This window comes from Sesamum indicum, linkage group LG8 (assembly GCF_026168435.1).
Source record: "Sesamum indicum cultivar Baizhima isolate 11 linkage group LG8, ASM2616843v1, whole genome shotgun sequence".
In the NCBI taxonomy this organism is placed as follows: Eukaryota; Viridiplantae; Streptophyta; class Magnoliopsida; order Lamiales; family Pedaliaceae; genus Sesamum; species Sesamum indicum.
The window spans coordinates 4469196-4522691 of record NC_142664.1 but is presented as its reverse complement, the minus strand read 5'-3'; the positions used below and the strand labels follow the sequence as shown (position 1 = coordinate 4522691).

Below are 53496 nucleotides of genomic sequence, written 5' to 3'. Positions count from 1 at the left end.
TATAAGAAACGAATGCGTTTGACAATGACAAACTGCTCGAGTACTTGTTCCAGCTTTACTAATTAAATCAATATTTGACGTAGAGTTTTCATATTCGGCCATTGTAATTCTAAGGACCGTCACGCCGCCGTGGTGGGAGTCCCTGTGGTCGGCGTGAGCGTGCTGTGCTGTCGCCCTCACTGTACGACTGGTCACCCCATCCTGCTGCACGCCAAATCGACGAATATAATTAGTCCACGATCTAATTTCCCCCACTTCTGAACCCATGTCAAGACTGCGTCGTGCGACTATCTGGGTACTGTGTGGCATCGGTGGGGCAACATCGCCACGAGCTACATGTTCCACTGCATCCCAACTGGCAATGTGTGTATGCGTCTGTGCCGATGGGGCAGTAGAATTCGATATGACAATTGGTGCATGCTGGCCTCCTCTCACCGGAATACGCACGGTGTGACTGCTCTCGCTGTCCGGTGCATCACCGTGGGCCTCAGCAGGAACATCTGGCAACATCAATGGGCCCCAAACCTCTAGCATACTGGGATAATGTGGCTCTGGATAATGATAGTACCGTCTAGCCAACGGAAAGTGCTGCAAAATGGTCAATTGAAAGGTGTTTGTGCGTTGCAAAATAATGTATGTAGTTTGAAATGACAATTGTTAAATGGATTTCATTACATTTGCAATAACATGACGTACCTGTGACGCGTGTGGTTGTACCTCGGAGGGAAACACCATAACAAATGTTTCAATATCATAAAAAACCCCTGTTAGCTGAGTGATGCCGTGAAACTGGCGAAATCGATTTTTAAACTCGTAGAACATAGCACGGACTTGCTCTCGTGTGTAGGGATATCGAAAATGTCTTCGTAATGCACGTGCCCAATGACCCATTTGTGTCTCTGCAAGTGCATCGTCTCTCATGGGCGTTCTGGTGTTGTCATCTAGTATCATCCACATGAAGCGCTGCTCAACATTTAAAGTCCAGTGATCCTCCTGTGGAAATCCAGCACTCTCTAGATATCTACGATATGCCATGTCTGCACAGAACAATGGTCAGAAAATAGTAATGTGCAACGTCGTACCATCTGCACGAGTTGCTAATGTATGAAATGTCATTATTGCTTGGATTAATGCATCACCTATTTTATTCAATGTCAACAAATATATTTCATCGTCTCACCGATCGGCGGAAATGGAAAATTTTGATCTTGTGATACTGCATGGTCCAGGACCCGGGCATCGGCGGCACTTCCTTCCCAACCCCGCATAGACATAGGTGAAATTCATATCGAAGTCACATATTGCTAGTACATTCTGTGCAAGGAGACCTTTACGCGACCGGTACCAGTTTTGGTCAACTCGAGGGACCCAAGCAGGTATCAACGTCCCATCCATCGCTCCGACACAGTCCTTCATCGGACGCGCAATGCACAGTTTAGTTACATTAATTACTTAGTATGTGAAATACTAGCTTCCATTAATTACGCTATGAACAATGATGTGGAAACTACTGAAATGTACCTTGAAGTATGGGTAGAAATCACGGTTACTTGCCACTCTCGGATGTGTATTCGTAAAATCCGGACGAGTTATTAGCTCTGGGGCCATTGCGCACAAAGCAGAAAGCACACGATGGAATCTACGATGAATAGTCTCCAGTGAGTGTTGAAATCGCTCCATATTGTCGCAGTGTCTTTTATGCATGCCGACCGTCTGCATGAAGAGTGCAACCTCCTCGATTGAGGTAACCCTGGATGTCTGACAATGCGGCAGTAACCCTCTACAAGTTAATGCATCAACCAAAGCATAGAAGCATGGCTTGGTCATTCGAATATTGTCAAAAAAACGTCCTTGGTGTGGGGTTGTCATTATCTCAGCAACCCACTCTGCTCCCTGCAGTGCTGACGTGTTACGTGGAACATTTTCCCTAAACAATTCTGGGCATATTATGTCTCTAAATGCATAAAATTCCTCTGGAACATCAGATTCGTTACTTCCTGGAGTCCCTGGGCTATCACCTGCGGCGTTAGACTCCAAATCTCCACCAACATTCGAGCTGGCCATATATCTAGTCGTTGATGAATTTCTAAATAGAAACATGCAAAAGTAGTGGGTAAGTTACATACAGTAGACGTACGATGGATAAGGACATGAAACTAATTAAAATTTTACAAACTTGGTATGATTGCAATGTAAGTAAACCATACTGGCATAACTTTGCATAAATTAACTAGTTGCAACACAATATTTTAACAATCGGGCATTACATTCACTTGCCCAATGAATACAACCAACGGAGTTTATTTTCGTCATTAAGACGTAAGAAGATCGTGCGTGTGCTGTGACTGTGAAAGCGCTCTAACGCGGTGGTGAATATAATGTCCGGCAGATCCTGAAATTTTGTCAACTCATCTACGCACCGCTCAATCGATTCAGTAGCTTTGGGCCCAGTGCGGTCAATCTTCCCTTGCAGTGATTCATTCAACCTATCCATTGTCTCACACTTCTTAGCGTGCAGTTCACTAGTAGCACGTCGGGACCGACGACCGCTTCCAGACGGACCAGCAGACACAGGCGCTGATCCGGTGAAGAAAAGAATTCTTCCCCAGACGTCATGGGCTGTGATTGAGAGAATGCTGTATCTTCGTACTCGTCCCGTGATCGACGAGTGCCCGAGTGAGTGCCATCCATTTCTTCATCATCTACGTTGTTGCTGTTATGGACGGTGCGACGTTGTTGAGATGATGAACGAGCGAGCCCACCAGTTGCAGTGTTACGTGAGAACATCTGTGTGCATAGGTCAAATCGTTGAAGGCCATGCTGGACAACTTTTTTATAGTCTGGATTTTCCTGCAATCATTCACCGATTGATAGGACATATTATTAGTTTGTGAAAGAGTACGTTCGTTGCAGGCAAGAGAGCCTTCGTCCACGTTAAGAGAAGACAGAATGAGAGCACAATATTTTTATTACCCGATATAGCTCCTCCAGACGTCCTGCCTCATCTGTTATGGTATTCAATTCTGGGTCTCACCCCCATCCGGTACCCCTGCTAAGAATGTCGTTCAACAGATGCCAAGCACGACGAAGTCTGTTAAGTTTGCCTTTTAATTGCGCCGGCGTAAACCGACAACCTTGACCCGTAATTGAGTTCATTATGTCGGTTATACGAGCCCACACCGAAGGTGGGAATGTGGATGATTGGAGTCGGTGTGTGATGAACTCCTCGTGCATTAATTCAATGAATACGCGTTCCATTTCGGAGTTCCATACAACTTTATCATACCGAGATGACTGGGAGGAACCAACGTCGTTTGGGTATTGCATCTTTGTGGGTTTGATTATACATGACAGTGTCATAAAAAATAAGCACGATATTTGAACAATGCTACAGTTTAAATAATATTTGTCCTAAAGCAGAAAATAGATATTTATATCACATTAAATGTAAAAAAATAATTGATTATATATTAATTGTATCATATTAAATATAAAGTAATAACGTCTCTCAAAATATATTTAACTAAAAAGTAATATATAAATTATATTTTTAATTTCTTTTCTTCACCAGGATTATTTATTTTTGTGTATAAGATAAATGATATTGTCCGATTAAATTGAAATGTGAGAACTAAGTCATATTATACAGTGACATCCCAGTACAAGATAAATTATTTGCAGACCGTCATTTTTTTATAGTAAATCATAAATAAAAGCAATCCTTAAAGGATTCTAAATAATTTGTGTTTGTATCATGGGTGATTGAGTTTAAATACAGCTAAGCTGTTTCTGCTGTTTACTTTATAGAGCAATTTGTCAACTGCAGTTACCATTTTTGTTAGTGATTGAAAATCCCCCTTTTTCTGTTTTCTCAATGAAAAACTCATTCATTGGGCGTAATTAAATAAATCACCCTAAGCTGCCAAAAATCACCCTCATTCTTTGGTGTTTGTGCAGAATGATGATGATGGTTTTGGGGTGTGTGGGTAATATTTAAAAAATTAGGGGTTGTTTATATAAATGGTGTTGATGTTTTTCTATAGATGTATGTATAACTTTTCAAAAGGTAAGAATAAATTTTATAAATAAACCAATGTTAAAAGGCATAGATATAACTATTCTTATTAAACTTTTTTTTATATTTTTAGCGAAAAATTCAATTTATCGAATCAAAATATCTTAAAAATTTGTGTAATTATCGGAAGTGAATCACAAATTACATAAAATGAGATAAATATTTATATAAAAATAAGATAAAACGTCACCATAAAAGCAATCATTTTTTATAGTAAATCATAAATAAAAGCAGACTTATAAACAATCCTTAAAGGATTCTAAATAATCTAAATCTCATTTTAAATGAAGTTTTTCTCTTCAAAATATTGATAAATTTAAATTTTTATATAAAATTATTTATAATTAATTTTGTAGATCCTTCTGTCCAAATGTAATATCAGATGAATAATATATAAATTTGATATCAAACATCCTCCAAACTTTGAATATATATATATATATATATATAGAAAATAAATAAATATTATTGAATAAAGTAGGGTTGGTGAGTTAGATGGAATAAGACATAATAATGTCGTGATTATGGAAAAAAATAAATAATAATCTGAGGGCAAGATATTCATGCAATGGTCTCTGACGGGAAAATCATAGTAAATCGTCTCAATTTGATGCCCGAGGTGCAAATGATCAACTTAATATTTATATTCCGAATTCAAGCCTTTTCAGATTTTCTCTACCACTACTCGTAAATTAGCCTGAGTCTTCGTATCACACTTATGGACCCGAACTTGGGTGGTCTATCCATGACCAGAACAAACTTGTGCTCAATTACTTGTTCAATAAGGATAATGCAAATAAGCTCAACACAACAATCCTAATTTATGACTACCCAGGAGCAACATCAAAAAATCCCGGATTCAGTCGGATATCATCCAACTGTACTTCAGAAAACTTCCAAGCAAATCAATTTTAAAGAAAAACTAAGCTCACACCCATCATGAGTAAAAAGCATTTACAGCAAAGCAGGGTATAGAGAGCCATCAACACCCAATGTAATTATCATAAGATCATAAACCAGACATGCAAAATAGCAAGAAGATATCATTTGCATTTTCTTCATACAAATTAATTCTCTCACACTCTTCACTGCCAAACAGAGTTGTAATCATTCACAATCCAAACATGCACAAATCATATGAATGTAGCTCACATAAACAAGAAATAATTAGCAACTTAGCAACTTAGAATAGACGGCTTATGTTGGCAAAGAGACTTAATTTGCACTCATTGATAAGTTCTCACATGGCATCCCAAGCTTACATTTTCTTAAGTACATATTACCACATATCTATCTTTACAGAACCAACTCCAGAATAGATCATAACAAATAAAGAACCTAATAATCCAATAGATATGCAAGTTTCATGAGACAGCTTTAGCTTAAATAACCACAACCCGAACTCCACCTCACGGCTTGGTGAGACATAGCAAACAACATAAAATCAGAATTATTAAAGGGATTAACAAGTACCTTTTTCAATCAACGTACGAATATGATGGTTCACAAGTAGAACACCAACAAAAGTGGAATGCAAGCTACCGTTCCAAGAGTGCTACACTATACGTACTGAATAACCAATACAAGCATTTGTACTTTGAAGTTTAGATGCAGTAGTGTTTTTAGAGAATGATATGAATGCTATATATATAGACAAAATAAGTAACATATATGGTATAGTCTCAAATAGGCCAAAAATCACACTGTTGCCATGTGAAGCATTCACAAACAACTTGCAAAATAATGGACTGCAGTCAATGCAGCAAAAAGCAGAGCTGACACAACAATGCCTATCAGTCATGCACTACACACTAAAGCTTAAAAGTTAAATAATGGACTGCCACAACGGTCCAATTTCAGTAAACATAATGATAAAGCTGTCACTGAAATGTTATCCAAAATAGTAGTAGCAGAAAATTGCAGTGTATAGTCACAATTGATATACACTTCAATACTTATTGCAATAAATACTTATCACACTGCAGCAAAACATGTATGTATAGTGCATCGACACTATATACTACAACTTGCCCAAATCAATTTCTTAAAATATGTAAAAAAGAACTTCAATGTACAAATCAGTGATAATTCTTCTCAATAACCCACAAATTGTTCATCAACAGAAATACATTGATACAAATATTTCATAATAAAAAAGAAAAATCCTAAATTTAAAGAAAGATTAACAGTGCAGCTGACCCTACCGTCTGACCAAGCACTGGAAGCGCAATACCGCATTCGCCATGGCTGGCATCGTTTTGATCTGCATTCCCATCACCATGAAATCTGTCAAGCTCGAGCAACGTCCACATCTTCCAGTTCATCTAATTCCCTCCCAGATCTGGTGCAAGAACTTTGGGAACAAGGATTATTAGTTTGTAATAAGTTTTGTAATGCAACTATAAAAATCACATTACCTTCTGTAATCAATTTTCGATGGTGTATTTCTGGGGTACTTTTATTTCTGAAACAAGTGACTGTGAGGGCTGAGGTCTCCGTTTGATGAAATAAAAGACGATTTACACCAATTACTTAGTAGGAAAATGTAGAACATTGCAAAGAAAGAAAAATAAGCTCTATCTCACAGAATGATCCGAATAAGAATCACAACAGCAACTAAACTAAAAGTATAGAAATGTTGAAGAAACAAATAAAAAATAACACTTATTGATATAAGGTGCTCAGCAATAAATCAAAGCAAGAACTCAGTTCATGTGAAATCACAACCAAAACCAGGTGCAAATAAAACAATATATAAATATGAACTCGCTCTGTACACTTTAGCTTTGGTCAACCCACGCCAAAATCTAAAAAGCTGGCATATATAAACTAAACCGACAAATTTCCCAAATCATACCACTACAAAAGATCATGAAACCCATTAGAAATTTAACACTTCTACTCCACCGCATGCAGGAATTAGACAAATCTAGGAAAAGATCACAACTTTACCGGTGTAATCCATATAAAGATCGCGACTTTAACCTAAAATCATCTGAATTAGAAGCTTTGAACACAACCCAACATCTTAAACCCAAGAAGAATAAAGAAAACAAAGAAAATAAGGAAAAGAAACGCGACCAGAAAAACAAAAATGAAGAAGAAAAGGAAAGAGAGAAGAAAGAAGAAAGAAGAAAAGAAAGAGAGAAGAGACAAGGCTGCAGAGAAAAGAAGAAGAGAAGAAAGACGACAAGAAAGAGAGAGAAAAGAAAGGAGAGAGAAAAGAGAGGAGAGAGAAGAAATTAAAAAAAAAATATAATATAACTTGCACACCTAGTGAAGGTGTGCAAGTTATATATACAAACACCATTTTGTGTTTTGGCCCATCTCTAAGATGTCTTCATTAATTGGGGATATCCCCCCGACTAGAGGTATGATTTTCTGTCTTATGTGCATGATGAGGCGAGACACTGTACAATACCTAGGAATAAACCCTGATAATGAACGAACAGGCATCTGATAGCTAAAACAAGCCTCACATGCCTCTTGTTTTTCATGCGTCTCTCATATATTTATCCCCGTGATCAAAACTTTTAATCTTGGTTTCAAGAAAATACAGGAAAAACCTAGAAGATTACCTTCCCCTCAAAGAGCATCCTAAGTTCCAGACCATTGTCAAGCAAGGACATATCTCGACAGAATGTAAAACAAGTAGCTTCATATGCAAAGAAGTAGGACGTCCATTCTATTCAAACACGTCAAAAGAACTCGGCCTAAAAGCATGGCGAAGCCCGGGAAAAAGCATTCATAAAATTGTTTCATCCCCTTATCTTAGGGGGGAAAAGACAGAGTAAGAAAATTAATAAGTGTCCAATTACATCTTTTCTTTTTCTGCCCCACAAGTGGGGTCTTCTTTCTCCTCTTCTTCAGTCAGAGGGACAGCAGTATTGGAGGTTTCAAGTGGTCCAGTACCAACATCCTCTAGGGCATCCCCTTCCTTTGGCTTTTGGGCTCCATCTCCCGAGAGGTTTCCCTGCTATAGAGTCAATTGCTGCTTTTGGGGTGGACCCCTCACTTTGGCTTCAACCTCCTCCAATATATTGTCGAAGTCTTCCTCTACAAAAAATATTTTCTCAGGGTGAACTAAGATTGAGGTAGTAATAGGAAATGCGGAAGAAGGCTAGGAAGGCAAACCTGATTCGAGGGTGAGGTCTCTAACCACGGGAGTGGGAGTGTCAGAGAAGGGATCTGGAGCATTCTTCATGGCAGCCACAAGATCAAGGAATGAAGGCTTTCCCCCAGCTGGAGGATACCTGTGTGCTTTAAACTGCTCCCTACATGCCACAAGCCATGTTCGAAATAGGGCCCGGCTATCCCAGCCACCTCTCTCTGATACTCTTCAAACTTCTTGAATTGCTCCAGGCGGCTTGCCCAATACCCAAATAACATTGGCCGTCAGCAGTATCAGGGAACTCAAGGGAAGCCTTCTCCGCAGCTTTCTTAAGAGCCTCCTCTTGGCTTTGGGCCTCCTTTTGTAGCCTCCTCAGGTCATTCTCCAGTTGCTAATCATGGGTGACTACTTCCTTAAGAGCACTAAGCCTTTGTTTTGCAAGTCATTTTCTTTTGAATCCTTTGCTGTTTGATTTGGACTCGCTCAAAGTCCAAGTATGTTGGATCCGTGCAAAAATCGTATGCATAATTAGATATTATTAATTAAATTAAATTATTATTTAATTTAAATATATTTTATAATTTATTTTAAAATATACTAAATAATATAAAAACACCTAAAAAATGATATCAATTTTTTAACTTATATAAAATATTATATTAAAATTATTAATACATAATTGAACATTTAATATTTTTTTATTATTTTTAAATTTTGGTCAAATTAAATAATTTTAATTATTTTATCTTAATTTTTTTTACCTTCTTCTTCTCCGTCGGCCACGAAGGTCAAGAACCTAGGCATTAGGGGCGATGTCGCCCCCACGACGAGGGGGCGATGTTTAATTCTTTTACCTTCTTCTTCTCGAGGCTCCAACGGTGAGGTCGCCCTTCTTCTTTGGCGACCTCCATCGCCCAAAACTTGAGCATTTGGGGTGACATTGCCCTGGTCATCGCCCAAATTTAGGGCGATATCGCCCCCACAGTGACATGGTGATCTTGTGCGCGGGCGATGTCGACGTCGCTCAGTCTAGGCGGCGGCGGCGACAGCGACAGCGACAGCGACGACACTGTCGTCGTTATAAATATATATAAATTATTTTATTTATATTATATAGAGTCATATTATATTTATATATATTGTATATATAAATAAAAAATATATTTAAATTACTTAAGGATTGGATCGTTTATTTTTTAGATTCGAGATCAGTGGTTGTTATAAGAAGGGTAAAACGGTTAATTCAGCAAATATTTAATGCCGTTAAAACTTACCTAACGGAAGGGGAGAGTATGCAATATTTTGGAAAATGCATGGGATTTTTTACCTATTGTTTAACACAAAGAATTTTTAGTTAAATTTTAAAAACATAGGGAGGTTTTATGCAATTTACCTTAAAAAGTGGCATTAGGAATTTAACATTTAGCGCACCAATTGTTAAGAGTATAATGATATTTTTAAAATTGCACATGTGGTACACCAAATTAGTTACCCCAGTGGCTTAGTTCTAATATAATAGTAATAGTCGTCATAGTACGTCGTCCCCACATATATATAATAAATAATTTTTTACGTGTTAAAATACATTATAAATAAAAATATTGTATAAACCAACAAATCGTATTTTAAGAAAAAAAAAAGAAAAAGAATAAAACCAAGATAAGGTATTATCGGTACAATAAAAAAATTGATATAGTGGTGTTAAAACTTAAAATGGTATGAAGTAACTCTTGTAGAAAAATAAAAAATAAATTCGGGTGTCATATTTGTCATAAGGGTATAATTTTATCATATTTAAAAAAATTGATGTCAAATGTCGTTAAACACCGTTTGTAAGCGGTAAGTATGATGGGCCTTTCCTTTTTATATTAGAATGGACAGAAATTTCTTTAATAGAATCAGAAATAATATATCAAACAGCATATTTAATTTCCAATTTTTTTAGTACATATTATGGCATAATTCATAATAAATATTTAATGCAATTAATTTAAGAAAATATTAGATAAAGTGACAAATAACTGACCGCATTGAGTCAAAATAGCAAGTTGAGACTCAGAAAGGAGTTATTGATCAAGTATTCTGTCGACCATCGGAGCTCCACTCCCGAGTCCATGGACTAGGGTTCTTCGCGTTCAGATTTCTCACGCAGGAATTGTGGATTCTCCTGTCTGATTCGCAATGGACTTCAAGCTCTCGTTGTTGCTCTCCTCACTCTGCTTCCTTGCTCTCTTTCGCCTCTCTTCGTCAGGTTCGTTTTTGCATTTGTTAGTATTGACTTTTTACTTTCTCCATGTATCTTGAAAATGGAGGGTTGTAGGTAAAATTTGATTTGATGATTTGTGTTTTGGTTCAATATCCGGGTTCATTTATTTTGGAGTTCGGATTGGAATTGCTGCGAGCAGTTGTAGCTTTTGATTCCTGTTGGAGGCTGCATTTTGTTCGGCTAGGACTATTGAGAAGTTTTTAATTTATAAATGCTTCCTGGTGTGAAGGGAATAATGTGGAATATTGTCTTTTTTTTTGTTCCAAAGGATTTATAGGATCTAGATTTTATAATTGAAATTGTGGAGAACATCGTGCTTGCTTGAAGTGTTTGTTTAGTAGTTTCACGGGAGTTCTAATTCGCATGGGTGTATTTTGGGGAACAAGGAACTGAAGAAGTGACCCCTGGTAAAAAACTAGTTATGTAGCTGCTGCTAGTTAGCTAAAGAGGGAACTGTACTTCCGGTAGTTTGATCTGGGGGAATTTGAGATTAGCAGACAGTATGATGAATAAGAAAGACTTATTTTTGAATATGCTGTTGCCTTCTAACTATAATGGAGAATTGAGTATTATACTAATAACTATTTGATTCATAGCAATGGCACATTGTAGTGGAAATGTAAGACACTGTCCTTACTGACAGGACGAAGTAGGAACTACAAATGAAAATGTCCAGAGTTGTGCGATTCTATTTCTTCTATGGTAAAAAAGAAAAACCAAAATATGCTTTGTTGTTGTATGTTTAAGTTACAGCTTCGAGTTGTAATCTCATTTCATTTGTTTGACATATATTAGTGTTGGGCATAGGTTTAAATTTGAGAACCTTTCTCTTGATTTTTTCTTTTCATCAAGTTGCTTTTTTGGCAAACAAGAATTAAGTAAAAAAGCATATTAGGAAATTGAAGTTATTGCTGTGATGTACTAATTCTCAACTTGTTGGCTAAGCATCCCCATGTGTCCGAAGATTATTATTCAATACTTAGTTTAATGTAATTAATTCTCCATTGTATAATGTTATAAAGAATTCATTGTATAAAAGATATTTTGTTATATGGAGTTGACTGCATGCAGCAGATAGGAAAAAAATGCCATTCGGAGGTACTAGTTGATAACGAAGCTAAAGTATCTGTTCTATACTTGTTAATTCCAGTTGCATATGTGTCATTCAGAGTAGACTCTTTATCTGTTCTTTTTAAGTGTATATCAGCATTATAACTACTTATAAACTTGGTGTTGTACTTATCTTGGGAAAAAGAATACACCACTAAGCAGTCATGCTTATGCATGAGGACTTGAAGTACAGAACTGAATCAGTGGCAACTATTTTGATAGGCAAAATTTAAATTTTCGTCCTGTAACTGAAAACACATTTCGTCCTCCACTAAAAAGTTTCTAACACATTTGGTTAAGCAATGATAGCATCAACAAATTAGTCGTACAATTAATAAATATATTTTTCACACATTTATGCGTCTAATTCTAGGATTAAAATTAATTACAGGACTAATGTGCTAAAAAATTAATTTTGAAGGGCTAAATATATCGTTACAACAGGAAGACAAAAAATGAAATTTTGCCTATTTTGATACTACAGGACATTTTTATATAGAACACAATGGACAAATATGTCAAGTCAGACCACTATAAGATGACTCAAGATTTGTTTTGCCTGTTTAATGGTGTTTTTACTTTTTCATTTTCCTCTTTTTGTCATTTTTCTTGCATGTTACTATTGATGTGTTTGTTCTGCATTGAGGTTTAATAGTTTTATACAGCTTCAGGAGAGACAAAATCATTTGAGTCTGTTCCTGATCTTGAAAAGTCCATGTACAAAGAAATTGAGGGATTCCCGTGTGTACGACTGCTCAACCTCTCAGGGGAAATTGGTTGTTCAAGTTGGTATTTTTTTGACATCATTCATGAGATTTGTATTCAGTGCATTATTCAACTCATTCACTAATAATCAATTTGCACTTTAGACCCTGGCCGTGAGAAAGTTGTTGCTCCAATTGTCAGATTTCAGAATGCAAAGGAGTTTGTTGGATCAGCTGCAATATTGGTTTCTATAGATGAATTTGAGAGCTTACTTTCAAGGCATGTAATTTTCCTTCTTATGCATGACCTGAAATTTTTACTGGTCTACTTCTATATTCGAAAGTTTATTTCTCGCATTGTTTGTGTTATTTTGAGCACATAGTAGCCTTCTCTAGGGCTTTATGCCTGTTGCATAATGGAATATTACATCTTAATCATCTTAATAATATTTGTCATTTTGTTAAAGGCCTGATCAAGTATGAAAGTATTCAAAACTTTGTTTAGTTTGTCCCAATTCTTGTTTTCTTACTTTTGCTGTCTCTTTTGTGTGGTGGCCTTGAGAAATAAAACATTCTATGCAATTGTCCCCCAGTTTATCTCTTCAAGTATTAAACATGCCTTGAGGATCCAAATCATTGAAGAATAGTGCCTGCAGACCGGATGTATACAAAACCTGAAAGCTAAGTTACTCCAGATGGAACTCAGTCATGTTCCTTGCTGGTTACTGAGAGATGGGTGACTGCATTACAAAATAAACATAAATAATTGTTATTGACAGGCTAGATTTTTCTTCTTTTGTTCTCATTTCTTCCTTCTGTTTTCATGGGGCTATCTTGTATGTGTAGTTTTAGTCCTCTCTACATGCACATTGTCATATACAGGTGAATCTTGTATATATTATACACACCTCTTTTTTTAATTTGACTTTGCTCTTTGTTGGTGGGATTAATGCTGCAAGCTAAGTAATGATGCTATTATTCTCTAAATTCATCTTACTTGGTTCCTCTGTTCCAGAGTATTAAAGGATTCAGCTTTTTCTAGCAAAGTAGCTGGGATTTTGGTTGAGTCAAGCACTCCGGTTCAAAATGCCAGAATGGGTAATCACTTAATCAACTTTGTTGAGTTTAAGTGACTGAAGAAAAGTGCATCAGAAAATAATCTATCCTATTTTACCTCTCAGGTTTTTCTCCAGATGTTAAGTTTCCACAGGCCGAATTTGCTCCATACCAAAGCAACAATTTTGAATGGAACCCAGATGTATGTTGTGAAAAATGATTAGCATCTCAAATTAACTGTTTTGCATTATTCCCCTCTTTGGAAGTGTCAAGAATATACATCACTTATGCTATTTCTCAAGTTAGATGAAGGTCTTAGGAACAATTGTAATAAGTTGTATTGAGGGTTCTTGACACTGTAAGCTGTACTTGCGTTATATCCATTTGGCTGAAAAGGATTACACCTTAAGTGAGGAAAGAGTATGAGAGGGCTGATTTTCATTTTCTTGGGCATTCCAAGTTTCCAATATTTTGGTGACTTTTATACGCTAGGTTAATTTTCCTTTTTATTTAATAATACTTTCATCATCCACTTCCATTATAAATACCTAAACTGATTAACTGAATCAAAATGTGGTTTCTCAATGTTTTTTTGCTCTTTTATGTACATATTAGTCAGCGATTTTTAAAGTTGTGCTCTGGTAATGCTCAGGTTCTTAGTGGAATGTGGTTGAGAAGCAATAGATATGCTGGGAATTGAAGGAAATAATTAAAACTGGCGTATTCATTGCTCAGTTCAGTTGCTTATATGCCAACTCATGCAGCAATCAGCTTTTGATTTTTCCCTACCACTACCTGGCGATTCAGTTTTTATGAACTAAATATCCTTGTTGGCCATCTGCAGGGTACTGGAGTTATGTGGAAGAATTATAATTTTCCTGTGTTTTTGCTCTCCGAGACTAGCACATCAATCTTGCAAGAGGTAGTTGTTTATTGAAAATTAAATTCTGCTTCATTTTGGGTGGTCCTGTAGGTGCATCTACCTCAATCATTATTGTGCCTGTGTTTGTTTATTTTACAGAGAAGGGTCCAAGTGAAGTAATTACTCTATACACTTTTGCATTTTTCTGTTCGCAAGTGGAAATGGTTTGCTTGTTGAGCTTGTGGCTTTCATGGTTTTTCTAGTTCTCTTGTACCTCAGTTTCTACATGAAAAAAATTCTTGTACATGCAGGCTGCCTTAATGAATGAGAAGAGCGAAATGTCTTATACTGAAAATGTTGCTGAGTTTGATCTAGTTATGCAGGTAAAAAATTCTGCAAGAGGAAATTGATATTTCAACTTCTTCAGTATTATACTGTAATACAGACCACAAAGAATAATGTTAGCAGATTATGTGCATTTTTTTTTTCTACTAGACCACAAAATCCAGTACTCATGATTCGGAATCTTGTTTGAAAGAAGGAACTTGTCTTCCTCTGGGTGGATACAGGTTAGTTTCATAAATTCTAGTTCAAGGAAATTTGTGATGATACTTCTCATTTGTTTATGAAAATTGCTACATATCCTCGTGATGTATATTAATGACAAGATTTACACATTTAATTGCTATTTGTTTGCTTATTTCTTAATTTTCATAGTATTCTTCTTTTTGTTTATGTTGAATCTGGATTTGAGTTTGCAACTTGCAGGAGATACAGTCCGGATTAGGTAGCATAGCGACTGCTATCCTATTTTTTACTGTAGAGCACTCCATCTATGGGCTTTAAAGGTTCCTATAAATTTTCTCAATTGTCTTGTATCCGTTTCTTGCTCCCAATGAGGATGGATGTCAAAGAAATGTAGATATCTGTCAGGCATGCAAATTGCAAAAATACTAGGATGAGAGATTTGATGAAAAATTATATTAAACATTGGACAGTGGCCTGCTTGTGCTTGCAATTTTAGGACATTTGAGTTCATTCATAACATAATGAGTTCTCAAGAAAGAATTTCATTTCAGTGAATCTTAAATTAGACAAAACACAGTTAGTTATTTAGTTAACCAATTGAAATTTTACGTTGTTTTCTGGGATTCTTTTCAAATGATTCCAGTCAAGTAATTTTCTAAATGTAACATGTGTGTTGTTGCGGTCTCACTGGAGTCTATGTTGAATATGTTTATGGCATCAGTATATTGAAGTGTTGAAGTCACATAGTCTGGCAAGTTACATCGTGTTTCTTAAACAGATATTTCTTTCTTTAAGCAGATTTTTTTCTTCCAGAAATACGCATCGAAGGAGTGTATGAGCAGAGAGAGTCAGATCACTAATTTTAGAGTTGTACATGAAACTTTCACTATATACTCTGTTTTCACCTATTGCTTAACATGATTTGCCAATTTGATTGGGGATCTTCAGTCTTGGCTCGAGGAAGCTGTACTTTCGTCGGCTGCACTTCTTTGTTCTAGTACCATAGATATTCATAGACCTGCATATCTTGTTAGATTTTTGGTAATGCCGAAAGATACGGGTAATGATCTAGGCGGACATCTTCGAGATTAGGACGTTAAGTCTTGGGTAACTTGATGGGCTTTAATATACATGCTTTCTAAGTTGTGTCTGTCCTACTCCTGCGTAGGCAATGACTTGTTGGTGAGCTTTACTTCTCTGCAACTCTGGGGTTTCATAAAACATGACAGATTTAATTTGTCTTTTGTGCTTAATTTTTTTATCCTGTGTTGCACAACTGTTGTGAGGTTACATCTCGTGTAGTTCATTGGTTATGATTCTGTATCAGAGTGTTGCAGGTCTGACCTTAGTTTTTTGACCTCCTTATCTTAATTTCAAGGGCAGTGTCTGGTCAGCACTTCCACCAATCAACATTTCGTCTTCGCTAAAGGCAAAACCAATCATTCTGGCAATGACGTCTATGGATTCTGCATCTTTCTTCCGTGATAGAAGCCTCGGCGCTGAGTCCCCTATATCTGTAAGTAACATTTCCTTTTGTGATTCTATATTTTTGTTTCCGTGGCTGAAGATCATCTCCTACTGAGAACGTATACTTGTTAGAAAAGTATCTTCATAATGTTTAAATGCATGTATAGGGATTAATTGCATTGCTTGCTGTGGTTGACGCGCTTTCCCATCTTGATGGCTTGGAAGAACTTAATAAACAGGTTGGTCTTGCGCTGAACAATTTATTTGCTTGTACAGCTTGTCGCTTAAGACTTTCTGTACATTCATTGTAACATGATAATTTAAATTGCTTATATAGGTAATTGCACTTTACCAATCATAATCTCTCCATACATACTAGAATAGCTTCATCTACCTGTTGCTATTCTGCTTATTGTTACAAGTAACTTTTCCTTCATGTGCAGTTACAAAATGTGACAGGCTTTATGTGATCTTTTAAATCTTCATGCACTCTATATGCAAAGACTTAACTCAGATGTTTATATGCTTCAGCTTGTTTTTGTGGTTCTAACTGGAGAATCCTGGGGCTACCTTGGTAGCCGGAGATTCTTTCTAGAATCTGATAAACAATCAGACGCCATGAAAGGACTCGATCTGGCAATGCTTGAAATGGTAATTTCTCATGAACCACTTTATTCTATATTGATTATGGGATTATATGGAAAAACCAAGGTGTACTTGTTTGGCTGGATTTGCTTAACGGTGCTCAGTTATGCACTAGGAAAATTCTGGTATCAACTTTGGGATCCCGCTAATCAAGAAATTATGCCTGTAGGAACAAAATGCTCATTGTTTTGTTGGATGTGTTTAATGTATCAGAATTGTCAGTTCCGCTGAAGTCTTTAAAGTTTTCATTCTTGATTGTTAGTCTTTCTTGTGTTAGAGTCTGCTAGTTCTCATACTCCATCTATTTTGTATTGTTGAAAATAGAGAGACACTACTTATATCTTATCAGAAATTAGGTCTGACGGCACGTGTTTCCAGATGGAGATTCTTGTGCAAAATTGTCTGTGCTAAGTAATGAGCATTATTTCTAGTGGAACTGCAGTATACCTTGATGTCGTGATGGAGCGATGAGTTTTTGAGGTCCAGTTGTTTTGATGGAGTGATGACTTTTTAGGTCCGCTTGTTCTATATGCGTGTTCATTAATGAGCATAAGCTCTAATGGAACATGCAGTATAGCTTAACTGAATGAATGAGTGATGAGTTTTGAAGTCCAGTTGTTTTAGTTGAAGTTAACATGGAAGGCTAGAAACTACTTTTGTCTGGGGATTGTACTTGAAAATTAGTTTGAGGCGTCCCACTCTAAATTTTTGTTACTAATGCTTGGCCTAAGCTGAAAAGAGAATGTGGTTCATTTGAGCAGTATCTTCCAGTCTCGTCCTGCTTGATTTTACCCTGATCCGTTCTGAGTGCTTACTTTTTAAGGTTTAAGATTTGCATTTGTATTTTAACGAATACCGTTGCCTATGTTCTAAACATTAAAAGAATCTCATGCATGTAATGCCATATATTTGGGCAAATAAAACTGTTTACTGTGTTTATGATTTCTATGTAGGTACTTGAAATTGGATCAGTTGGAAAGAGCTTTTCTCAGGGCAACAAGACATTTTTTGCTCATACTGCAGGGGTAAACTACTGCTTGGTCTAGCTACTGGAGTGTCCTGACCCAATTTAACAACTTTTTCTTGTTTGCTATCTTTATTGTTTTATGAAGCAACCATTTGACTTAAAATTTAAGCTTACAGTATCAATATGGCAGGCTGCATCCTCTGTTAATGGAACATTTAATGTGCTGCAACGTGCACAAGATTCCTTGGTAACTGAAAGCATTATGGTCAAAAGAGCCAGCACAACAAATCCTGGGGTTCCCCCATCCTCGCTAATGACATTTCTGAGGAAGGTCAGTACCAAAACCTTCTGAAAGTACAAAGTTGGATTTTCTAGCTTCATCTTGTGCCGTTGATGGCATCAGTATGAAGCTTCAATCCATATCCTAGCTATATGGGCACCCATGAGGGCAAATAGATGAAAAACAAATAAATGGATAATTAATAACCTAGAGAAAAGAAAAGTAGATGCAGAAAATGTCTCTCCTGTTTCTCCCATTACTTATTATAGCTGGTAATATGGTTCTCTTGAATAATTATCTGGACAGAGATAATTCTAGTTCTTAATTGAGAGGAAGGTACAACTTAGATGACTTCTGCTAAGCCTAACATGACAAAACTTTATGGAATCGGTGAGATTTCCTAAGAATGCCCCGGAGAATAGAGGGACACTTGATGATTATTATCATGTAAAGGTTTGTGCATTAAATTCCTGTTATGAATATTTCCCTTTTCCATATCAAATGAAGTTTCTTTTTACATGAGGAAAGATGCATAAAACATAAGTTACATAATTACAATGATTTATTTTCCTCTGTGGGTATTTGGATTGTGTTTAGAGGTTAGTGTATGTCTGACACCTAAATCATATAAATATGCAGTATTAGAATATCAAAATATAGTACCAAAACAAATCACCAGTGGGTATGACATTATTATAAAACTAGGCACTTAAGTTCCAATCTCCACTAATTAAATAATAATTATAATAATAATATAAGAAGATATCTGGAAAAATAATTGGAAAATTAGTAATTTAAACTTACCCATCTGTACATTATAGTATGACCCCCATATAGGGTTTGCTGAATTATGTGGTTTCTCTTGTTTGCAGAAACCCCAAATTTCTGGCTTTGTCTTGGAAGACTTTGACTCTACTTTTAGCAACAAGTTCTATCACAGTCATCTTGATGAACTATGTTAGTGAACCCAAATTCGTTTATTCTTTTATTTACTTTCTTCGATTCCTTTTAGGAGTATGTAATATGCACATCAGTTGTATAATCTATACTGTATGTTCTAAACAGAGGACATGTTGCTTTGATGCAGCAAATATAAGCCCTTCATCCATTGTGGCAGCTGCTTCCCTTGTTGCTCGAACTCTATACATCCTTGCTGGTGGCAAAGATTCGGCTATAAATACTATAAAAGTCAATGCCTCTTTGGTGGAAGAACTTCTAGGTTGCCTATTAGCTTGTGAACCTGGATTATCATGCGGGCTGGTGAAGCACTATATATCTCCTTCAACAACTTGCCCAAGCCACTATGTAGGTGTCATTTTGGGAGAACCATCATCTGCACTTTATCCTGCTTATGCTGGGGATGTTTCAAGGTTTGTGTGGAACTTTTTAGCAGATAAGACATCAATCTCATTGAGAAATGTAGGCTCTTCGTGCGCAAAAGCTTGCAGTGGTGTTGGTGAATTGTGCATTAGAGGAGAGGCTGATGGCAAAGGTGTCTGCGTTATCTCAACCACCAGGTATCATAGGCTCATGTCAACTGTTGCTTGATAATGCAGCTGCACTGAATAATAATCGATGGCAATGGGTACTGTTAAAACCCAGACCTTCCTCATGGACTAGAATCGACTACATTATTGTACATATTTTTGGAATTTATTATATATATACTAATATATATATCTTTAACGTGTATATTACATATATACTCACGTATAAATCATAAATATAATTCATTTTATATCAAAATAATAATGGAAAGTAATGAAACTTACACTTTAATATATATGAAAGTAATAAGATATGTTTGTTTGTAATTTTTCATGTATCAAAAACTGAAACTTGGACATATAAATTTATATATAATTAGTTTTTTTGTTAAAAATATAATTTTCTCATACTTAGAAAGTTGTGATTATATTAATTAATAAAATATATATGTAAAAATTATTTTTGAATTTTTAAAAATTATAAAGTAGGTCTATAGTGGGTCCAATCTGTTGGGTTTGTGTTCGGGACACTGGTTTTGGCAAACCCACCTTAGGCTCAACACATTACATCCTTAGCAGTGATAGATCCAATAAAGCAACATTTAGCTTGAAGCTATGTAGTGTTTAATTTTTATAGCAAACAGTAGATGAGTTCTTAATGTGTGTAACTGAATAAATGAGACAATGTTGTATGCTATAATAACAGAGAGAGACTGAGATTTGTCCCATGTGTCTTCATATGTGCATATAAATGTGAGGAACAACCTTGCTTGGATTATAGTTTTTAATTCTGCTTGATCTGTATGATGACTGGTTCCTTGATCAGTTACCAATCAATAACTTATTCTGTGCTAATCAGTTTCCACATACTTCAGGTATGTTCCTGCATATTCAACTCGTTTGAAGTATGAATCGGGCAGCTGGATAGTGCTACCCAACAATTCCTCAGATAACATGGATGTTGATGATCCAGTTTGGACTGAAAGTAATTGGGACATAATAAAGGTCAGGATGTACAGAGTCCAAAATTCATCCTACGATTACCTAATTTTGCTGTTGGGTATCATTGTGACACTTTTGGCTTACATTTTAATAGAGATAGCTAAAAGTGTCATTAGAAAGGCTTTGAAACAGGAGTGACATACTATTCTTTTGGCGAGTCCGACTGCTGAAATAGCCGTAAGCTGGCTAATTTGCACTCTTTGCACATGTTAGCAAACTAGAGATATTGCTGATAGGAAACAGGAAATTGGAAAGTGTAAAGAACCATATTCTGTAGCAGTGACCCAAATGGGATGAGAAACTATTCCAATTTTTATGTGATCCTGGATGTAGTTTTTTGGACCTATTTAGACATCATTGCCAATTAGCGATATTAGAACGATGTACGATACCTAAATATGTTACATTGTTGTTAAATGCACTTATTTTCTCAAATTGTCTGACTGCGAGAAGAGTTAGTTGAGACAAGTTGAGGAAACGGTGGAAGCCAAGAAATTTAGTGGATCTCTTGTTTCCTTACTGTTGTATCGTTTGTCCTCTCTGATCTTTCGTTTTCAGGGCCAAAACCTGCCGAAGAGGAAACGAAATGGCTAGCTATTAATGGGTTTAATGCAATTTATTTTTTATATTATTATAAATGAACAATTGTCTTTTTATGATAAAAATATAAGAAGGTAAATTGTTTCATCTTAATAAATTCAAGGGGTAAAATGCAGTATTTTAAAAAATACTGAAAAGTAACTTATTGTATTTTTTTTTTATAAAAAAGTAATTTGCACATTTATATTGTCACATAGGAATTATTTGCATTTTTCCCATAACAAATATTAAGTGATGTGAGTAATGTCATAACATCATATTATAAGTCATATCGCTAACTTGACATGAATCTTTCAATTTCTGTACTTAGTATTTTCACATTCAATTTACATATGAAAAATTCGTGAAAATTTATTATTTATGAAACTTATTCGGAGCTTAGGAACATAACTAAAATTTGGGTTTAATTACGCTTACAATTTTTCTAAAAATATGAAATTACACTTTTCCCTAACAAAACTTTTAAAATAAATCTTGCATCCCTTTTGAGACTTGAGCAAAAGAACTACATGACTTTATAATTTTACACCTCATTCAACATTCTATATAAATTATTAATAATATAATTAATTTTTTATTCATCAACAGTTATTTTTTATTTAATGGAAATAATTTAAGAATAATATTTTATTACAGTTACACTATTTTATTTATTATATATGTATATACGTTCTTTGTTAATAAATTATACGAAATGGTGAATGAGGGATAAAATAAAAATTTATGAATTTTCTTATTTATGTTGGTATTTTATATTTAAACCATAATAGAAGAATATAACTTCCGACCAAGAATTTTAAAAGTGTGATATTAATTTTTTATTTTAAAAGTATAATTTGGTATATTTAGAGTGAGTTTAAATGTAATTAAATCTAAACTTGATCCCATTCACATTGGGCCCTATTTTGGCAGGCCCATGAGCCGAGTGGGCTACCGACTTGACTACCTGTACCCATTTACTCGACACCCATATGAATACGGATCCTCCTCTCCAAAATGAAATTGTGGAGAACACAACCACACGCTGCAGCACCTCACTCCCCCCGACTTCTGAAAATCGCTTCTCCCAGCAATCCGGGAGCGTAATCGTGTGAAACCACTGAAATGGGACTCGGTCAACTCGCTTCTCGGGCCCTTTTGCGATCTACCGGGCTCACGGCCTCCAAACCCCATCGCCTCCTCCTCCGTCGCGCCGTCGTCTCCACGCCGGAGCTTCACAACTCCGAAGCAGCTGCTGTGGAGGCTCCGCCTGAACCAGATCTCCCGAAGAGGACTCCTGTGGCTGGCGCTAGGGTCCACTTCCCCAACCCGGATGACGCCATCGAGGTGTTCGTCGATGGGTACCCGGTCAAAATCCCTAAGGGAATGACAGTGCTTCAGGCCTGCGAGGTCGCCGGTGTTGATATCCCGAGGTTTTGTTATCACGACCGCCTCTCCATCGCCGGAAACTGCCGCATGTGCCTTGTCGAGGTCGAGAAATCACCCAAGCCGGTCGCCTCCTGCGCCATGCCAGCTCTCCCAGGTATGCTTCTGATTTTGTGTGTTCTTGAATGTTGACCATCTGGTGGAATGCCTAATTTGGCTTTGTTGGTGATGCTTAAAATTTCGGGTCTTTTTGGTGGTTTAATCTAGATTGGACTGAATGTCGTAAATGTCGTCAACGCTGTCAAGTTTAATGCTTTTATGATCTGAATATGAAGAATAACCTTGAATTTTATGAAATCGGTAGTACTGTTAGCTGCATTACTGTTCTAACAGATTAATAAGCCTATTAGATTTGCTTTGTTTTACTGCTTTTTCTTCTTGTTTAAGGGGAAATTCTTGGTCTTTTTATGAAGTAATTGTTCATGGTATCTGCACTGTTAATATGAGCTTTATATGGTCCTAAACAGATGAAATGATGTGAGATTTACTTCTTTTACCAGTTTCCATGAGATATTATATGTATGAATTAAGAGAGAGAGATGACATATGAGGATGTGCATGCACACTGCCGTTGGTTCATATCCATATACCGGACTTTGGTATTATTGACAAAGATGATCAAGTCTTAAATGAACTTCTATTGGGAGTCTTCATCTCCCACTGGGTGATCTGAGTAATGGCTAGGATGCTTAAGACGTTTGTAGTTTTGCTGGGATTTCTATTGTTTGATCATTCATGTTGTATGTTTGGCTCTTAAAGTGCACAAACTATGGCAATCACCTTCTTCATTTGATTGTCTTTGACTCGTCCTATGTCACTCATTTCTTCCGACTTTATTGTTTGTACAATATGTCCCCAGGAATGAAAATCAAGACTGATACACCTCTTGCAAAGAAGGCAAGAGAAGGGGTGATGGAGTTTCTTTTGATGAATCATCCACTGGACTGCCCAATTTGTGATCAGGGAGGAGAGTGCGATCTCCAGGATCAGTCTATGGCTTTTGGTTCTGATCGAGGTCGTTTTACTGAAATGAAGAGATCAGTAGTTGATAAGAACCTTGGCCCATTGGTGAAGACTGTGATGACTCGGTGTATCCAGTGCACAAGGTGTGGATCTACGTATTTGTGCTTCTATTCAATGTCTTGCTGTGGAGATGTATATTGACCACGGCTGCAAATTCTGTGTATATTGTATCAAGTGGCAAGAACCAAACACGTCATATGAAATAAATAAACACCTTATGTGAAGTTTTGAACCAGGCTAAAGGTATAAATTAATAAGTCTTGGCTAGTGTTTTTATTGCATTTATTAGCATGAACCTAGAAGCCTAACAAAGAGACTTAGCTGATTGGTAGTTTTTGGATAAAGCTTGAGCTTTTGGCTACAAGAGGTTTATGTTGCATAGTTGTTATCTTTAGCCCAATAACTACGTGATGTTAAACAGTTTGCATGTTTAGGACTTGCTTTATGTTCATAATTTCTTTTACTATAACTCTGCTTATATAGCACAGCTTCTTGAACCCATTTTTTTATAAGAAATAGTAGTGAAAATAAGCTCAAAGAAAACAAAAGGAAGTCTTGGGACTATCTAGGTGATGTCATTTAATGAAAAGAAATGTTTCATCATTCCTAAGTATTATCATCTTTTCCTTCTCCTACCTGCTGGCCTACTTGTAAATAATTTTATCTGGCATATTAAAGTTATTTATTCTGAGTATGAAGAAACATATGCAATTGGAATCAGTATTGACTCATGGCTTGTGTTTTTATATGGGCATGGTTATCAAATAGATGTGTGAGGTTTTCAACAGAAATAGCTGGTGTCCAAGATCTCGGCATGTTGGGTCGTGGCAGTGGAGAAGAAATTGGAACCTATGTAGAAAAACTTATGACAAGTGAATTGTCGGGGAATGTGATAGATATTTGTCCTGTCGGCGCTCTGACATCAAAGCCTTTTGCCTTTAAAGCCCGTAACTGGGAGCTAAAGGGAACAGAGAGCATTGATGTCACAGATGCAGTTGGTTCAAATATTCGCATTGATAGTAGAGGTCCTGAGGTCATGAGGATTCTGCCACGATTGAATGAGGTAATTTGAGATCTACCCTAATTTTTGTTTAAGCTTCTGAGTTGTTATTTCGTTCAGATTTTGTTAATAAACAGGGGCTAGTAGGATTTGTTGGCCCAAGTGCTAAAGAAATTTCAAGACCTAATTTGGCTCAATCAAGTATTATATAATTATATTGAAATGCTTAATGTGAATTTGTCCATTATTTAACAATCATTCAATTTCTTTACATTCCTATTGCTGGTAATTTGTCCTTAAATCTTCCATGTGGCATATTTCATGTCTTAATTAGATCTAGGAATTTAACTGTCACTAGAGTTTAGTTCAAATGAGATATTCATCACTGTTATTGTTGTTAAATCTTCCGTGGCACATTCACATCCCAATTAAATATAGGAGTTTAACTCCTTTGAAATTGAGTCAAATGCTTAATATCAAAACTTAGGTGCAAGACATGGACATGCAAGCATATACTGTCTTCAAATGCATGGGTTAAATAATTTAATCATGTTTTCTGTGGTTATTATCTCTTTACGATTAACTTCCGATGTGTAAGTCTTTATGTTATCAGCATTATGCTTTCTGCATTTATGTTTAACCAATATCATGATATTTTGAATTAGAAATTCATTTACCCATATAATAGTTCATTTCACAGCATCCTGAAACATCTTTGTACGTCTCCCGGTGCACATCTGCAGGACATTAATGAAGAATGGATATCAGATAAAACACGTTTCTTCTATGATGGTCTTAAGAGGCAAAGGCTAAATGATCCCATGATCCGCGGTGCAGATGGACGCTTTAAGGCTGTGAGCTGGCGTGATGCACTGGCAGTGGTCGCTGAGGTCATTCACCAAGTTAGGCCACAGGAAATTGTTGGAGTTGCTGGTAAGCTGTCTGATGCAGAATCTATGATGGCACTGAAGGACTTCTTAAATAAGATGGGGTCAAATAACATCTGGTGTGAAGGAAATGGCCCAAGTCCAAATGCTGACCTGCGTTCTGGATATATTATGAACACTAGCATCAGTGGATTGGAGAAAGCAGATGTTTTCCTTTTAGTTGGTACACAGGTAACAATCTTGCTATTGGTGTATGATGGTTATTGTAGCATCTGCATTCAAATTTTTTGATTTTAAAACAAGTTCACACTCATTCTTAGATTCACTTTTGCCCCTTTTATTGCATTCTTTACAAAGCTCAGCATGAATCAATTGAATTAGTCATTTTGGTGTTCAAAGGCCATCTGTTCTCAACTTTTACGTACTAGTTTGAAGGTCTTGCAACGACTGATTTATTGCTGTTGATGGAACTGCTTGTTCTTATTGAGAATTACCAATTGTAGCCCACAAATGTTGATATGAGGGCTAGGTGGCGCCAATTTTCCAGTTTGGATAATATCTTTTGGAGATAAAAAATCTAGTAGGTTCTAGGATAATTAAGGGGATTGCAAGAAAGGATAGGATTGATTAGAGGACATCGATTTATAATTCTGTCACTGTGTGTAGGATAATGTCTAAGATAATTTGGACTGAGAATTGAAAGTGTTGGCAGCAAGATTAAGACTAATGGGTGATGGGTGATCTAATTGGGGTTATTGGTTGCACATCTAGTTGGCATTGAGATGAATAATGAGTTGCGGAGAATTTGGGAGCTGGGAGATTGCAACCAGGGAATGTGGGAGCTAGTTGTGATGTAAGATGGTGGAAAGCCCCACTCCACCTGCAACCACACACCCTGTTCTTTTCTTTAAAATCCATGCACACTATTGGCTCAGATATGAGGTGGATTTGTTATTGCAGAGCAATTTAATGAAACTGAAAAAAAAAAAAAAAAATTGAAATGTGGACAAATATCATTTTATTTTTTGCATGGATAAGTCTAGTATTCTTTTGGACTCTCTTCTTTGTTGACTTTTGACTCGTTATGAAATTGCCAGCCAAGGGTAGAAGCTGCCATGGTGAATGCCAGAATTCGGAAAACAGTTCGAGCAACTAACGCTAAGGTTGGTTACATCGGCCCATCAGCTAATTTCAACTACGATCACGAACATCTTGGCACAGGCCCTGAAACACTAACTGAACTTGCTGAGGGACGCCATCCATTCTGTTCTGCCCTATCAAATGCTAAGAACCCTGCCATTATTATTGGGGCTGGAATATTCGGACGGAAGGACAAGGATGCAATTTTCTCAGTCGTCGAGACAATTGCCAAAAATATAAATGCAGTACGACCTGATTGGAATGGGCTCAATGTGCTGCTGCTTAATGCTGCCCAAGCTGCTGCTCTGGACCTTGGGCTTGTGCCAGAGTCGGACAAAAGCATTGAATCTGCCAAGTTCATCTACTTGATGGGTGCTGACGATGAGAACGTGGATAAACTCCCTGATGATGCTTTTGTGGTTTACCAAGGTCACCATGGTGATCGTGGTGTGTATCGTGCCAATGTAATTTTACCAGCATCAGCTTTCACTGAGAAAGAAGGCACATATGCAAATACAGAGGGGTGTGCTCAAACGACCGTACCTGCAGTCCCAACAGTCGGCGATGCCCGGGATGACTGGAAAATAATTCGGGCATTGTCCGAGGTGGCAGGTGTTCCTCTGCCATACGACACACTCAGTGGTATTAGATCCCGAATAAGGACTGTGGCACCCAACCTTTTGCATGTTGACGAGAGAGAGCCTGCTGCATTTTCAAGTGCTTTCTTGAGACCTGAGGTCAAGGACAAGCCAGATAAGGCTCCTTTTGAAACTGCTGTCGACAACTTCTATATGACAGACTCAATCACTAGGGCATCAAAGATCATGGCACAATGCAGTGCATTGTTGTCGAAGAAGTGATAACTGGATTTCGACACTTTTGAATAAGGTATCATTTTCACTTTTTCTTGGTGCAGTTGTTTGGATTCATTTTCAGGACAAAGAACATGCAATTAAAGTGTACCTTGTAATGCGGTGCAGCGCCATAATGTTGTCCTCATAAATGGCTAGAAAATGAAAACTGATTCATTACTTTCTTAACATCTAGCCGTATAGACATCTTCCAAGGTGTGTGCCCTTTTTGTAACTCAGCACTAAACTTTTTTCTGTTGTGAGATCAGCAGCTGCATTGGCATCTGTTTATAGTGATCAACTGTGAAGGTGATGTTTTCTGAATAAGAGGTGGCAATACACTGCTTTCTTCACACAAGGAGTGTGTTACTAATTAAATTGTTATATGAATTAAGGTACGTGGAAAATTGTAATAAACTGCAACTTATTTCACCATCAGAATATAGATTGATCTATTCATTTTTAGAGTAAATTATATTGACATCCCTTGAGATTAGGCTAATTACACAAACACTCCCAATCTTTTGCTAAATTACATAGTGCTAGCCTAATATTTTTCAGGAGGTATTTGTATAAATATAATTATAACTATAATGTTGGGCGATCTAGTCGTAATTTTGCCTAGTGTGGGGGGGGGGGGGATGTAGTTGTAATTTTGCCTAGTGTAGGGGTTGTTTTAGTATTTTGGCCTAACTTGAGGGGATAATTGCTTTTCCTAATTTTTAAATTTCTTTAGTTTCAACATTGTTTATCTTATGTTGATGAATTCGTGACTTTTCCAAACGATAATATCTAGCACTTTAAACTCGACGGTATTTATTCTGTTCATAAGTTTATGTGATAATAGAGTAATTACTTGGTCCGACACTCCAGAATTCCAACAAATATAGTGTAGTATTATTATTCTTAGTCCCTATTATTTAAATAATAATAATAATTATAAAATCTTACAAAACTTATATTTTTTAGTTAATATTTAGAATTTTCTTGGAGTGGAAATCCAGCTGCCCGTAAATTAGTCCAGCCCCATCCAAGTTTTTCCCTTTGAAAATCTTTGAAAGACCAATCGATTCAAACGTCTGAAAAATCCGTATTTCCATTGTTCTAAACATTCTCTCCAAGACTAGTTATCTTACACCTCCGCACTTCTTTCCCTTTTTTTCTTTGTTTTTTTTGAGTGAATCGATTACCATTATATTATAAATTTACCATTAACGAATATATTGATTTGCATATTATTATTACCATCTGATAAAACTTATAATAATCAACAATTACTACTAAAGTAAATTAATATCTCTAGATGGATGAGATTTAAACTCACAACTTCAACTTTGTCAACTATATTAATCTACATGGGGTGTCATAATCCTCTCTTTTCCATCCAGTTGTGGGTAGTCGCCATCGCAAGTGGAGTTCTTCCTTCTGGAACAATCGTATTGACATTAGCATATATGTGGAGTGAACAGAAGATAAGAGTTCAAGGATGTGATTAAGCATGTGGTCCAAGAACAAGTATGGGCATCCATACATCACTGCTTTCAATTAAAGGTGTCCTTATTAGATAGATATATTAATGCTCATGACACGGTTTGAGGAACAGGTGGTGATGTTGATGTCATGATGCATTGCATGCATGTACATCCCAAGAGACATTGTAGTAGTTGGAGTTTCAATAATGTATGTATGTATGCATGTATGTGCATACTCTTCCATATAACATTCTTTTTCTGTCCTGTCGTTTCACAAGCCTCAACTCATTTTTTGTGTTGATCTGCATGCCAAATTAAGGCTTTGATTAAGTGTTTCTGTCCTTGCTGTGGTCCCTCAGGTTGACGGAATCTTTCAAATGTGTTTGTGCTTACAAAAGTCCTACACTAGAAGAACTTGGTTATAACCCTACACCACAAAGCACCATTCACACGCAAGTGTATTACATTTGTTATATAATTAGTTTAGGTTCGGCTAAATATGATGTGTGTTAGAACTTCCTATAATGGGTACGAGGTAAAACTCAAAAGTATTAAGTGTAATAAAGAGCATATACCTTGACATTTGGGAGCTACGAGATCTATAGAAATGACTGAGTTATACAATTTATTGTGGAACATTGATCCAATTTTGATCAGAGGATCATGGCGATCAAGCAAATTCCCAGATTGATTTCGGATTGGACCGACCCGAGGGAAAAGTTCTAAGATCTTGGGACTATTTGACCATTTTGATGATGCTCGTAGACACTAGACAGTTCATTTGAGATAGCCTAAGTATGGTCCACACATCAGTCAAAACTGAAGATTGACTGTCAATAGATATATGAGAATAGCTCATGAATATTGATCGTGTGCATTCATGGTCTTGTTTCTTTTTTCTTGACATTCGAAGGGGTAGAGCAAAAATTCCATTATAGAGGAGGGAGAGGTCTTTCCGGTAGATGCTTTATCTTCCTGCATACAAATATATAAGATATAAGTTTATGGGTAAATTATATCCACCCTCGATGAAATTTGATATAATTATAAATACTTTTGATTGTTTGAAAATTATAAATATTCCCTTTATTTTAACATTCATTTAATAATGAGCTTATTTCATTAGTCTCTGCTAGGTGTTAGGTTTTTATTTAATTTTTATCGCGAACGGACTTGGAAACAAAGCTTTTAGTGGCAAGTATTGAAAACAGACGTAAGCGGTATATTGAAGCCAATTTCATTGAAACATATAGAAAACAATCAATGAAACATTAAAGCAAATATGTTGAATAGAACAAAGTAGTAAAATTAGCTTAAACGAGTTCTACAGTGACGACTCATGTTATATCAAGTGGATATACATCTTAGTTGATATCGCTTCCATTTGTCAACTCATCATCTTCTTCAGGATATTCCATTGGGTCCTATGAATCTTCCTCTGGATGCTTAGGATGCTCCTCTAGTAGGTGTTTTAGAGTTTCTCTGAGCCCTCTCACCTTGTTGTGAAGCTGATAGTCCTCTTGATTGAGTTGATTTAACTTATAGTCATGGTCAGACTTTAGAGCTTCTATCTCCCATTAGAATTGTGCATTTTATCTTCCAGTTCTATACCACCCTTTGATACCAGTGGTAGTAATACACTTGCTTGGACAGATCATTCCTTAGTTCTTCCATTTCATCGTGTTTGTCTCATAACTCCCGTTGCAAAATAGCTATCAAGCTGTAAAGTGGTCGTCTGGGTTAGAAGATTGTGAAGTGTCAAATTTTGTTTGTCTTGAAGAAATTAAACTCTCTGTATTCAGTGTTTCGGGTACATCATTACTTCTCCTATGATAGGACGATTCTACTTTTTCAATAATACTGAAAAACACCTTGAAAAATACTTACTTGCCTCAAGAGGAAAATTGAACAGCCCAATTAGTTCATCAACAGGATGGATAAGGGCCCATCAACAGGAAAGAAAAGCCCACAGGCTTACTTGCTATTTTACCAAACTAACATGCCCAAGAAATAAGCCCAATCCAGTCGGACACTTCGCCATATAGTCGGGAAGACATATCATATAGCTTGCAAACACGTTTGTACACATCACCCTGAAATATCTCCAAGTGGTTCCAGGTAAATTGGGCATAAATCAGCTGGAAAGTCTATGGATAATTAATTCTCAAAATTGTAGACAGATTTGGCAGAGTTTCGTCCAGCTCACATATCTCAACTGATACTTATCCAAATTATGACGGTTTGTTGCGAATGAAAGCCAATTCAAAGAGATTTTCAATTCCATACGATACTCAGCAATTGATCTCGTATCCAATTCTTCACAAGTCTATAAATAGGGGTCTTGTGCAGGTTTCTAGGACAGTCTTCAACATCATTTCTCATTCTTCAAACTCTCACTTTATTGCATTATTCTCTATCGATCTTTTAGCTATTTCAAGCTTATAATTTGAACTCCACATGAATATTCATCATTTCTAATCACATCTCACCATTATTTTCACTTTATTTCAAGTTTTTCCTTTTATTTCTTCTTAAACCATTACTGAATTAAACATCGGAGTGCTAACCTCTGTTTTACAGGGCTAGTCCTTCGATAATCTTAGAAATTTGTTGAAGATCCTTCGAACCTTGTGGGTGGCCAAGTTTCTGGTACGGGTCAAGCAATATAGAACTCCTTCAGAATTACAGGGGGTAGACTTCAGATACAAAGTATTGGTCCATTTTAGGTGCCCCAACATACTCTACGACTTGTTAATACCACATTGAACCTTCTTCATGAGATCTCCATTTAGAAGGTTGGGTTGCTATCATAGATAGGTCATTATTGAGCTTTCAATCCCATCACTAATCTGGACTTATGAATAATGATAGATCTAATCCTTTCGTTAACGATTCAATCACATCGTCCTTTGTACACAAAGTTAGTGACGATTAGTCTATCAGATACTAATTTTCTTATAAACTTTAGTCTAACTCGAATGAGTCTTTTAGTCTGTTGATTGTACTTACAACTCCTAACTTTTGCAACTATGGTTTGACTGTCCCAATATACTGCAATAGGTGGAAGAGGTTGACTAACAATAGAAAGTTGTAATAACAACCCATACAAGCATTCAACCTTTGTCTCAGTCGTATTCAACTCACATAACTTGGCTTCAAGGTAGGTTGGGTTATTAAAGTCTATTTTGCAGACTACATGGAGGCAACATTCCCACGAAGGTAAATAACATATTGTGAACACCCATTGCCTCTAGAATTTTGGCTATCCAGCTAACATCACTTAATCCCTCAAGTGCTATAGTGAAACTGCCATAATTAATGACCAATGTTGCTTGTACCCTTAAAGTACCTAAGTACCCTATCCACAGCTCGCCAATGGGTCCTTATCCAGATAACTAGTTTATTTAGCCAACTTCAAGATAGAAAGAAAAAATGTATCTAGAATCTAGCCATTTGTTGAATATCGTAAACTCATAATAATTAGAGAATTCCTAACAAATGCAACCGACATACCACTTTCATTCTTGAAATGAGTCACAGAAGGATCCTATGGTGATTTTGCAACTCTTTATTCTATATAGCCAAATTTATCAATAATTTTCTCAACATGATGGGAACGAAAAATCGCTATACCATTAGTTGATCGAATCAACTTAATGGTATGAATTAAAATTTGCCTCACTCATCCTTCATTTCAAACTTATTTTTTACGAACAACTTGGTTTCGGTAATAATTTCTAAGTTGGATCCTACAGGACCAATATTACCAACATGCAGGTATAGAATGGTTACACTATCCCTTTTAACCTTTACGTTTTATACACTTTGTCATTTCTCGTTCTCATAAAAACCAAAAGGCAGACTCATTTTATAAACTTTTCATGCCATTGTAAGGGAGTTTGTTTTAGTCCATAAAGTGACTTAACAAGCTTACACAGTTTTCACTTGTTACCATGAATTAAAAGTCCCCCAAGTTGATCCATATATACATCCTCTATGAGTTCAGTATGTAGGATGTCGTTATCATATCTAGTTAGTGAACCAAAAGATTATACACCACAGTCAACCGAGTCAGAGAATAGGTATAGTCTATTCTCCCATTTTGTTTAAACCCCTTAGCCACCAATCTAGTCTTATACTCATCTACAGCCTCATCAGACTTGAAAATCTATTTACTTCTAGTAGTAGTATACTCTGAAGGTAGATAGACTAACATCCTGTGTAATTAGTGGCACCAGACGCTGCCATGGTGCGCACATTTGTGAGCCCAGGCCGTTTTAAGCCCAAGGTCTGGGCCTATTAAAATTTTAAAAAAACTCCTAATAGACATATAAAATAAGGAAAGAAGGTAATGTAAACTCCTTGTGACTATTGGACTGCTTACTGTTACGGGTGTAAATGATTTGAGTCGAGTCAAACACATTATTGTTCAAGTTTGTTTGAGTTATTATCGAGCTTCAAAATTTGTGTTTGAATTTGATTTGATTATTATTCTAGTCAAGCTTAAACGAGCTTTAATTAGATTAAACTTGAGTCGAGCTTGAGTAATTTGATATTTTTAGATATATTTTACTATTTTTGTACTAATCGAATTAAGCTCAAGTGGTTTGTTAAATTTCACAAATCGAGTTCAAACGAGTTTTTATCGATCGATTTTAATCGAGTATCGAATAATTTAATTATTTTTTTCAGCTCTACTGACTACATGCATGTTTAGAACTTGAATTCTAATATTTCAAGAGAGAATCAAGAGTCAAGAGACACAACTGTTGGTTGCCACTAGCCACCGCCGCCGCCGGCCGCCGGCTGCTGTTGCTTGTCACAACTGTTGCGCCACCGCCAACCACCAAGTAAATTTTATTTCTTTTTTGTTGTCGCTGAGCCCAACCCTGATACTTTCCCTTTTTCTTCTTCCCTGTTCCTTATTCCCGTTTCTCTTTGTTTTTCTTTTCTATTTTGTCTCTACTTTATTTCTTATCCTACTCTATTTCTTTCTTTTCATCTCTTAATCATAGACTTACTCTACATTTGTTTTTTCTTTTCTTATATCACTTTCATTTATTTACTATTTGTTTATTGATTAAATTTTAAATTTTAAAGTATGCTATGCTTGAGTAGTTCAACTATATGCTTTAGTTTAATACTTTAGGATAATATATAGAGTTATTACATATTTTTAAAATTTTAATTTCTAAATTGCTTCTCTAATTTAAAAAAAAAAGATATAAGTATTATTGATTAATTTGAATTTCTGAAAAAAAAAATAAAAATAATATAAGTATCTTTAGACTACATATATTTCTTTATTTTATGGTGAATTAAATTACTTTTTCTCATATAATACATCCATTTTTTTTTAGATTAATCTTTATTCAAGAATTAAGAATGTCTAAATGTTCAAACCAAAAGGATCTAGGATAGAACTATGCATCCTTACCTGATCCTACCAACACAAACACTGTCAAGTGTAACTTTGGTGGAAAGCTAAATAAAGGAGGGAATACGAGACACAAGCAACATCTTCCTGGTGGTTTTTGTAATTCTAAACCATGTATGAAATGTCCTGTGATGGCTGAAATTAGAGAATATGTGGCAAAAAAGAAAGAATTGAAAGAGCAAATGGATGCAATTCTTCAGTTAGATGATATTGCTGAAAAATAAGAGCAATGGGAATCTTAGCAGAAAGATATTAATCATGGCAAGCACTCATCTAGTTTCTCTGTTGGAGGAGGCTCATCTGAATTTGTTGCATAAAAGATGCAACAAAAAGTCCCAAAGACTAACAGGTCCTCCTGACTTGTACTTCATGCAAGATGCTAATGAGTTAGTGAAACAAAGGAAAAGTAAAGATTGTGGGAAATGGTTTGATGAAAATAGAAAGAAAATGAGGGAGTATGTCGTACAAAAGTTTTGTCAATGGGTTTATGATACGGGCATCCCATTTAATACTGTAGGAGCTGATAGTTTAGGCCACTAGTCGAAACCTTTGGCCAGTACGACCCTGGTATGAAACCCCTTAGCTGTCATGAGGCTAATGTAACGTATTTGAAGAAGGAATTGGAACAAACTTGTGATTAAGGCTAAGTACGGTTGCTCATTAATAGTAGATGGTTGGACTTATACAAAACAAAGGAAACTTATTAATTTTCGGGTGAGTAGCCCAAAAGGCAGCAAATTCATAGAATTTGTGGATGGATCATCATATGCTCAGACGGGTGCTAAAATGTTTGAGTTGCTGAATAAGTACGTGCAGCCTGTTGGGAAGAAAGATGTGATTCAAGTGGTCAGATAGTGCAAGCACAAACGTATTAGCTAGTGAGAGTTATTTTAAAATTAATTTATAGGCATACACCCATAGTATCTTTTACTTATTATTTATTATTCAATGACCAGGATTATTGTTGGAAGCAAAATACCCACATTTATACAGGTCGCCTTGTGCAGCTCATTGTATAGATATGATGTTTGAAGATATCTTCAAACTTCCTAATTTGAAGAATACATATGAGCATGAGCATGATGTGATGATTAATGTCTATATTTATAATAGGCCATCTCTCTTAGACATAATGAGAGATTTTACTAAGACTATAGAGATGTAGACCCTCAAAAACTCGCTTTGCCTCTACATTCTTGACTTTGAAGCGATTTCATTTTCAGAAGGGGAACTTGACGAGTAGGTATGCGAGAGAAGCACGAGGTAAACTAGTAGCAAGCTATATTTTGAAACCTTCCTTTCATAATCATGTTCTTTACATAATTAAAGTTATTGGTCCACTAGTCAAAATGTTTCGATGGGTAGATGGTGAAAGAAAACCACCAAATGGTTATATTTATAAAGCCATGGATAGACACAAGGAAGCTATTGATGCTTGATTTTCCAATATTCAAGAAATGTACAAAGATATATTTGAGTTGATTGATACTAGATGGAGCATTTAACTTCATAGACCCTTACATGCAGCTGGTTACTATTTGAACCGAAGTTCTGCTATGCAAATCCTAATGTAGATCAGGATGAAAAGGTTATGCAAGGGTTATATGCTTGCATTCTGAGGTTGGTTCCAATTACTAACTTGCAAGGTAAGATTGTTAATGAGCTTTCGAAGTACAAAAAAGCAGAAGCACTTTTTGGGACAATTTTTGCAAACAGACATAGAGCTACAAAAGCACTAGGTAATGAAAATTATTTTACAAATCAAATATGTTGATTTTTTAATACTTATATTAAGTTTCCTAATTTTTGAAAGTACTAGCTGAATGGTGGTCTTATTTTGGAGCATCAACTCCAAATTTTCAAACTTTTGCCATCAAAATTTTGAGCATTAATTGAAGTTCATTAGCTATGAGCAAAATTGTAGTGTTTTTTAACATGTAAGTAATTCACATTTAGGTATACTCTATAACTTATATATTGGTATTTAGAAGATATAATTTGTTTTAAATGTTACTAATTTAGTAATTTAAATTTATGCAACTTCATTCTAAGAAAAGAAAATAAATTGGAGAAAAAATGCTTGAATGATTTAGTTTTTATCAAGTATAATAAAGCTGTGAGGCGACGATATGATGCACGTGATATAATAGATCCAATTCTCCTTGAATGAAATAGATGAGACTAATGAATGGTTGTAGGGGGATTGACTATTGATAATGATGAAGAGAATGCTATTGTATTTGAGGGTGATGACTAGACTTGGGGTGATGTTGCACGAGCTGCTGGGGTTAATGAAAATGTTTATAACTCTCGATCTTGATCTACAAAAGAACCAGGGGGCACATCAAAGGCATTTTCTTCAAAATCAACCGAAAAAGCATCTACTTCATCTAAATCTAGTGGACAACGTCTAAATCTTGTTGACAAAGAAGAAAAAGAGGAAGAAGAAAACTTCAATGATACTGATGAAAGAGGCTAAGTATAAATTTGACGAACATGGAGATGATGGAGAAGGAAGTGAAGATCATCTAGTAGAATCAGATGATTAGATTTTAGGTTTACTTGTCTTTTGATAAACTATTTAGGATTTATTCAAATCTTTGGCCCTTTTTCTATCATTTAATGCTTTAACATTATTGGTTTTAATTGTATGAAGTTTTTTTATTGTTGAATTGGTTGTCAAAAGTCTTATTTAATTATTTTTCATTGTTTAAATTGAAAATTACTAATTATATAAATATTTAAATTAATTTTTATATTTGTGTCATCCTTCAAAAAGGCTCACGCCTTGGTGCCATGTTGCGCTATGCGCCATTAACTACTATGCTAACACCCATGTCCTATTAAAGACAATAAAGTCAATCTCACATTTGAAAATTTCCTTCCACTATTTGACTTCAAAGGCCATAGCATCTTTGAAGGTTATAGGATTATTCTCGAGGCTGTAAGTGAATTAATCAGTTCCAAAATCCTTGACAATCCTAGCTCTCTTACTCTGCCTAGGTCCATCTGACTGCTTATGAGTTGGACTAGAACTACTAGAATAAACCCTCATATTTCTTATATTTTCCACATGATCAAGAATAGAATTGGAGGTAAGTGAATCATTCAAAGAAACACTTAGAGGTGTTCCATTTTATAGGAGATACATCCTTTAAGAAAGTAGCATTAGAAAATTCGACTATTGTGTTGACCTACATACCTAAAATTTCTTATTTAAAAATAAGAAAAATCTCAAGGCATAACTTGTTTCCACATAGCCCAAAAAAATTGCACCAATAGTCTTAAGGCCTAATTTCTTTCTGTTGTATTCAAGGGTTTAGGGCTTAGCACTTTTGCAAAGCACCCCACACTCAAAAGTATTTTAGTCTCGGTTGTATTTCTTTCCAGAATCCTACAGGAGTATGTGTATTATTTCAGAGGAACTTCATTCGGAACATGGCAAGTTGTACTCGCCTTTCCCCACAAGTACTTAGGTAATCCAAAATTCAAAACCGTTCTACTATTCCATTAGCCAAACGTGAATATGAAGAGTTGCCAAAGTTTTGCAATATTCACTAAAAGAACTCAACTCATATTCTCCTCTCATACCAAATTTTAGTCGTTTAAGTTTCTTATCAATTTGAATTTCTGTTTCAATTTTAAACATAATACATTTAAGTTGCACATGCTCATTGTTATTTTCATTATTGGTTTGATGAGACACCACAATTTGTTAGCACCAGCATGCCTAAGTACATCAACCTTATGAAACAGTTCATGACCAGTTAGTACATTGGGTTGTGTGGATACATATGTACTCCAGCTTCTTCTGAGGTGTTACCACTGCAAGAACCACCACAATCATGTTAATAACTGCCTAGGTTTGACCTTTTAAAGAAGGACATTTCTTGACATAGTGTACAACCATCTCACTATTTCAGCATGGTTTATGTGCTTTTGATTTTCTTTGTTTTGTCTTGACCTTGCCTTTACCAAATGTGTTTTTCTAAAGAAAAACCAAATCCAAGTAAATGACTTTGTTTTAGAAACTCATTCATTTCAATACACTCCAATTTCTTCAAGATTGTTAAAAACAAAGCTTTTAGGGGCAAGTATGAAAACATACTAAATGGTGTATTGAAGCCACTTTCATTGTAATATATTGAAAATGATCAATGAAACATTAAAGCAAATATAGTGAATAGAATAAAACAGTAAACTTAGCTTACACGAGTTTTACAGTGACAACTCATTAATATCAACTGGATATACATCTCATTTGATAATGCTTCAATTTGTCAGCTCATCACCCTCTTCGAGATATTCTATTAGGTCCTCCTCTGGATACTTAGGATGTTCTCAATTTGGTGATGTAGAGTTTCTATGAGCTTTGTTAACTCATTGAAGCTGATGGTTCTCTTGATTGAGTTGATTTAACTCAACCTCGTCGTCAAACTTTAGGACTTCTTTCTCCTACTGGAGTTGTGCATTTTATCTTCCAATTAGATAATAGTAGCAATATGCTTGCCTGGATAGATCATTCCTTAATTCTTTCATTTCTTGCATCTATCTCATAACTGCCGTTGCAGTTCAGCTATCAAGCTGGTAAAGTGGCCGTTTGGGATTGAAGACCTTGAGGTGCCTAGTTGGAAAGGTGAAGATATGTTGCAATCGAATCACAAAAATAAATTTTGCTTGCCTTGAAAAAAATTAGAAACTCCGTATGTAATGCTTCAGGTACAAGTCACTTCTCCTAGGATAAACGATTCTATTTTTCCAGTATTGTACTGTACTGAAATTACCTCCAATGATACACACTTACGTTAAGAGGAAAACTGAAAAGCCGAATTTTGTAGAGGGGTAGGAGTTTGAAGAGGAGACATATTTTTTGTTTTTCTTGGTGTGTTTTTTAAGTGAATTTTCAGCAACTTATATAGGTGTGTTAAGAGTTGTAACTTCCATAATGTGACATTAAACCAATGTAAAATGCACCTTAATATTGTACTCAAACCTTTTAATTCCAAATTAAGTAAATCCTTTATTAATCCATAAACTGAATTAGCAGTTAAAAGACAGTTTAAATATTTAAAAACAAAAAATTCAAAATCTTTTTAATGTTAGATTGATCAAGTGTTTTTGTTGCAAAAAAATATATATTGAGATATTCGTTCTATCGCCTACGCCGGGTCAAAACGAGCAAGCGGTGGCGCATGTGTGGAGTTTTCCAATGTTCCGCCTAGTTCCCAAAATATTTCGAACTACATTTAAACCTTAAACTCAATATAAGGTTTCGATAAAGTTCCAATGTGGGACAACGATGAGTATTAAAAGTACACTCTAACCTCCACATCTACCTTATATCCTCATCAAAAACCCAAATCACTCAATCATATTCCTATGTGCGACAACACCACTTTCTCTTTTCTACTCAATCTAATCTACGAATTCACTTTGAATTGACATCCAATATTTAGATTAAATGTTGTTACGAATTAGCAACTTAAACATGCCAACTACAACAGTAATTATCATATCACTATCTACGGACTACATAATCATTTTCTATTTGAATGTTGTATTTATAATTTTTCAAAACGAAACATAGTTATAATCATGTCAACGTTAAGAGAAGTAACTGCAATTTACCCTAAATTTAATTCAAGGTACCAATAATTCATGTGGAGGTCATACAGAAGTTGCATATGTAGAAATAAAAAAGTACGGCTAACGAGACCTTACTCAATTAATAAGGTTTCACAATTAAAAGATTATGAGTTCAAGTCGATATTTTCCAACAGTCCACCACCAACGGAAGGAATGATTCTTTTCCTTATTTTTAAATTTCTTATTTGTTCAAACGAGAAGGATGAACTACGACGGAGGGATGATTCCTGCGATTGTATAGGGGTAAAAGCGTCACCTCCACAAAGTTTATTACTAAATATATCCAAATTGAGGGTAGAAAGAAATAAAATATATATAGTCATCTCCCTTAGAGCAGATAAGATTTTGAAATTAAATATAAGGGACAAGTGGAAGTGCAGGTGCAACATACCAACCATCATTTTCTCCAATGCGCCAAAATCTGTCGACAGGACGACAAAAATTCTGCGGTTTTTTGGTTTGGGGAGAAAACATTTCACTGGGAATCAATTATTACTTAATTAATTAATTAATAATACAGTATTTGGGGTACGTAGGTTGTTGGAATATGACAACAATAGTAACTACAAATTTCTTATTTTTTTTTAATTTAATATAATACATAAAATATATTCTTGGGATAACATATATAGTATAAAATTACGAGTAGAAAAAGAAAAACATCCACATACATATGTACATACTTATATTATTAATTTTTGAAAAAAATAAATAAATAAAGAACCACCGAATTTCTTGCTTCCTGTCTAAGGTGGATGGCTTGTCCCTGTCCGCCTCCTAAATATTTTCCCTTTTCTTTTTAAGAAAAAATGAAAAGGGAATATATATAAATGAGTAACTAATTTAGTACAATAAATAATCATTGATATATTTTTATTATATTTAATTATTATAATTAAGAATAAAAAATTACTATTATTTTCTGTGACGATTATTAATTGTTGTTTCAATAGACGAATATGGCTAAAAAAACCACAACAAATAATTTAACTGTAACGAATAATAATATCAGATACTTTGATCTGAAACCCTGATTAAATATAGAATAATTATGCCCAAAACATGAGCTTTCACATTAGTTTATTAAGTTGTAATCGATAATATTGGTCTGACATTGTTTATAAGTTGTCGTGGTTCGTTATGTAAGGGATAAATCTATTTATTTCTAATGAATCGTTTGTTAAAATATTAGATAAACTATAATGATTCCCTCGAGATTTGATAGAATTACAAATATTTCATTATTTTTTAAAAATATTATAAATATCCGTTGAAATTAACGACCGCCTAATAAATACTCTCCTATAATGGGGTGTCATGAAAAAGTATTTTTTAGACAATCATTAAGATCAAAAAAATATTTATAACTTTTCAAATAAAAAAAAATATATAATTATATTAAAATCCCAGTACAGTCCTTTGTAATTTACCAAAAACATTAGCTGAAACTGATATAAAGTTAGGTTAGATGAGTGTAGACTCGTGGCAGTGATCGAGCAACATCTTCGTTACTAAAAATAATTTTTAAAATAAAAAAGTTAGACTATAATTGGAATTAATACTTTTTTCAAAAGAAAATTAAAAAAAAAAAGTAGAAAATGTATAATGATGACTATTGCTCTCAGACTTTCACATACCACAAATTTAATTAAGAAAATTATTATATATTCCTTTTTTTTTTTTTTTTTTGTGGTTGGTAATATATATGTAGAAAATTGAAGGCCTGATAGTGGCTAGTTTGAATCAATGATCAAAATTGACGTTACCATATGTTATATTTTCCGATAAACATTAATGCGAAATTGATATAGCGACAGGATCGCCCGTGGACGTGTGACGTTGATCTTGATCATGATCTTCATCATCTTGGACGTTGATGTATATCTGTACAATGTCTCATTCCATCATGAGAATTAGTTGAGATGACACTGACACGCTTTGATATGATATATTGTGAAATCATTTCATAAGTAGACGTGGGTATATAGTTTACCTCTCGTAGTGACAAAATTATATTTTTGATTTTGTAATGTGATGTAGTTAGTATTTTGGATCGTATAATTTACATTATTTATATATTTAATTTTTTTTATGAATTTAGTGATCAATATCTCAAATTTAGTCTCTTTTTTTTTTAACAAATATAATTTTGTTATTGACAATTTTGGTTCCTTTCACACTGTAATAGATCTCATTTTGTCCTGTAACTATGAGTCGTTATGATTAAAATTATTAATATAAGACTAAATTTTCCAAAAAAAAAGGAGAAAATGTGAGATATTGAGGATTAGATTCGTCAACAAAAGTACTAAAAGTGTAAATGGAGTAAGTTACACGATAAAAAAATGTTAATAATTTAAAATTACAGGACCAAAAATGTAAATTTTATCTATTATAATAGTAACTCGTTCCTAATCTATGGTCTATTTATACAAAAAAGAAAAAATTATGGAAGAATAAAAGAAAATTAGAGATTTGGAGTGGTTTGGGAGGCTTTAAAGATTTAAGTGGCACCGCGTTTACAAAAGGCGGTGCCACAATTTTGTTTAAAATTTTCTTTTCATGTACTGACCGTGGTAACAAAAAGAAAATAATAAAATAAGCCACCGCAGTCACTGACTGCGGTGGCATAATAATTTATTAAAAAAGAACAAAATAGTCTGGAAAAAAAACGGTGGTAAATAAAGCAGCCTGCAAAATTGCAGGCTGCTTTTTCAGGTGCTGAGCCACCGCTGGCTGTAAACGCGGTGGCTCGGCACCCCTTTTGGCCACACTTGTTTAAGTGTGGCCCGTGAGCATTGCAGCTCACACTATTTAAATGTGAGCTGCAATTGAAATTTTTCCACAACACCACAACATCTACATATTTCCCCCTGCATTCTTGCTCTTGCACAGCACAACCATTGCGTTCTTGCTCTTGCACAACACAACCATTGCATTCAAGCTTTTGCACCTTTCTCTTTCAAAAAATTTTGAGTGATTATGGCTAATTTTGGCCTTATTGATACAAGTGTTTTGTATGGGCAGTTAAATCATCGGTCGGAAGATGTGTCCGGAGCTCCGGATACAACTTTATCCGTACGACGCGATGACATAGCTTTTTTTTCGCATCCTTCAACTAGTCCCACGTCACACTCGTGTTTTGTAAGTGCTCCAGGATATGGGGTTTCTTGATGTTTTACAGTGTGGGCATATTGAGATTGGCACCCACTTAATAACTACATTAGTGGAGAGATGACGTCCCGAGACGCATACTTTTTATTTCTCGATCGGCGAGACAATTGTAACACTTCGGGACATCGCTATCATCTGGGCACTTTCGGGGGAAGGTAATCTTATTACTGGGGTAGATACAAGGTATAATACTCAATGGTGGCAAAATTATTATCATCAATGGTTGGGTTTTATGCCAAATGAAAATGCTTTCAGATGGTCAAGAATAAAATTAACAATATTACATGAATATTTACTGGAAAATACATGTGATGAAGATAGCCCGTTTGAGGTTGTATTACAGGAGGCACGTATATATGCCATGTGCATTCTCGATGGGGTATTGTGTGCTGATGCTACAGGGAACACCGTGTTGCTGTTGTATCTACGGCAATGGAGAACATAGACGATGAATATACCTCAAATTGGGGTTCAGCAGTGTTGGCTTATCTATATCGGGAGCTGTGTACAACATCACAACGAGGGAAAACTAATATTGGTGATGTCATGCAGTTATTACAGATTTGAGCATGGTCTCGTATCATAACACTTCATCCATTCCCTCGAATGATACTTCAAATCTAGTGTCAACCATAATGGACCCTGAAAACATCCTGCCTATCCCTCCATATGCTGCACGATATGAACATTTTTATTTATTTATATAGTTATAAAGAATTTTAATTTCAATTATTTTTCTTAATTTTGCTTTTAGGTGGTCGTATCATATATCTCGTACGCATATGGCGCACAATGCTCTACGTATAATAAGGAACATTGTTGGATCGTATGAAATCAAATGAGGTACACCGTTGCGATTGAATTTTTACGTATAGTGTATTTTTTTTGGGATTCTTTCAAAAATTATTGATTGAGTTATATGGTATTGTAATTTATTTGGACTCCGTATGATGGTAATGCACCCGATAAATTTGCAGTGTCGTTTTATGCAACGCGCACACCGTGGAATATACGCTGCACATTGATTAATTATTCGCTGGTGGAGATGCATCACCCGGAGAGGGTTCTCCGCTAATTTGGTTATGTGCAAGACATCCCCCAAACCTATCGATAAGTGAACAGTGTTTACATACAATAGACAATCGGGGACGTCAAGACGTAGACTGGGCAACGTTTCACTCGGACTATATTGCAAAATGGAATGATGTTCAATCACTGGTGGTGGATGGACCCATTATTACAGGCGGTCATGATACTGTTCCTGACTATATGAACTGGTATCACCAAATTACTCGGGTCCAAATTTCACATAATATATTATCAACTTACACGTCGGGCTATCGACCAACAGACACCCGCGATCGGGAATATGTGGTAAGCACTTTGTATTTTTTTAATGTTCATTTATTTTAGCAAGATGCGTACACCGAGATACAATTTTGTTTACCAGTATAATAGAATGGAGCAGCTAGTGATAGACTGTGAAAATTCCGGAGATGATCAACAGTCATCAAGAGAAACTCGAGCGCGAGCCCGTACGATCAGACGTGAATTATGAACTTTTCCAATTCACGATATCCAAGTGTTCGAGTCGGACCGGCTGACACAGCTCATGGCAGTGCATTCACAAAGGCTGATCGTTAAAGTGTTTAAGCAGAACATAGGTCATCTACTGTTTACACAGAGGTCGGACCATCGAGTATTTACCCGGAAGCAGGTCCATCGACTGTTTACACTCCATATGCTCCATACATGCCATCATTTGATGATATGTTTACACATAATGTTAACCCGCAAATTCAAAGATAATACGTTGCATCACCGGTTCCATTCGAAGGCACCGAGTTGAACACACCTAGTGACCACAGAGATGATAATCCGCCTCAAAGAAACAGAAGACGTCCACGTTGTGGCACTGGAGGGCATTATTAGAGTTGTATAATACAAACGAAAAGCATACGAATATTGCAAAAGGTTGAATTTTTTGGAGGCTGCTTTTGAGTTTGATTTTTCAGTGTGTATGAATGTGAGAATGGAATCCGATTTATAATAGCTAAAAAAACCGCGATAAGAAATCGCGATGTCACAGACAATAATGTAAAAAAATTGACTGTCTTAGCGCGGTGTCACAGACAATAATGCATCTGAAAAGTTACCTGTCACTGTGCTACCTTAGCGCGGTGTCACAGATAATAATGCGGCTGAAAAGTTGACTGTCACCGCGCTACTTAAGCGCGGTGTGACAGTCCTTTATTATATATATTTTTTTTCTAGTATAAGGAGCCACCGCGATAAGTTATAAAAAAAATTTCCTTAATCAAAATTGTGCAAAATGCGGTGCCACTTAAATCTTTAAAGCCTCCCAAACCACTCCAAATCTCTAATTTTCTTTTTTTTTTCCACAATTTAAAATAATTTCCCCTTATACAAATCTCCCATGTCTATCGCATAATTACATAAACCATCCTTGATAGCCAAAAAATGGGGTACTTTGTATAATATTATTGATGTTTTTAATGGGCGTATATATAATTTTTCAAATTAGAGGTGGTTTGTGAAATAATGTTAATATTTTTTTTGGGTGTATGGGTAATTTTTAAAATATAGGAGTGATTTGTGTAAATAGACCATAGGTGAAGGGGTGTAAATGTAATTATCCCTAATATTAATGTATTAAATTAGTATTTAAGTTTAAGTGTACTGAATGATGCAGTAATAAAACCGAATCTTATTCAATTAAATTCGATTAGTTAAGATTTAGGGTATTTTACGTTCACATCCTCTGAAATTTAACATAATTTTATCTATGACCAAAGTATTTGTTATTTTTTCGGACCATTATAAAAAATATTTGCTATAGTTTTTAACAATGGTTATTATTTTTGCTCGTATACAGAAATACCAATTACAATTATTGCACAATCATGATTAATTAGTTCTTGCACTTCAATTTTGACAATGATAATGGATGTTCATGATAACACCTCCTCTGAGATTTGAAAAATTACACATAATAGCTCTGATATTTATCTTTGTCCAATAAATAGATCCATCTGTCAGTAAAATTTATGAAATTTGTTGAATTAAGCAGAAAAAGCTGAATGAAAATTTTATATTTACCTCGAGCATAAGTCTAAACAAATCTTTTCGAATTATAGTTGTGAAAATATACCTCCTCACATGCATTAGTGTGTGAAGATGTATAAGGATACTAATAAGTCAATCGAAGTAAATACGAACTTTCATTCAAAATTTTGTTTTTGGTTGATATTACTAAATTTAATTAATTTTGATTAACAAATGGATTTATTTATTAAATAAAAATAAATTTTATCAGTATTATATAAAATTTTTATAAATTATAAAAATTTATATATAATTACACCAAAACTTATAAAAAAAACAGTATAATTAGCCTTAAAACAAATTTGTGTTAGTCATATAGTGGCTGTGTAGATTTGGGTACATAATTGATAATAGAATGGACAATGTTGAGATGGAACCTTGTTCCTTCATATCATCATCATGAAGAGACATCCTAATTCACATCTATATACATACATATGTGTGCCAATGTACTTGGCTGGTCAACTCTAATAATAACTTTGAAAACGATGTAAGATTGGATAAATTATAACAATTTTTTCTAAATTTTTACATAATTATAAACATCTCGTCGTTTTATTTCAAAAATTATTAATGCCCATCACCCCTTGAATTTATCAATCGTAGGTCTCCATTCATTTTTTATGGTGAACTGACTAAAATGCCTTTTAGACTATGCATTATAATTTTACTTATTTTTTTAATTTTCTAAGATATTTCTATGAACTAATTGGATAATTTGTTTATAATTATTAAAAAAAATTCATCCATTATTTCTGATTCTCTTTTTAAAAAAAAGATACAGTAATTACGAAACTGATAATTTCAAAGCTGCATTCAAAGACTATATAATTTCTCAAATATCAAAAAATTATATGTAATTTTTTAAACAAGAAAATAATATAAATAATTGTATCAAACGTCAAAGAAGTGATTGCAACTTATCCAAAATAATTTCAAATAAATGAAACCTACATTAAGAGCAAATAATTAATAGGGGAGTGAGAATTGAGGCATAAGACTTGTTTGGCAATGATGGCACAATATGGCTAACCAAACACACCTTCCTTCTCAAGTTTTCTCCATATCTCTCTCCCTTTGAATGCAATTTTTGCTAGCTGGAAAGCAGAACATAAAAAGGATATGTCTGGGCAGCCGAATTATATGAAAAATCAACATTAACCAAATAATTTTATGCTACATATATATATATATATATATGTATATAATTATTTTTTGACTTATATGTTAAGTTAAAATTTAATAATCATCATATATACCATTGTGTTCAAATGAACTTTAGTGCTCAATTACAAATACTTTGATTAAATATCCAATAATTTAATTCGTTTTTTAAATCATTTATTTATCTCACGACACGTTAAAAGTTCCTTAGACTAAATAACTATGAATCAAGCTCGAAGGATTTTTAGCAATATCTAAATAAACCTGTAAAGCAGAGTTCATGAGAACAACACTGGAAAAGCCCTTCGTAAGGTTTTTTTCAATGCTTAAGTCAGTCAAGTTATTTGGGGATTAAGCTCGTAGAAAATATTCGGCTAGTTGAAGTAATAGATATGGTTGAATTGTATAATTATATGCAAACCATCGATACAATTATGATCATAATGCGTTTTTACGTACTCGAGTTTTAAATTACAATCTGAATATTTTTTACACGAATTCAAGGCCATTTATTTTGTTATATTAACGATTTGGGTAAATTATACGACACCTTCTGAAGTTAAGTCAAAAATACACAAATATTTCTCGTCTTTTGCTAAATTACAATTACATCCTTTGAAGTTTCAATTGTAATTACAACTACACTCCATATTCAAAAGGCGAAATTTACACACACACCTCCTGAAAAATTTTATACTAATACCCTTTAGGAGACGCAACTGTAATTTTATAAAAAGTAATTTTGCATAATTAGACCTAATTACAAGAGGTGTAAATCTTATTTACTCTAAAAAAATTCGTAAGAATCCTCCTCATGATAGTTAACAAGTGACCAAGACATATTGTGCAAAACTATCATTTTAAATGGGGTTACTTACATTTTGCCGTTCAAATTATGATCACTTTTACACTTTGGTATCTGATTTTTTTTTTTTTTCTGTCAACTTACCATCTCAACGTTATGAAATTTTCCACTTAACTATTTATAACTATTTTTCGACCAAGTTTTTGAAGAGAAAACATCACATGCAGTGCACATGTGATATTTTTCACAAATGCACAATGTGTGAATTTTTACCGATAGAAAAATCAATACAAGACACTCATATATGCCAAGTACAAATATCACAAAATTGATATCGTAAATTGAAACATACACACACAAAAAAAAAAAAATTTAGTAACGAAGTATGAAAATAGACATAATTCAAATGGTAAAATATAATTTGCCCCCCTTTGAAAAAAAATTGTTACTATATTTATGTCATTAGTTATTATCTATAGTAATACTTGAGACACAATTCTTGAAATTGTTAAAATTACACTGAATACATATTATTATCTGCTGACTGAATATTTTATTAATTTTTTTTTTATAGCGAACATCATTAATGGATCTATACACTATAATCCAAATTTCTTAATTAAAAAAAATATGGCTCACACACTCTTGAGACAGAGTGAAGAAACGACAACGTTAAACACAATTAATTTTTAATGTTGATTGATTGAATTACATGAAGAAATAAAAATGTGATGAACATGAAATACCCAAAGAGGAGGAGGCACCAAACTGACCAACTGCCCAAAACATCCAACCGCCACTGTTTCCAAATTGGATAATACATCAATCAAAATATAAAAAATATAAAATAAAAAATAAAATTATATTTAAAAATATTGAATCATGGATTTTGTGGAATTTAGTGCCACATTGCATGAACCACGCTTCAAGAATCATGTGTGATTAGAACAAGTTGGGCCCACCACCTCCGTGGGACCCAGGCATTTCGGTGACCAACTAAATTTAATTAAAATATATAATTTTTTGTGAAATCAAAAATATATTTCATAGTAAAATAACTAACTAATTCAATTTTTTAAATTTATATTGATTGATAAACTATTATTTTTTTTCTTTTTGTTAATGTAATGCATTGATTTATATATTTCTTTTATTTATAATATATTTTGAAGCGTGAAAAATTACTTTTTTTATACACATAGTAACGACGTATCACAACAGCTAGTAAAATAAAAAGGGAAGCTGTTGTAACAACTTCTATGTAGCCTATATGCAATCCGCCAGATTCGATACAACGTAATAGTTTTAAGAGAAGCGGGAAATTAAGAACAAATAATTTTACATCTAATTCGCTCCAACACAATTCTAGCAAGCTGCGGAGGCTCACGCTTAAACTGCTGAAACTAACGTAAATTTCGCTCTTGCCACATGTGATAAATAAATGATGCCAGTAATGCTCGAAACAAAGCATTAACAAGGTGCTTGCCGTCCACATTGTAACCGCCCGTAGGACACCCCAGTTTCAATCTTGACGAGGCCAAGCAAACTTAATCTGTCTTTGAACCATACTCAAATTTACCATTTCATTCATTTATTTTTTCTAAAAAAATTGATATAATAGTAATGTCAATATCGATAATAAATTAATAATTATAATTTATTTTTTTCTCTCATCTAAATCCACATTTTTTTCTTCTTACAGACTTCTTTCTTTCTCTTCTCCTCATACCACGTTTGTTTCTTTCCATAAATTTTCTTTTTTATTCATCTCACGTTATAATTATTTTTTATATGCCCACATAAACAACATGCGGTGACGATTAGTGTAATTAAAAAGAGAGGCCATGCATTTGTTTTTGGGACAATAAAATAAAAAAGGTAATATGAACGGAAAGGTGAGAAGTCTAGAATTTGGACAAGTGTGTGTTCTTAGGATGGTATGTTAGTTTCGAATTTGATGCTTTTGGTTGTTTTGAATTTCTTAATACACACGGCAAAAAGTGAAAGCCAAGAAAAAAGGGGTTCTGTGCAATTAGAATTATAATTTATTATTATTATTATTATTATTATTATTTGAATAATTTGGTATAAGGTCAAAAGTATTGATTTTAGTAATTAATTGTATGGTAGAATGGATGTAGCTGTAAAGTATGGTATTATATCATTACCAAAGAAAATTGCTTTCCTTTTAAAAACATCGTAGAGGTTGGTGGAGAAGACAAATTGAACTTAAAGGGTGTTTGGTCGACTTTTCTTTTTTTTTTTAAAAAAAAAATAGAATTTTAAAATATTTTAAATAAAATAAAGTTTATAAAATATTCATAATAATAATATTTATAATTAACACGATTTAAATTTGAAGGAGTTTATTAATTTTTTTCCTCAAAAAAAGCAATTATAAGCTCCAAATTTTGGGGTGTTACAAATTTATTTTCTTTAAGACTTATCGAAATACTTTGTAATATCTTATTAATTTTTTAAGTATTTTATAAAATATTTTTTAAAAAATTAGAAACTAACATAAGCAACGTATTAGTCAAATTTACTCTAATCATATCAAAAATAATATTATAATTTTTTTTATGAATAATTATAAAATGAATATAACTGCACTTATCATAAAATTATTCAAAAATTATTAGAATATATAGTTATCAATATAAAGTATTAAACATACAAGAAAAAGTGGGAATATGTAAATTTCAGGAAAAAACAAAAAACCAACGATCTGGTTAGGTTGATGTTTCACAAATAAGAAGTCGTGAGTTTGAGTCTTTAAAATGTAGGTATTTAGTCTATTTTTATTATAATATGTGTATGTCGTTTCCTTGTTTGTTTTGGAGTTGTTGATTAATTTAGAAATATTTTTATATTGATTATCGAATAATATAATAATATATTGATTGTTTTAAAATATGGTATTTTTTTTTTAAAAAAAAAGGAGAAGAAAAAAAATTATTTGCAAACCTAAGCTATATGGTAGCTTAAAAGCAGTATGGTAAAAGCTGTAAGTAGCTAACTGGGGATTATTAGATACAACCACTCTACGACACAAAGCTGGAAACCGCGTCCACTCTCTTTCCATCTTCATATAAATACCAAACTACACTTCTCACTTCTCACCACTCAACCCCACTCTTCAGTTTCTCTCTCTAAACCTCTCTTCTTGTGTGGGTGAAAATGGCGTCCTCCTGCACCTCTCTCTTTCTACTCCTTTTCATGGTGTTTGCGGGTTCTTTCCACCTGAGTGTTCAAGAAACCACGGTTTCTCTGTCGTTTCCTCTGACCTCTGCTCCTCTGTCAGAAACCTCTTCTGCTAGAGCAAAGTTCCTCTCTTCAATGGTGGCGTCTGTTTCGGGTAAGAGAAGGGTACAGAAGACGACCGCGGCGGGGGTGGCGTCGCCGCCGTTTGGTTACAACTATCGGTCGTCGTTCAAGTATTCGATGGCCCTGATTGTTTCTCTCCCCATCGGCACCCCGCCGCAAACGCAGCAGATGGTTTTGGACACCGGCAGCCAGCTGTCTTGGATTCAGTGCCACCGGAAATCACCCCGGAAGCCGCCTCCATCGTCGTCGTTCGACCCTTCTCTCTCTTCTTCCTTCTCTGTCCTCCCCTGCAACCACCCCCTTTGCAAGCCCAGAATTCCCGATTTCACCCTCCCGACGACGTGCGACCAGAACCGTCTCTGCCACTACTCTTACTTCTACGCAGACGGGACCTTGGCCGAGGGCAATCTCGTCAGGGAAAAATTCACCTTCTCTAGTTCCCGAAGTACCCCTCCCCTGATACTGGGATGCGCGACGGACTCCGGCGAGGCTGAGGGCATCCTGGGAATGAATCTTGGGCGGCTGTCCTTTGTTTCCCAAGCTAAGGTCCCCAAATTCTCTTACTGCGTCCCCGCCAAACAAGGCCTTGTCGTTAACAAGAGTAATAATAATAACAACAGCAATACGGGGTCGTTTTACCTCGGCTTCAACCCCAACTCCCGTGCGTTTCGATACATCGACCTTTTGACCTTCCCCCAAAGTCAACGCCTCCCCAATTTTGACCCTCTCGCCTACACCGTCGGCCTCGTGGGCATCAGAATTGGCGGGAAAAGACTGAACATCTCCGCGGCGGCGTTCCGGCCGGACGCCGGCGGCTCCGGCCAGACGATGATCGACTCCGGCACGCAGTACACTTTCCTGGTCGAAGCCGCGTACGCTGAGGTGAGGAAGGAGGTCGTGAGGCTGGCGGGGCCGAAACTAAAGAAAGGGTACGTCTACGGCGGCGCGTTGGACATGTGCTTCGACGGGGAACCGAGCGAGATCGAACGGCTGATAGGGAACGTGGTGTTCGAATTCGAGAAGGGGGTGGAGATCTCGATCGACAAGGAGAGGAATTTGGATGATGTGGGAGGTGGCGTACATTGCGTGGGCATCGGTCGCTCGGAGTCGCTCGGAGTTACGAGTAATATCATTGGCAACTTTCATCAACAAAATCTATGGGTGGAATTTGATGTGGCGAATCGACGGGTAGGATTTGGAGAGGCTGATTGCAGCAGAACAACGTAAGACTGAGATGATGTTATGTTAATGTAGTACATATTTTGTATATTAATATTAATATGATGATGTAGTAGGAGTTGAGAGTACATAGATTTGTTGCGTGATATGTGTTTTCTTACACTTATTTTAGTTCAATATCAAATCAAATAAAGTACGCAGTTGATTTTAAATTATACACCATTTTCTCCATTTGTTTTCAAAAACGAAAAATTCGAATTCAAATTGCGCTTAATTCAACTTTAATTAATTATATATTTTACATTTGTCGTGTAATTAGTATACGATGCAGATAAAGTTGATCAATTACATAACAAATGTATCACATTTATTTTGAGATTGATTTGATTCGATAGAACCTATTTTCTTGTTAAAAATATGTATACATGTATTAAAATTAAGGGCAAATTACATCCGCGTTTTTTAATAGTAGATTTAATTACACAAACATCTCATATTCTCTACAATAATGCAATTATACTCTCTTAGAATTTTAATTTTCATTTACATTTATAGCTTATTAGGGACAAAAACACGTATATGAAGATAAACGTGTATTATTGCAAAAAAAAAATATATAAATAATTTGCATAATTAAACTTAATTTTAAAAAATATCAAGTAATTCGCTCAAAAATTAGA

The 53496-nt window shown here is 35.1% G+C and overlaps 3 protein-coding genes, 2 long non-coding RNA genes and 1 pseudogene across 7 annotated transcripts; 5 read left to right on the top strand and 1 right to left on the bottom strand.

Annotated features, from left to right (window-relative positions):
- Positions 1-6096: 6096 nt before the first annotated feature.
- LOC105158214 (uncharacterized) lies at positions 6097-7311 on the bottom strand. Of its 2 annotated transcripts, none has more exons than XR_016066891.1 (2): positions 6493-7311; positions 6097-6428 (listed from the first exon to the last, which is right to left on the bottom strand). It is a non-coding gene; the product is annotated as an uncharacterized LOC105158214 (long non-coding RNA). The 2 variants fall into 2 exon arrangements; XR_016066892.1 differs by having other exon boundaries at positions 6097-6416.
- Positions 7312-10217: 2906 nt separating this feature from the next.
- Positions 10218-20995, top strand: LOC105167755 (Zn-dependent exopeptidases superfamily protein). Its single transcript, XM_011087574.3, has 16 exons — positions 10218-10437; positions 12228-12347; positions 12432-12546; positions 13282-13364; positions 13448-13524; positions 14167-14244; positions 14496-14567; positions 14680-14753; positions 16096-16228; positions 16347-16418; positions 16711-16830; positions 17778-17849; positions 17982-18122; positions 18944-19028; positions 19159-19588; positions 20434-20995. Exons 1-16 carry the CDS (start codon positions 10368-10370, stop codon positions 20696-20698), a joined length of 2007 nt encoding a protein of 668 aa, XP_011085876.1. The 5' UTR covers positions 10218-10367; the 3' UTR covers positions 20699-20995.
- A 1150-nt stretch (positions 20996-22145) lies between these two features.
- On the top strand, positions 22146-29222 carry EMB1467 (NADH-ubiquinone dehydrogenase). 2 transcript variants are annotated; one of them, XM_011087573.3, is made up of 6 exons: positions 22146-22682; positions 23445-23691; positions 24377-24671; positions 25352-25726; positions 26593-27523; positions 28875-29222. In XM_011087573.3, the coding sequence occupies exons 1-5, from the start codon at positions 22265-22267 to the stop codon at positions 27493-27495; spliced, it is 2238 nt and encodes a 745-aa protein (XP_011085875.1). In that variant the 5' UTR covers positions 22146-22264; the 3' UTR covers positions 27496-27523; positions 28875-29222. The 2 variants fall into 2 exon arrangements, with proteins under 2 accessions (XP_011085875.1, XP_011085874.1); XM_011087572.3 differs by lacking the exon at positions 28875-29222 and having other exon boundaries at positions 26593-27771.
- Positions 29223-34653: 5431 nt separating this feature from the next.
- LOC148787126 (uncharacterized) lies at positions 34654-36008 on the top strand (annotated as a pseudogene).
- Positions 36009-42906: 6898 nt separating this feature from the next.
- On the top strand, positions 42907-45208 carry LOC148787125 (uncharacterized). The gene is made up of 3 exons (XR_016066970.1): positions 42907-44058; positions 44193-44589; positions 44666-45208. It is a non-coding gene; the product is annotated as an uncharacterized LOC148787125 (long non-coding RNA).
- Positions 45209-51416: 6208 nt separating this feature from the next.
- LOC105167752 (Eukaryotic aspartyl protease family protein) lies at positions 51417-53033 on the top strand. Its single transcript, XM_011087571.3, has one exon. The coding sequence runs from the start codon at positions 51491-51493 to the stop codon at positions 52862-52864; it is 1374 nt and encodes a 457-aa protein (XP_011085873.1). The 5' UTR covers positions 51417-51490; the 3' UTR covers positions 52865-53033.
- The last annotated feature ends 463 nt before the right edge of the window (positions 53034-53496 follow it).

Excerpts from the sequence above, each read along its gene's own strand:
- LOC105167752 (XM_011087571.3), top strand. The coding sequence starts at position 51,491 with ATGGCGTCCTCCTGCACCTCTCTCTTTCTACTCCTTTTCATGGTGTTT.
- LOC105167755 (XM_011087574.3), top strand. The coding sequence starts at position 10,368 with ATGGACTTCAAGCTCTCGTTGTTGCTCTCCTCACTCTGCTTCCTTGCT. Across the intron at positions 14,568-14,679 it reads AGTTTGATCTAGTTATGCAG|ACCACAAAATCCAGTACTCA; the intron begins GTAAAAAATTCT and ends TTTTTCTACTAG. Across the intron at positions 16,419-16,710 it reads TGGAAGAACTTAATAAACAG|CTTGTTTTTGTGGTTCTAAC; the intron begins GTTGGTCTTGCG and ends TATATGCTTCAG.
- EMB1467 (XM_011087573.3), top strand. The coding sequence starts at position 22,265 with ATGGGACTCGGTCAACTCGCTTCTCGGGCCCTTTTGCGATCTACCGGG. Across the intron at positions 24,672-25,351 it reads TTCTGCCACGATTGAATGAG|GACATTAATGAAGAATGGAT; the intron begins GTAATTTGAGAT and ends GCACATCTGCAG. Across the intron at positions 25,727-26,592 it reads TCCTTTTAGTTGGTACACAG|CCAAGGGTAGAAGCTGCCAT; the intron begins GTAACAATCTTG and ends TGAAATTGCCAG.